The sequence below is a fragment of the Oncorhynchus nerka genome, linkage group LG19, assembly GCF_034236695.1.
Source record: "Oncorhynchus nerka isolate Pitt River linkage group LG19, Oner_Uvic_2.0, whole genome shotgun sequence".
NCBI lineage: Eukaryota > Metazoa > Chordata > Actinopteri > Salmoniformes > Salmonidae > Oncorhynchus > Oncorhynchus nerka.
Genome location: NC_088414.1, coordinates 46,893,964 through 46,966,052, shown reverse-complemented (window position 1 = coordinate 46,966,052; position 72,089 = coordinate 46,893,964).

Sequence of the window (72,089 nt, the reverse complement as noted above, 5' to 3'; positions counted from 1 at the left end):
CTGGTACACTGACATCATGGTGTGGGTTTGAATAGTACGGTCTGCTGGTACACTGACATCATGGTGTGGGTTTGAATAGTACGGTCTGCTGGTACACTGACATCATGGTGTGGGTTTGAATAGTACGGTCTGCTGGTACACTGACATCATGGTGTGGGTTTGAATAGTACGGTCTGCTGGTACACTGACATCATGGTGTGGGTTTGAATAGTACGGTCTGCTGGTACACTGACATCATGGTGTGGGTTTGAATAGTACGGTCTGCTGGTACACTGACATCATGGTGTGGGTTTGAATAGTACGGTCTGCTGGTACACTGACATCATGGTGTGGGTTTGAATAGTACGGTCTGCTGGTACACTGACATCATGGTGTGGGTTTGAATAGTACGGTCTGCTGGTACACTGACATCATGGTGTGGGTTTGAATAGTACGGTCTGCTGGTACACTGACATCATGGTGTGGGTTTGAATAGTACGGTCTGCTGGTACACTGACATCATGGTGTGGGTTTGAATAGTACGGTCTGGTTTGATAACAAGCATTGTAAATGTTCATGAATTTGTAGTGATTAACCAGACATGTTGGTTATTTTTCTTCTTTTTTTTAAACAACTAATTTACATTAGTCGAATAATTTTGAATTCCATTTCCTTATTCTTTTTTTTTTGGGGTGAGCTCAGTGAGCATATTGAATAGTTTCTCAGAGATAAATCAGATCAAGCCTGAACTGTGCCATGTAGTAGCAAATTGTAGTTTCCAACAAGAACGAATGTCTACATAGTTAGTGCAGAAAACGTAGTAATTAACTACAATGACCATAATCCATAATGCGGGCCAGTGTTTCTTTTACACCTGCTATGTTAGGTCAGGTGTCAAGCATGACTGAAAATACATAATCTAAGTGATTAATAGTTGGTATTCAACCAGTCATAAAAGTAAAAGCCTTATTTACTTTGAATTACTACTAAAATAGTGTTTTTGTCGAGACAGCACACAAGCAGCAGCTCCACAGAGATGAGATGACTTAAATAATAGTAAAACAGATGTAATATACACAATCACTTTAATATTTTATTAAAGGAACGTGAATAAATGAGAAGTTAGTTAATAAATGATAAGCAGTAATGGACCGTCACTACCTGTCACGCCCTGACCATAGAGAGCCATCGTTTATCTATGGTGTAGTAGGTCAGGGCGTGACTGGGGGATAGTCTAGTCTATTATTTCTATGTGGGGTTCTAGTTTAAAATTTCTATGTTGGTGATTTGTATGGTTCCCAATTAGAGGCAGCTGGTAATCGTTGTCTCTAATTGGGGATCATATTTAAGTAGTTATTTTTCCCACCTGTGTTTGTGGGATCTTGTTTATGTTTAGTTGCTTGTATCCACTTCATTGACTTCACGGTCCACAGTCCGGGACCTCCTGCGACGGTCCACAGTCCGGGACCTCCTGAGACGGTCCACAGTCCGTAATCTCCTGCGACGGTCCACAGTCCGGGACCTCCTGTGACGGTCCACAGTCCGGGACCTCCTGTGACGGTCCACAGTCCGGAACCTCCTGAGACGGTCCACAGTCCGTAATCTCCTGAGACGGTCCACAGTCCGGGACCTCCTGCGACGGTCCACAGTCCGGGACCTCCTGCGACGGTCCACAGTCCGGAACCTCCTGAGACGGTCCACAGTCCGTAATCTCCTGAGACGGTCCACAGTCCGTAATCTCCTGAGACGGTCCACAGTCCGGGACCTCCTGCGACGGTCCACAGTCCGGGACCTCCTGCGACGGTCCACAGTCCGGAACCTCCTGCGACGGTCCACAGTCCGGGACCTCCTGCGACGGTCCACAGTCCGGAACCTCCTGCGATGGTCCACAGTCCTGATCCATGGCCGGAGTCTTCCTCTGCACCGATGCCCTGTCCAGATACGGCGTCCAGTACAGCTCCATGACCGGAGTCTTCGTCTGCACCGGAACTCAGTCCAGACACGGCGTCCAGTACAGCTCCATGACCGGAGTCTTCGTCTGCACCGGAACTCAGTCCAGACACGGCGTCCAGTCCCGCTCTATGGCCGGAGTCTTCGTCTACGCCGGAACTCAGTCCAGATACGGCGTCCAGTCCCGCTCTATGGCAGGAGCCTTCTTTGACACCGAGGTCCAGGCACAGTGTTCAGCCCAGGTCCATGGCTGAATCTGTGGGATGAGCGGGTTCTTCGGCCTGCACCAGAGCAGCAACCAAAGCTGGTGGATTAGCGAGCTGAGCGGGTTCTTTGTCCCGCACCAGAGCCTCCCCCGATGCTGGCGGATCCGCGAGCTGAGTGGGTACTTCGCCCTGCACCGGAGCCGCCACCGACACTAATCACCCCCCTCCCCTCCCCATTTGGTTTAAGGTTTTGCGGCCGGTGGGGGGGTACTGTCACGCCCTGACCATAGAGAGCCCTTGTTTCTCTATGGTGTAGTAGGTCAGGGCGTGACTGGGGGGTAGTCTAGTTTATTATTTCTATGTTGGTGATTTGTATGATTCCCAATTAGAGGCAGCTGGTAATCGTTGTCTCTAATTGGGGGTCATATTTAAGTAGTTATTGTTCACACCTGTGTTTGTGGGATCTTGTTTATGTTTAGTTTAAGTAGTTATTGTTTTGTGCACCACGTCGTCACGTTCTTTGTGTATATATGAAATAGGACGTGACTTTCTAGGTATTAATACGTCTTACACAATTCAATTTACTTAAAACAAAGTGCAATCGAGAAGGTCTAGACTGTTGTCAATTATGGTTTCATTGTTAGTTCAGGATCACATCAAAATAACGCCATGGACACGACGACACACGATGACCATTTTGCTTAGCCAGCTACACGGAATGAGAAAATGTCAAAAGGCTTTGAAAATATATTTGAATGCTGTCTGGTGAGAGATAGGGCCATTTAAAAGTTGAATTGAAAAGTGATGAGAAGTAGAGAGGTACAAGGGTAAAAAACATTCACACGGGGTCCAAGAGAGAACACACACACACACACACACACACAAATCTGATCAAAGCTAAGCTCTCAATTCACTTTGGGCTGCGGTCCTTTCAGACTTTCTACGTCTTCTCTTACATTTCTTCTTCTCTTTCTTTGTGGACAATCATCTTTCCGGAAACAAGGCTTATTGGTTACAATTGACATGTCAATCCCCTCTCTTTCTCTCTCTCGCTCTCTCTTTATCTCTCTCCCTTTCTCTCAGACAGATAGACAGACAGGTGGGAAAGCAGGCAGGCAGGCAGTCAGACAGACACAGAGAGACAGATAGACCTGATCACAACAACAATGGATGGATTACCTCACAGATGAAGAGAGGGGGATGAACTTGACAACAATGGATGGATTACCTCACAGATGAAGAGATGAAGGAAAGCAAGAGACAGACAATGTTGAGCGGCGGCTGGAGGAAATAAAGGATGAGTAGTGGCTGGAGGAAATAAAGGATGAGTAGTGGATGGAGGAAATAAAGGATGAGTAGTGGATGGAGGAAATAAAGGATGAGTAGTGGATGGAGGAAATAAGGGATGAGTAGTGGCTGGAGGAAATAAGGGATGAGTAGTGGATGGAGGAAATAAGGGATGAGTAGTGGATGGAGGAAATAAGGGATGAGTAGTGGCTGGAGGAAATAAAGGATGAGTAGTTGATGGAGGAAATAAGGGATGAGTAGTGGATGGAGGAAATAAGGGATGAGTAGTGGATGGAGGAAATAAGGGATGAGTAGTGGATGGAGGAAATAAGGGATGAGTAGTGGCTGGAGGAAATAAGGGATGAGTAGTGGATGGAGGAAATAAGGGATGAGTAGTGGATGGAGGAAATAAGGGATGAGTAGTGGCTGGAGGAAATAAAGGATGAGTAGTGGCTGGAGGAAATAAAGGATGAGTAGTGGCTGGAGGAAATAAGGGATGAGCGGCAGGTGGAGGAAATAAGGGATGAGTAGTGGATGGAGGAAATAAGGGATGAGTAGTGGATGGAGGAAATAAGGGATGAGTAGTGGATGGAGGAAATAAGGGATGAGTAGTGGCTGGAGGAAATAAAGGATGAGTAGTGGCTGGAGGAAATAAAGGATGAGTAGTGGCTGGAGGAAATAAGGGATGAGCGGCAGGTGGAGGAAATAAGGGATGAGTAGTGGATGGAGGAAATAAGGGATGAGCCGCGGCTGGAGGAAATAAGGGATGAGTAGTGGATGGAGGAAATAAAGGATGAGTAGTGACTGGAGGAAATAAAGGATGAGTAGTGGATGGAGGAAATAAGGGATGAGTAGTGGCTGGAGGAAATAAGGGATGAGTAGTGGATGGAGGAAATAAGGGATGAGTAGTGGCTGGAGGAAATAAAGGATGAGTAGTGGCTGGAGGAAATAAAGGATGAGTAGTGGCTGGAGGAAATAAGGGATGAGCGGCAGGTGGAGGAAATAAGGGATGAGTAGTGGATGGAGGAAATAAGGGATGAGCCGCGGCTGGAGGAAATAAGGGATGAGTAGTGGATGGAGGAAATAAGGGATGAGTAGTGACTGGAGGAAATAAAGGATGAGTAGTGGATGGAGGAAATAAGGGATGAGCCGTGGCTGGAGGAAATAAGGGATGAGTAGTGGCTGGAGGAAATAAGGGATGAGTAGTGGCTGGAGGAAATAAAGGTATCGATTGTTGAGATGAAATTTGAGGAGGAAAAAAACCAATCCTTCCATCTTTCTGTTATGATGTGACGTGACAGTTTTTGTGGTGTGTGGGTAACAAGATATTACAGTCTGACTTCATGACCCGACCTCCGTGGACAAACGTCTATTTTTGACGAGTAAACTGACTTAGTCTCCCATGAGGTTCTGTGACAAACGTCACAAAATGTAGGCAAACAGAAACAGCTCTAGACATGAATTCTGACTGGTTAAGTCAAGGATTGGGGAAGGGAAGAAGCTTTAGTCATGAATTCCAACTGGTCTTGCTAAATTGTTGTGGATCGATGACGGAGGGGTCTAAGCCACGAGCTCCGGGTCTGAGATCTGTGAGTTCAACCCCAGTTTATTTTTCGTGCCCCTGAATGGCCGGTTTTGACACCCTCTCCCGAAGCCCTGGGGACCTGCACAAACGTCAAATTTAGCCTTGGATCTGGAGTAATCTCTTTGGTGTGTGTGTGTGTGTGCTTATGTGTGTTCGCTGTAAAACCACAAAATATCTGGACACACACACACACACACACACACACACACACACACACACACACACACACACACACACACACACACACACACACACACACACACACACACACACACACACACACACACACACTTGGGGCCACTAGAGGCTAATAAAACCTGAGAGGAGGTCTCATTACAGGGAGGTACTAGATGGCCCTGATTTACCCGAACGTCACATCCGTTTGGTATGTTGCCCTTGTGAATTCTTTGTTTTAGTCCGTTTTATTTTTTTTATACCATTTGGGTTTAGTGTTTGGATTAGCATTTTGGATTAGCATTTTGGATTAGCATAGCCCGCTGGCTAGTGCTAGCCTACCAATGCATTTATACATGGCTTTTATTTTATTTTATACAAATGCGATAGTTTCAAGATGATTTCCACGCAGAAGGAAGGAGGAAGAGTGAAACTGATCTGCCCTAAACGCTTCAAATGCATCTAGTTGCTTCGGGAACAGCTTCTCCAGTTGCTAGCACAGCCGTGGCAGAAGCAGGACCTGCTATCAAACTTCACCGACCTATAGCTGCATCACCTCCTACAGCCAGGGTGTCAATGAGTCGTGCGGCGTTGATCTGTTCCAGTCCAGCGGACAGATGGTAAACTCAACTCCGCTGCCCCTGGGAGACTGGTCACTAGCCAAACACAGGAGGTCGGGAGGAAGGCAGTCTGGTCGGTCTCCATCTATCCTGGAAAAACCCATCCGGTTATCAAACAGTTTTGCCCTGCTGGAGGCAGACCTACCAGCCCCGGGAGTCAGCTTTGATCCTGGGATTTTACAAATAGCCGGCAGCCGGACACTAGCCACAACCTCTGTCCATACCGCCAGCCTAGCACACCTCCGGATGCCATCCACTGTGGGGAGTCAGGCTAGCCTGGCTCGAAGCCCCAAATCCACCCTGCCCACAGTTCTGGGCAATTAATCTCATTTTGGCACCATCGTCACTCACGCTGGGTTTAATGACATTCTCTTTAGGCGATACTTGGAACAGAGCGAGGACTACAAAACTCTTATGACTACAGTGCCCGATTTCCTGCATTATATTTACTGGTAGTTACTGATCAACATGTTTACATGACTTCATTCATTTCCATTTTAGAAGTTACAACACCAACATAACATGACTGTTCTAGGAGAAGAGCAAATCAGTAGAACCAACACATCTCCCCTTGTCCAAATAGCCATAGGATGGACAGTGTTTAAATGGCCATGGGGTTGTCCATAGGGTGGACACTCTTTTTAAATGGCCATGGGGTTGTCCATAGGATGGACACTCTGTTTAAATGGCCATGGGGTTGTCCATAGGATGGACACTGTTTAAATGGCCATGGGGTTGTCCATAGGGTGGACACTCTGTTTAAATGGCCAAACGGTTGAGTTAGACGTTCAAAAGATTCACACATTTTGATTTGCACATTTTGATTCGCACATTTTGATTCGCACATTTTGATTCGCACATTTTGATTCGCACATTTTGATTCACACATTTTGATTCACACATTTTGATTCACACATTTTGATTCACACATTTTGATTGTACACAGCAAATTGGCCAGTGTTACCTATTGTTGATTTTTTTCAGTGTAACATTTTCAGTGTTGATGCAGGAGTTTAATGCTAATGTTAATGCTCTGTTATAGTGAAATGAACACTCTGTGGTGTAAAAGAACCACCGTTTTGGTGTTAATAACCAGTGTTGCGTATGAGAGTGTGATTGTGTACATTTTACTCTGTGGAGAGTTACACATTCCCATCAACACCACCACCACCACCATTATCAGATTTCCCAGAATGCTGTACTGCAGCTAGATTTTTTGGGGACTGCTTTTTATAATTGTTTTTACATGTAAATTTGATTGATTAAAATTATACTACCAAAAACTGAATAACATACATTTTTCTAAACTAATCCAATCAATTAGTTAGATTTACTGCCTCCATTACAGAAATGTTTGTTCCTAACTCTGACAGTCATTCTGAACGCAGGTTGAGGGTGAATAAAAATTCCAACAACCAGCATAGTTTGACTTGCACGCCTGATGTGGCTTGTAAACCAGGAGGTTTAGACACAATTGTATTTTTTTTTAACAGGGTGAAACTAGGCCATCAAAAGAAAGGACAAGTGATTTAAGTATTGTCATAAAACATGTTAATGATAGCATTGCCTACAGTAAGAACTCATTAGATCAAGCCCACAGGACTCATAATAAACAAATTCAACTACCATCGCTCGTTCACTAAGAAATACAGTTGTGGGTGGTAACTATACAATTCACTCGAAAAGCCAAGTCACACTGGGAAATTATATGGGAGGCGTAGCTAAGTGTGGGCGTGGCTTTCACGTAGTTATTCTTGGTGACCCGTGAGTGGAAGTGTTGTTCCAGTTTAAGTGGTCTATTGTTATGTTTAGAACTTTGAAGTGTGTGAACACATGGATGTGATCCTTCTACAGTGTTCCCTGCAAACCTTGTGTGATTAGAACACTTCATTAGAATGTCTAGTTACAATGAATGCAACAGTCAGTGTTTGACCTGGCTCCACCTGGTTCCACTGCTTATTGTTTTATTTTTAAATTAACAGAAACATTTTGTACAAACAGTCTTTACAATGTCTTCAATGTCAGCAGTTTATTTTAGTATGCGATGTTCAGACAGACACAGAAGTAGCAAACAGAATAACACAAGTCTCATCCGAATCATCTCTTCACCTTGTTTTAGCACACAGACTGGAATATGTTATGGGATTTAGCCGATGGCATTGAGGAGTACACCACGTCAGTCATCGGCTTCATCAATAAGTGCATCGATGACGTCGTCCCCACAGTGACCATACGTACATACCCCAACCAGAAGTCATGGATTACAGGCAACATCCGCATCGAGCTAAAGGCTAGAGCTGCCGCTTTCAAGGAGCGGGAGACTAATCTGGACGCTTATAAAGAAATCCTGCTCCTCCCTCAGAGGAACCATCAAACAGACAAAGCGTCAATACAGGATTAAGACTGAATCCTACTACACCAGCTCTGATGCTCGTTGGATGTGGCAGGGCTGTCACGTTCTGACCATAGTTCTTTTGTGTTTTCCTTGTTTTAGTGTTGGTCAGGACGTGAGCTGGGTGGGCATTCTATGTTGTGTGTCTAGTTTGTCCGTTTCTATGTATGGCCTGATATGGTTCTCAATCAGAGGCAGGTGTTAGTCATTGTCTCTGATTGGGAACCATATTTAGGTAGCTTGTTTTGTGTTGGGGTTTGTGGTTGTTTCCGTGTGTTGTACACCACACGGTACTGTTTTCGGTTATTCACGTTACGTTTATTGTTTTTGTTTGTAGTGTTCAGTTTATGTGTTTAAATAAATAACCATGGACACTTAACACGCCGCATACTGGTCCTCCGATCCTTCTCGCCTCTCCTCTTCAGACGAAGAGGAGGAAAACCTTTACAAGGCTTGAAAACTATTACGGACTACAAAGGGAAACCCAGACGCGAGCTGCCCAGTGACGCGAGCCTACCAGATGAGCTAAATGTATTTTATTCTCGCTTCGAAGCAAGCAACACTGAATCATGCACGAGAGCACCAGCTGTTCTGGATGACTATGTGATAACGCTCTCAGTAGCCGATGTGAACAAAACCTTTAACCTTTTGCAACTAGGGGGCAGTATTTATGCATATAATTGACAGCTTTGGATAGAAAACACTCTGACGTTTCCAAAACTGCAAAGATATTGTCTGAGTGCAACAGAACTGATGTTACAGGCGAAACCCAGATAAAAATCCAACCAGGAAGTGCCCCATATTTTGAAAGCCCTGCATGCCAATGACTCCTTATATGGCTGTGAATTGGCTACGAATGAGCTTACGCTTTCTACGTATTCCCCAAGGTGTCTACAGCATTGTGACGTCTTTTTACGCATTTATGTTGAAGAATAGCCGTAAGGGACCACATTGAGCAAGTGGTCACATGATGGCTCCCGCAGAAAATCTTGCGTAAAGTACACAAGTAGCCATTTTTCCAATCGCTTCTTATGAGAAACCAATTGTCCAGGTGGATATTTTATCGAATAGATATGTGAAAAACACCTTGAGGATTGATTCTAAACAACGTTTGCCATGTTTCTGTCGATATTATGGAGCTAATTTGGAAAAAAGTTTGGCGTTGTAGTGACTGCATTTTCCGGTCGATTTCTCAGCCAAACGTGAAGAACAAACGGAGCTATTTCGCCTACAAAATAATGTTTTTTGAAAAAAGGAACATTTGCTATCTAACTGGGAGTCTCCTGAGTGAAAACATCCGAAGTTCTTCAAAGGTAAATGATTTAATTTGATTGCTTTTCTTATTTTCGCGAAAATGTTGCCTGCTGGTAGCAGAGCCTAGCATAGCATTATGCCATGATAAATGTACACAAATGCTTGTCTAGCATTGGCTGTAAAGCATATTTTGAAAATCTGAGATGACAGTGTGATTAACAAAAGGCTAAGCTGTGTCTCAATATATTTAATTTGTGATTTTCATGAATAGGAACATTTTATAGGGATATTTATGGCCGCTGCGTTATGCCAATTAGTTTGAGGCTTTGATTACGCTCCCGCATGCGGGGTGGGTAGTATCAGGAAGTTAAACAGGTCAACATTCACAAAAACGATGGGCCAGACGGATTACCAGGACGTATAACCAAATCATGTGCGGACCAACTGCTAAGTGTCTTCATTGAAGGTAACATGCCTAACTGATTACCGCCCCGTAGTACTCACGTCGGCAGCCATGAAGTGCTTTGAAAGGCTGGTCATGGCTCACATCAACAGCATCCTCCCGGACACCCTAGACTCACTCCAATTCACATACCACCCCAACAGATCCACAGATGACACAATCTCAATTGCTCACCACACTGCCCTTTCTCACCTGGACAAAAGGAACACCTATGTGAGAATACTGTTCACTGACTACAGCTCAGCGTTCACCACCATAGTGCCCACGAAGCTCATCACTAAGCTAATTACTCTGGGACTCTGGGACTAAACATCTCCTTATGCAACTGGATCCGGGGCTTCCTGAAGGCCCCCCCCACCCCCAGGTGGTAAGAGTAGGCACACTGCCACGCTGATCCTTAACACTGGGGCCCCTCAGGGGTGTGTACTTAGTCCCCTCATGTATTCCCTATTCACTCATGTGTGTGGCCAATCACGACTCAAACACCATCATTAAGTTTGCTGAGAACAAAACAGTGGTAGGCCTGATCACCGATGAGACAGCCTATAGGGAGGAGGTCAGAGAACTGGCAGTGTGGTGCCAGGACAACAACCTCTCCCTCAATGTGAGCAAGACAAAGGAGCTGATTGTGGACTACAGGAAAAGATTAACATCAACGGGGTTGCAGTGGTGCAAGTCGAGAGTTTCAAGTTCCTTGGTGTCCATCTCACCCTGAACTATCATGGTCTACCTTTCCACCCCAGACAGAGTAGGGCCTACCTTTCCACCCCAGACAGAGTAGGGCCTACCTTTCCACCCCAGACAGAGTAGGGCCTACCTTTCCATCCCAGACAGAGTAGGGCCTACCTTTCCACCCCAGACAGAGTAGGGCCTACCTTTCCACCCCAGACAGAGTAGGGCCTACCTTTCCATCCCAGACAGAGTAGACCTACCTTTCCACCCCAGACAGAGTAGGATCTACCTTTCCATCCCAGACAGAGTAGGGCCTACCTTTCCACCCCAGACAGAGTAGGGCCTACCTTTCCACCCCAGACAGAGTAGGGCCTACCTTTCCACCCCAGACAGAGTAGGACCTACCTTTCCACCCCAGACAGAGTAGGCCTACCTTTCCACCCCAGACAGAGTAGGCCTACCTTTCCACCCCAGACAGAGTAGGTCTACCTTTCCACCCCAGACAGAGTAGGCCTACCTTTCGACCCCAGACAGAGTAGGGCCTACCTTTCGACCCCAGACAGAGTAGGCCTACCTTTCGACCCCAGACAGAGTAGGCCTACCTTTCCACCCCAGACGGAGTAGGTCTACCTTTCCACCCCAGACAGAGTAGGACTACTGACGCAGAAAAATGTCAGCTTTCACTGCTGTCTACTCTTCTTCCATGTCTTAACTCAACAAGAGAAGGTCACACGTGTTTCCCCTAAAAGCCCTCTGGGTTTAAACTTTTTCTATTGTACAGAAAGTGAATAGCTTAATCAATTGATAGTGACATAATTAGATTACTTCCTAAGCAAAGTCAGCCTCTAATGTAAAAGAAATGAAACAATGATATCCCAATATGCAATAGTCTCTGGCATTTTAAAGCTTGTTTCTAGCATAAAGCATCACAGACCAAAGTGCTGTTATAAATCACTTCATACATTTGAATCTGTTTTATTTTATTCTAAATCTTAAGCTAACAATGTGTAGTCCTGTGCTTTTTTAAAATGTATTTACCATTTTCTTTAATAAAAGGTAGGTCTATGGCATATCCTCTCATACCCTCTCATACCCTCTCATAACCTCTCATAACCTCTCATACCCTCTCATAACCTCTCACAACCTCTCACAACCTCTCATACCCTCTCATACCCTCTCATACCCTCTCATACCCTCTCACACCCTCTCACACCCTCTCATAACCTCTCATACCCTCTCACACCCTCTCATAACCTCTCATAACCTCTCATACCCTCTCATACCCTCTCATACCCTCTCATACCCTCTCACACCCTCTCACACCCTCTCATAACCTCTCATACCCTCTCACACCCTCTCACACCCTCTCACAACCTCTCACAACCTCTCATACCCTCTCATACCCTCTCATACCCTCTCATACCCTCTCACACCCTCTCATACCCTCTCATAACCTCTCATAACCTCTCATACCCTCTCATAACCTCTCACAACCTCTCACAACCTCTCATACCCTCTCATACCCTCTCATACCCTCTCACACCCTCTCACACCCTCTCATAACCTCTCATACCCTATCATACCCTCTCACACCCTCTCATAACCTCTCATACCCTCTCATAACCTCTCATACCCTCTCATACCCTCTCATACCCTCTCATATCCTCTCATACCCTCTCATACCCTCTCATACCCTCTCATAACCTCTCATACCCTCTCATACCCTCTCATAACCTCTCATAACCTCTCATACCCTCTCACACCCTCTCACACCCTCTCATAACCTCTCAACTCCAGTCTTGGTTTTTAACTGAACAGCCCTTCACTGACACGGAGGTAGGCTATTTAAAGAGTGCTTGGTGGGTGGAGGAAATGACCTACAAATCTATGGATATAACAGCCTACAGCCTAATGTGGTCTGTCAAACAGGTAGGCCAACCTATTATTTCTTAAACAGGAAGAAATCGGCTCCAACACAAAGCCCCTCTTGTTGTTAGTAAGGTCTAATTAAAATGAATGAACTTGGACTTTCAGCGCTACGGTGTAAGTTGCTCATTCTAGCTTATTGTGAGGTCAATAAATACATCACGGGCAAGAAACATATTGTTTTTTAAAATAAAAATCAATTATAGTAGTAGCAAGTTATTAAAGTTGCCCTCTGGTCCACCTTCTCATCTCCGTCCTTCTCAAACTGAATGGAACACAGGCTAGAGGCTAGTACAAATTTTTTTTTTTTTGGACTAGGCCTAATCGGAAATGATTTTTTTGGACTAGGTCTAATCGGAAATCATTTTTTTTGGACTAGGTCTAATCGGAAATGATTTTTTCGGGGGACTAGGCCTAATCGGAAATGATTTTTTCGGGGGACTAGGCCTAATCGGAAATGATTTTTGAGGGGGACTAGGCCTAATCGAAAATTATTTTTGAGGGGGACTAGGCCTAATCGAAAATTATTTTTTGGGGGGACTAGGCCTAATCGGAAAAAAAAATATTTGGACTAGGCCTAATCGGAAATAAAAAAAATTGGACTAGGCCTAATCGGAAATCATTTTTTTTGGACAAGGCCTAATTGGAAATCATTTTTTTTTGAAGAAACCTTTGACTCTCCTCCTGAACAGCCACCTACACAACACAGCCATTGGTCAAAGCAGCACATAACAACAGTTTGGGGATCAGTTTGGGATCAGTAAGAGCAGTGCAGGCCGGGGCTCAGGGTTGGAATATACATTGCAATGTGTAATGCAGCTATCCCAGCAGCTATCTTATTAATATAACTTTCCTCTGTGCTTCTCCGAGCATGCACTTCATAACCTATAGCTTGTAGCCTATGGGTCATGTGATTGAGACCACACTAAATATCCTATAGCCCGTGGATCATCTGATTGAGACCACACTAAATATCCTATAGCCCGTGGATCATCTGATTGAGACCACACTAAATATCCTATAGCCCGTGGATCATCTGATTGAGACCACACTAAATAGTAAATAGACCACCCCAGCAGAGACTCAGAGATGAGGGGCGGCATCAACCACGTAGCTTAATGAGCAACTCATTCTAAAACACTGAAATATATTTATATTTTATCAATAAATTGCAATTTACATGACCCTCCCCTGGAATAGATTTTTTTTTTTAATAACTAAAATCTCCCTTTGACTGAAAATGAAAAGAAAGAAAAAAGCACTCCTCCATTTTCCTCCAGGTATGCGTTCTAAAAATGTCGATCCGTCCCTCATCATAATCAGTACAACCTTCAAAAAAGTGTTTTACACACATCATAGGTGTCCATTACAATCTATGCAAGAATCGGAATGCATGACTAGTCACCGGTACTGAATTAAACAGGCAATCAATAAACTCTTACCTTCAGACCATTATGCTCCAAACCTACACACAGGTATGCTACAGCAGAAACGACATAACACAATATACAGAAATTGTATTATGATCACGTAATAAGGTACTTACTTTGATAGGAACGCATACATGTCCTAAGTATTATTAATTACAACAATAGAGACAATGTGGGCGCCAGCCGGGAAAAGCTACAGGGTTAAAAAGCTCCAGGGGAACAAGCTCCATGGGGTAAAAAGCTACAGGGGTATAAAGCTCCAGGGGTAAAAAGCTACAGGGGTATAAAGCTACAGGGGTATAAAGCTACAGGGGTATAAAGCTACAGGGTTAAAAGCTACAGGGGTAAAAGCTACAGGGTATAAAGCTACAGGGGTAAAAGCTACAGGGTTAAAAGCCACAGGGGTAAAAGCTCCAGGGGTATAAAGCTACAGGGGTATAAAGCTACAGGGGTATAAAGCTCCAGGGGAACAAGCTCCAGGGTATAAAGCTACAGGGGTATAAAGCTACAGGGGTATAAAGCTACAGGGGTAAAAAGCTACAAGGGTATAAAGCTACAGGGGTATAAAGCTACAGGGGTATAAAGCTACAGGGGTAAAAAGCTACAGGGGTATAAAGCTACAGGGGTATAAAGCTACAGGGGTATAATGCTCCAGGGTATAAAGCTACAGGGGTATAACGCTCCAGGGTATAAAGCTACAGGGGTATAAAGCTACAGGGTATAAAGCTACAGGGGTATAAAGCTACAGGGGTATAAAGCTACAGGGTATAAAGCTACAGGGGTATAAAGCTACAGGGGTATAACGCTCCAGGGTATAAAGCTACAGGGGTATAAAGCTACAGGGGTATAAAGCTACAGGGGTATAAAGCTACAGGGGTATAAAGCTACAGGGTATAAAGCTACAGGGGTATAAAGCTACAGGGTATAAAGCTACAGGGGTATAAAGCTACAGGGGTATAACGCTCCAGGGTATAAAGCTACAGGGGTATAAAGCTACAGGGGTATAAAGCTACAGGGTTAAAAGCTACAGGGGTATAAAGCTACAGGGTTAAAAGCTACAGGGGTATAAAGCTACAGGGGTATAAAGATACAGGGGGGAAAAGCTACAGGGTAAAAAGCATGTCTGTTTCACGATTGGCCTATTTAATAATGTCTGTTTCATGATTGGCCTAATTAATAATTTCTGTTTCATGATTGGCCTATTTAATAATGTCTGTTTCATGATTGGCCTATTTAATAATGTCTGTTTCATGATTGGCCTATTTAATAATGTCTGTTTCATGATTGGCCTATATAATAATGTCTGTTTCATGATTGGCCTATTTAATAATGTCTGTTTCATGATTGGCCTATTTAATAATGTATGTTTCATGATTGGCCTATTTAATAATGTCTGTTTCATGATTGGCCTATATAATAATGTCTGTTTCATGATTGGCCTATTTAAACATGTCTGTTTCATGATTGGCCTATTTAATAATGTCTGTTTCATGATTGGCCTATTTAATAATCTATGTTTCATGATGGTCTTATTTAGACATGTCTGTTTCATGATTGGTCTATTTAATAATGTCTGTTTCGTGATTGGCCTAAATAGACATGTCTGTTTCATGATTGGCCTATTTAGGTGTACGATTCCTTTTAATTTAGCCAATCATTTCTTACCCTGCTGTGATTGGATTGCATGCAGTGCACGTAAACGTTCACAAATCTCATGAGGAAATTCTGTTTATTTAATTCAATGTCTGGTTTCCTTTGTTCATGTTTTCCCGGGGGGGTCACGTCGGCGTTCCGTGTCATATATTTCTCTGTCACTCCGGTTGTACGTTATAGGGGCCTCAGCACTTAATAGAAGTAGGTTTGGAGTCCGTTTGTTGAATAAGAGAAAGTGATTGTTCCATGTGCAGTACACAAGGCTGTTAAAATATCATTATCGATCGTTAAAGTCTGATTTAAGACGAACGTACCAATATAACAATGGGATGTGGAAATGACCTTTTACACCGTAGAACCAATTCATTGATTATAATTTGCCGATCGTGTAATTGTATGGTCCCAGGGGACATTGTGTAGAAACTCATAATGTCAGAGCTGTTTGAGCTCCTGTTAGAAACAATATGGAATGTGTCTAAAAGGGGAGGCTGTGCGGTCTTGGCGTTCAAATAGGACAGGTTAAGATACAAAGGCTTTTTCTACCGGGCTTTGGGCCGTGTATATATATATATATATATATATATATTTGGTAAATCTACTTGCATCTTTTGATATGGGGCTTTCAGCATTGGATCACCAAGATAAATCTCCATACTGAGCACATCAACCTGCCTGTCCTTCTACTGACGTCATGCCCTTATTACTGATACAAGGTGCCTATTTTACAATTACATGGGCTAATCAAAATGTGTTGTAGACAAAATAATGAAAAGGGCTGTCTGGTTGCCTCAATAAATAGACACATTTTCCCTTCACTTGAGACTTGAGACTCGAGTTGACTTGACTTGTTCTTAGAATGCACGACTTGGATTTGACTTGAGACTCGACTTGAGACTTGAGAATTGAATTGACTTGACTTGCTCTTAGAATGCACGACTTGGATTTGACTTGCGACTCGACTTGAGACTTGAGAATTGAATTGACTTGACTTGCTCTTAGAATGCACGACTTGGACTTAACTTCGAGTCTTGACCCCTTCTACTTGAGACTCGACTTGAGACTCGGACCTTGTGACTCGAGACTTGCTTGTGATTAGAATAATAGTGACTTGGTCCCACCTCTGCTGATTGCTAAGGTCATGTTAAGTAGTGACAAGGAAACAAAGCTTCCTGAAGCATTGAACTTTTTCCAGACAGTTGTGTTTCGTAAATAGGTCCATTACTCGATCAACACAGTGTACACTAGTGGTACCTGCTGGTTAAAAAGCATTTAGAAAAGACAAATGATTATAGATGATGACGCACATGCCGTAGCAGAGTAGCCTTTTTGTCTTTTACCAAACCAACATCAAACTATAAGAATATTTAGAAGATAAATACACAAAGCGGAGGATGAGAGAACTATGTGTTCGCAAGAATATTGTGGGATCATAAGGGTCTTCGTCATCACATCAAATCAAAATTATTTATAAAGCCCTTTTTACATTAGCTGATATCTCAAAGTGCTGTACAGAAACCCAGCCTAAAACCCCAAACAGCAAGCAATGCAGGTGTAGAAGCACGGTGGCTAGGAAAAACTCCCTAGAAAGGCCCGAACCTAGGAAGAAACCTAGAGAGGAACCAGGCTATGTGGGGTGGCCAGTCCTCTTCTGGCTGTGCCGGGTGGAGATTATAACAGAACATGGCCAAGAAGTTCAAATGTTCATAAATGACCAGCATGGTCAAATAATAATAATCACAATAATAATCACAGTGGTTGTCGAGGGTGCAACAGGTCAGCACCTCAGGAGTAAATGTCAGTTGGCTTTTCATAGCCGATCATTGAGAGCATCTCTACCGCTCCTGCTGTCTCTAGAGAGTTGAAAACAGCAGGTCTGGGACAGGTAGCACGTCCGGTGAACAGGTCAGGGTTCCATAGCCGCAGGCAGAACAGTTGAAACTGGAGCAGCAGCACGGCCAGGTGGACTGGGGACAGCAAGGAGTCATCATGCCAGGTAGTCCTGAGGCTTGGTCCTAGGGTTCAGGTCCTCCGAGAGAGAGAAAGAAAGAGAGAAAGAGAGAATTAGAGAGAGCATACTTAAATTCACACAGGACACCGGATAAGACAGGAGAAGTACTCCAGATATAACAAACTGACCCTAGCCCCACGACACATAAACTACTGCAGCATAAATACTGGAGGATACTGGAGGATAAGACAGGAGAAGTACTCCAGATTGTGGTCAATGTGCCCGTGGTAACTGTCCTCGGTGCTATAATCAACCATGCTCTCTCAAATGTGGTATCACACCTGTTGAGACCATTTTTTTCTCTAACTTTGTGTGAAATCAATTTCTTTTTGCAACGGCAATAAGTACAAGTACAATATGCCCCTTGAATGCAAGGTGCTAATGTTTTTTATTCTGTTGATTTATTCATGTTTTCTTTTGTTTTCTAAAAAAACAAACATTTTAAGTATATTTATTTTTAAAAATGGTCTAGGGGGCAATATAAGATTATTTTGAATAAACAACGCAGAGGATGAGGACTTAAAACTAGAGCACTACTGGTCAATAGGGAATTGTAAATAGGTTGTTGGGTTTCAGGTCAATAGCTGTTTAGAATCTGTGGAATGTCACTCCTGAATTCAGAGCTACGTGTGCCACATTCTGTACATCGAATCTGGAGCAGGATACTTGTTATTTGACCATTGGCCCAGTTGTACTGCAAGGACTTTTGCTTAGTCAACCTCAGGCTAGTGCGAGGGGTTATAAATGGCATCCTGTTCCTTTGTTCTGTGGAGTAAAGCTGAGGACAGGGGAGACCGAACATCTAACACCCAGCATGACATCTATGATTTGTCCTCTCTGAATGAATCTATTTTTATACCCCTGATTTGCTTTGGAGTTTGTGTTATTGAAGAAAAACATCAATTGCTAACAAAAACCAATCAGGTGGTTTTTTGACGAAACAAAGCTTTGGACGTCATTGATCAAGTGATTCTGATAAAGTGATACAGGCATCGGCACACTGCTTCGAACAGCTTCAAACTGCTATCGGTATCAAACGTAACATCACTCATTTTAAGATGACAGGCCTGAAAATCCATTCAGCCATTTTGTCACAGGGACTCACTACCTAAACCAGACGCAATGGGTTTCAAGTTCTCATATGTACTGTAAAACAAGGCATGACACGTCCCTGCACTTTCAAAATGTTTCAATTGTGTTTCAATGGGGTGGATTATTAACTCTTTAAGAGATATGTTTTTTTGCTGTTGCTGCTGTGTCTCAACCTACGACGCAATTTAATCTCCATTTTTTTGGGAGAATAAACTTTGAAAGTTCTTGAAATGTTCCGGATTGACTGAACTTCATGTCTTAAAGTAATGATGGACTGTCGTTTCTCTTTGCTTATTTGAGCAGCTATAATATGGACTTGGCCTTTTACCAAATAGGGCTATCTTCTGTATATCCCCCTACCTTGTCACAATACAACTGAACGCAGGAATGAAATTCCACAAATTAACTTTTAACAAGGCACACCTGTTATTTGAAATGCATTCCAGTTGTCTACCTCATGAAGCTGGTTGAGAGAATACCAAGAATGTGCAAAGCTCTTATCAAGGCAAAGGGTGGCTACCTTAAAGAATCTCAAATATAAATATATTTAGATTTGTTTAACACTTTTCTGGTTACTACATGATTCCATATGTGTTATTTCAGAGTTTTGATGTCTTCACTATTATTCTACAATGTAGAAAATAGTACAAATAAATGAATACCCTTGAATGAGTTGGTGTTCTAAAACTTTTGACTGGTACTGTAGAGGTGGTAAACTAGTAGACTGTGCAATAAACAGCGAATAGCAGCACCGTACAAAAAAGGGGGAATGTGTGTTTGTGTGTGCATTCGTGTGTGTGTGTGTGTGTGTGTGTGTGTGTGTGTGTGTGTGTGTGTGTGTGTGTGTGTGTGTGTGTGTGTGACTGATGGTTGAAGTGTGATTGTGTTTTAATGAGATGGGAGCAGATAGCCTCTTCTCAAGGTTAAAGACTGTTATAAAGACACACCATGGTGATCTACAGCGGGGTGGGTTTGATTGATTGCCGATCTATAGCAGGGCTGACATTCACCAGTCTGTCAATCAGCCAGCCAGCCAGTCAGCCAGCCAACCAGCCTGATAGCCAGTCAATCAGCCAGTCAGCCAGTCAGTCTGTCAGTCAGCCAGCCAGTAAGTCAGCCAGCCAGTCAGTCAGTCAGTCAGTCAGCCAACCAGCCAGCCAGCCTGATAGCCAGTCAGTCAGCCAGTAAGTCAGCCAGCCAGCCAGTCAGCCAGTCAGCCAGCCAGCCAGCCAGTCAGCCAGCCAGCCAGCCAGTCAAGGAGAGGTTGGATGGTATTACTATAACCAACATAGATGTCAAAACAATTCAAATGTCCTTTTATTGGTCACATACACATATTTAGCAGATGTTATTGCCGGGTGTAGCGAAATGCTTGTGTTCCCTAGCTCCAACAGTGCAGTAGTATCTAACTAAATGCTTGTGTTCCCTAGCTCCAACAGTGCAGTAATATCTAACTAAATATTTAGTGCAGTATATCTAACTAAATGTTGTTTCCCTAGCTCCAACAGTGCAGTAATATCTAACTAAATGCTTGTGTTCCTAGCTCCAACAGTGCAGTAATATCTAACTAAATGCTTGTGTTCCCTAGCTCCAACAGTGCAGTAATATCTAACTAAATGCTTGTGTTCCCTAGCTGCAGTAATATCTAACTAAATGCTTGTGTTCCAAACAGTGCAGTAATATCTAACTAAATGCTTGTGTTCCCTAGCTCCAACAGTGCAGTAATATCTAACTAAATGCTTGTGTTCCCTAGCTCCAACAGTGCAGTAATATCTAACTAAATGCTTGTGTTCCTAGCTCCAACAGTGCAGTAATATCTAACTAAATGCTTGTGTTCCCTAGCTCCAACAGTGCAGTAATATCTAACTAAATGCTTGTGTTCCCTAGCTCCAACAGTGCAGTAATATCTAACTAAATGCTTGTGTTCCCTAGCTCCAACAGTGCAGTAATATCTAACTAAATGCTTGTGTTCCCTAGCTCCAACAGTGCAGTAATATCTAACTAAATGCTTGTGTTCCCTAGCTCCAACAGTGCAGTAATATCTAACTAAATGCTTGTGTTCCCTAGCTCCAACAGTGCAGTAATATCTAACTAAATGCTTGTGTTCCCTAGCTCCAACAGTGCAGTAATATCTAACTAAATGCTTGTGTTCCCTAGCTCCAACAGTGCAGTAATATCTAACTAAATGCTTGTGTTCCCTAGCTCCAACAGTGCAGTAATATCTAACTAAATGCTTGTGTTCCCTCCAACAGCTCCAACAGTGCAGTAATATCTAACTAAATGCTTGTGTTCCCTAGCTCCAACAGTGCAGTAATATCTAACTAAATGCTTGTGTTCCCTAGCTCCAACAGTGCAGTAATATCTAACTAAATGCTTGTGTTCCCTAGCTCCAACAGTGCAGTAATATCTAACTAAATGCTTGTGTTCCCTAGCTCCAACAGTGCAGTAATATCTAACTAAATGCTTGTGTTCCCTAGCTCCAACAGTGCAGTAATATCTAACTAAATGCTTGTGTTCCCTAGCTCCAACAGTGCAGTAATATCTAACTAAATGCTTGTGTTCCCTAGCTCCAACAGTGCAGTAATATCTAACTAAATGCTTGTGTTCCCTCCAACAGTGCAGTAATATCCAAATGCAGTGCAGTAATATCTAACTAAATGCTTGTGTTCCCTAGCTCCAACAGTGCAGTAATATCTAACTAAATGCTTGTGTTCCCTAGCTCCAACAGTGCAGTAATATCTAACTAAATGCTTGTGTTCCCTAGCTCCAACAGTGCAGTAATATCTAACTAAATGCTTGTGTTCCCTAGCTCCAACAGTGCAGTAATATCTAACTAAATGCTTGTGTTCCCTAGCTCCAACAGTGCAGTAATATCTAACTAAATGCTTGTGTTCCCTAGCTCCAACAGTGCAGTAATATCTAACTAAATGCTTGTGTTCCCTAGCTCCAACAGTGCAGTAATATCTAACTAAATGCTTGTGTTCCCTAGCTCCAACAGTGCAGTAATATCTAACTAAATGCTTGTGTTCCCTAGCTCCAACAGTGCAGTAATATCTAACTAAATGCTTGTGTTCCCTAGCTCCAACAGTGCAGTAATATCTAACTAAATGCTTGTGTTCCTAGCTCCAACAGTGCAGTAATATCTAACTAAATGCTTGTGTTCCCTAGCTCCAACAGTGCAGTAATATCTAACTAAATGCTTGTGTTCCCTAGCTCCAACAGTGCAGTAGTATCTAACTAAATGCTTGTGTTTCTAGCACCAACAGTGCAGTAGTATCTAACTAAATGCTTGTGTTCCCTAGCTCCAACAGTGCAGTAATATCTAACAATTCACAACAATACACACAAATCACACAAAAGTAAAAGAATGGAATTAAGAAATATAGAAATATTAGATCGAGCAACGTCAGAGTGGCATTGACTAAAATACAGTAGAATAGAATACAGTATATACATATGAGATGAGTAAAGCAGTAATGTAAACATTATTCAAGTGCCTGGTGTTACATTATTAAAAGAGCCCAGTGATTCCATGTCTATGTATTAAAGACGGTTTAACCAAAACCTTTTAAAGGGTTCATCAATGATGTTATGATCAGCTGTAACCTCTTCAGGAGACCTGTGTGTGTGTGTGTGTGTGTGTGTGTGTGTGTGTCTGTGTCTGTGTCTGTGTGTGTGTGTGTGTCTGTGTCTGTGTCTGTGTGTGTGTGTGTGTGTGTGTGTCTGTGTCTGTGTCTGTGTCTGTGTCTGTGTCTGTGTCTGTGTCTGTGTCTGTGTCTGTGTCTGTGTGTGTGTGTGTGTGTGTGTGTGTGTGTGTGTGTGTGTTAAAACCTATTTTGAGTGTTGTGCCCTTCAGACAATATCAGAAGGCAGAAAACGACGTTCAGTCCACCGTGATTATCTGGTTTTCTGAGAACACGAGGCCTGCTACAGACCTGATGAAACCAGCCACCTGTCATAAGATGCTTACACTCGGTCACATCGATATGACCCTATACTTGTAATGGAAGGTCAAGTCTCTGTCAAACCCACTTCTGAGTTTTTACTTGCTGATAAGTTGGTTCCTGCTGTCAGAGAGAGCTTAGATTTATTAAAATGTTGTTGCCAGGGAAACTCACAGAAGGAGGACTGGGAGAGGCTATATGGGTTACAGGATGTCTTAGACATTTTGCAGAACTTGGGGAGAACTATTATATACTGTTATTCTGTACAATATACAATATAACTGTAGTCACCCCTTCTCCTATTACACTGCTCAAAAAAATAAAGGGAACACTTAAACAACACAATGTAACTCCAAGTCAATCACACTTCTGTGAAATCACACTGTCCACTTAGGAAGCAACACTGATTGACAATACATTTTACATGCTGTTGTGCAAATGGAATAGACAACAGGTGGAAATTATAGGCAATTAGCAAGACACCCCCAATAAAGGAGTGGTTCTGCAGGTGGTGACCACAGACCACTTCTCAGTTCCTATGCTTCCTGGCTGATGTTTTGGTCACTTTGAATGCTGGCGGTGTTTTCACTCTAGTGGTAGCATGAGAAGGAGTCTACAACCCACACAAGTGGCTCAGTTAGTGCAGCTCATCCAGGATGGCACATCAATGCAAGCTGTGGCAAGAAGGTTTGCTGTGTCTGTCAGCGTTGTGTCCAGAGCATGGAGGCGCTACCAGGAGACAGGCCAGTACATCAGGAGACGTGGAGGAGGCCGTAGGAGGGCAACAACCCAGCAGCAGGACCGCTACCTCCGCCTTTGTGCAAGGAGGAGCAGGTGGAGCACTGCCAGAGCCCTGCAAAATGACCTCCAGCAGGCCACAAATGTGCATGTGTCTGCTCAAACGGTCAGAAACAGACTCCATGAGGGTGGTATGAGGGCCCGACGTCCACAGGTTGGGGTTGAGCTTACAGCCCAACACCGTGCATGACGTTTGGCATTTGCCAGAGAACACCAAGATTGGCAAATTCGCCACTGGCGTCCTGTCCTCTTCACAGATGAAAGCAGGTTCACACTGAGCAGAATCGAATTGAGCACATCTGGGACATCATGTCTCGCTCCATTCACCAACGCCACGTTGCACCACAGACTGTCCAGGAGTTAGCGGATGCTTTAGTCCAGGTCTGGGAGGAGATCCCTCAGGAGACCATCCGCCACCTCATCAGGAGCATGCCCAGGCGTTGTAGGGAGGTCATACAGGCACGTGGAGGCCACACACACTACTGAGCCTCATTTTGACTTGTTTTAAGGACATTACATCAAAGTTGGATCAGCCTGTAGTGTGGTTTTCCACTTTAATTTTGAGTGTGACTCCAAATCCAGACCTCCATGGGTTGATACATTTGATTTCCATTGATAATTTTTGTGTGATTTTGTTGTCAGCACATTCAACTATGTAAAGAAAAAAGTATTTAATAAGAATATTTCATTCATTCAGATCTAGGATGTGTTATTTTAGTGTTCCCTTTATTTTATTGAGCAGTGTATAATATAAAATACAATTGTGTTACTAAAGGAAATTTAATTTAATTTATTTAAAATAATTTGAATACTTCAACAAAGAGTCCTTTCCATTAGTAATGTATGTTTGATAATTATATAGAACTGATCGTCTGTTGAAGATGATTTTTTATATCCAAAATACCTCCATTTGGTTGGCGCGTTGTGTTCAGAAATCCACAGGCTCGAGCGGTCACGACGGGACAGAGGAAAATTCCAAATAGTATCCGTAAAGTTCGTAGAAACATGTCGAACGTCTTTTAATAAAATCAATCCTCAGGTTGTTTTTACAATGAATAATCAATAATATTTCAAACGGACCGTAGCTTTTTCAATAGGAGAGAGAAAGAAAATGTCTGCTCCAAGCTGTTGGCGCATGCAAAACTCTGCTGGCACCCAGCCATCCACTCACGCGATGTAATCGTTCTCGCTCATTTTTCAGAAAAAAAAGGCTGAAACTATGTCTAAGACTGTTCACACCATGTGGAAGCCATGGGGAAAGTAATCTGGTTGATATCGCTTTAAATGGAGGGAAGGCATGCTAGCGGAACCCCTAGCCAACAGCCAATGAAATTGCAGGGCGCCAAATCCAAATCAACAGAAATCTCAAAAAATCAAAATTCTCAAACATACAAGTATTAGGCACCATTTTAAAGATAAAATTCTCGTTAATCACAATGTCTGATTTAAAAAAATCTCTTCTGAGATGTTGGACACCGTTTCCACCGTTTCCAAGATAGTTTCCCGGTGCTTGACACCGTTTCCAAGAGGGTAAAAAAAAAAATCACCGTTTGCCCCATCTGCATGTCCATCCCAAATGTCCCCAATCCAACAAAACGTACCTACATTTAGACTATTGTCTACAGTGTATTTCACACTATATTGAGGTAAAAATCTGAGTATATTGGAGTGTATACTGAGTATGGATGTTAAAACCCAATACATGTCCAATACAAAACATGCTTATGTTACCGTTGTAACGCTTCTCCTCTTCGTCTCCTCCTCTTCGTCTGAGGAGGAGGAGTTGGAGTAGGAGTTGGATTAGGAGTAGGAGTAGGAGTAGGAAGGATCGGACCAATATGTAGTCCTGTCAGGTGAAACAACACACTAAACAGAAAACAACTACCCACAATTCAAGGGCGAAACCAGGCTGCCTAAGTATGGTTCTCAATCAGAGACAAGGATTGACAGCTGCCTCTGATTGGGAACCATACCAGGCCAAACACATAGAAATACAAACATAGAATGCCCACCCCAACTTACGCCCTGACCAACCTAAAATAGAGACATAAAAAAAGGAACTAAGGTCAGGACGTGACAACCGTCATCAATCAACTGCAATACTGTATACTAGCTATGCTAACTGCTTATACTAATAATGAGTTAGCATTGGCCAGTCACTAAACCTGAAAAAGAACAACTTATAAACGTTATACAGCAAAAACAGCTAAATATATGCAAATCGGATTTTAGTAACATTGCGGACATGTTACAAAGCATCAATAAAACATCAATAAATACAGATTTGGCAAGTATCTTTGTTAGATTCGATTGGTTGAATGTGGGCCAGTCCTGCAGCCTCCTTCTATCCCCCATTACACTGACCTCTCTACCTCTTCTATCAACATGACCTCCCTGACCTCTTTACCTCATCTATCAACATGACCTCCCTGACCTCTTTACCTCATATATCACCATTACCTCCCTGACCTCTCTACCTCATCTATCACCATTACCTCCCTGACCTCTCTACCTCATCTATCAACATGACCTCCCTGACCTCTTTACCTCATATATCAACATGACCTCCCTGACCTCTTTACCTCATCTATCAACATGACCTCCCTGACCTCTCTACCTCATCTATCACCATTACCTCCCTGACCTCTCTACCTCATCTATCAACATGACCTCCCTGACCTCTTTACCTCATCTATCACCATGACCTCCCTGACCTCTTTATCTTGTCTATCTCCATTATCCCTTGTGAGGATCGGCGCTGGAGACACGAAGCAGGTACAGGAACATTTAATAAATGACAGACAGGAAAAAGGACAGGATCTGGACAGGGGACAAAATAACGACATCATTGCAGACACAGGGAACAACTGGAGGAACAGACAGTTATAGACGGGGCAATCAACAACAGGAAGGAGTCCAGGTGAGTCCAATGAGAGCTGCTGCGCGTAATGATGGTAGCAGATGTGCATAATGAAGGGCAACCTGGGGCCCTCGAGCACCAGAGAGGGAGAGCAGGAGCAGGCGTGACACCTCCCTGATATCTTTCCCGGAGTTCAAACTCCTTTTCATGTGTTAGAAATCCCTACACAAGGTATCAAAAATGTTTTTTTTTAATTTGTGAATTTGTTCTGATAGCCTTTCGTCAAAGTTCTCAATGTTTGTTGTCAAGGAAGTGAGTTTGTGTCTATACAGGATGTATCGCCCCCACCTACCATTAACCAGTCATGTCAATGCATGATTGGGGTGGCAGGTAGCCTAGTGGTTAGAGCGTTGGGCTAGTAACCGAAAGCTGACAAGGTAAAAATCTGTCGTTCTGCCCCCTGAACAGTTAACCCACTGTTCCCCCGCTAAGCTGTGATTGTAAATAAGATTTTTTTCTTAAACTTCTTAAGCCTATGGGTTCCCCTACAGGAACCCCCCCCCCCCCCCCCCCCCCCCGTTCAGCTGAAACGGTGGTGCAGGGAATGCAAAAATATTCTTAGAAATATTTAACCTCCACACATTAACAAGTCCAATACCTCAAATGAAAGATAAACACCTTGTTCATCTACCCAGCGTGTCAGATTTTAAAAAATGTTTTACGGTGAAAACACAGCATATATTTGTTAGACCACCACCAAAACAAAGAAAAAACGTAGCCATTTTGTACCATAAAAGATAAAATGACAAAAGCAGGATAAAAAAAAAATAATAAAATAAAATCACTAACCTCTTGAAAATCTTCATCAGATGACAGTCATATGACATGTTACACAGTACATTTATGTTTTGTTCGATAATATGCATTTTATATCCATAAATATCGGTTTATATTGACGCCATGTTCAGAAAATCCTCCAAAATGTCCGGAGGAATTATAGAAAGCTACGCCAGATAACAGAAATACTCATCATAAACTTTGACTAAAGATACATGTTCTACATATAATTAAAGATACACTGGTTCTTAATGCAACCGCTGTGTCACATTTTGTTTTTACGTTAGGGAAAAAGCCTAATCTGAGACGGCGCGCAGACGTAACAATATTTCTCCGCCATGTTAGAGTCAACAGAAATACAAAATTACAACATAAATATTCCCTTACCGTTGATGATCTTTCATCAGAATGTAGTGCAAGGAGTCCTAGTTCAACAATAAATCGTTTTGTTTCATAATGTTCAATTCTAGTGTCCAAGTAGCAGCATTTGCTACCACTTTCAGCTCAAATGCCCCAAAAAATGACTTCTGGTCCAGGAGAACTTTGCATCAAAACTTCCAAATGACATATTACAGGTCGACGAACCTGGTCAAACTAAGTGCAGAATCAATCTTCAGGATGTTATAATCATACAGATCGAATAGCATTCCAACCGGGCCATCCGTGTTCATCTGGGGCTGATTGGAACAGACGAAGCACTCCAACGCATACGCGCCATCAAGCACATGGAAATCTTTCGCGACACTTAGTACTTCCTTTCCCATTAGGTCAAAGTTCACAGCAAATGCTCCATTACACTTTCTATTGAATGAGGACATCTAGTGGAAGACATAAGAAGTGTTTCCAGATCCATAACTTGTTGGGAAGGGAGGGGGCGATGACGTCAAAGTTGCCCCAACTTTCAGGATTTCAAAACTAGTTTGGAAGATTGCCTGCCCTGTGAGTTCTGTTATACTCACATAAGCCTACGAGCTGGTAGTGTGTGATCACATTGCCCCTAGTGGACGAAACTGAAGGCAGCTCCCGACGTTCTGGTAGAGAGTTGAACACCGAAGTCTATCCGGTGTGATGTCGCTGCCATATTATCATCTATTACAGGCTTTACTGCGCTCTCTGTAGGGAGCGAGAGGGTTCTCTCTATAATATGAAAAGCCAATTGTCAGGTGTCAAGAGCGTACAGCCTCCCTTGGGATTGGGGGTACAACCACCCTTTGTGTGAATAGGTTAAACCTCTTTGAGGGTTTGAAATCATGTCACATACGCACGCACGCACAAACACACACACACACACACACACACCTTTGACGAGGATGAAACGGTGGTTGAAGGTGAACGTACACAAAGCACAGTGAAAAAAAAGAATCTCTCCTCTGTCACCTCCCTCCTTCCCTCCACTCTGCTCTCCTCTCTAACCCCCTGCTAGGGTGACACAATATAATTATTTCTCTCTGCAGTATCACACTGTTTCCTGACTCAGCAAGGAGCTTCTTTCCTCTCCTCTATTGCTCTCGTTCCTTCTCGCTCTTTCTCTCTCTTTTTGTCTCTAAACCTTTTTGTCACCCGAATGCTCCATGATCTGTGTTCGTTTATCCAGTGTTCTCTGTCTGAATGCTCCACGGTCTGGGTTCTTTTCTCCAGTGTTCTCTGTCTCTGTCTGAATGCTCCATGGTCTGGGTTATTTTCTCCAGTGTTCTCTGTCTCTCTGTCTGAATGCTCCACGGTCTGGGTTCGTTTCTCCAGTGTTCTCTGTCTGAATGCTCCACGGTCTGGGTTCTTTTCTCCAGTGTTCTCTGTCTGAATGCTCCACGGTCTGGGTTCGTTTCTCCAGTGTTCTCTGTCTGAATGCTCCACGGTCTGGGTTCTTTTCTCCAGTGTTCTCTGTCTGAATGCTCAACGGTCTGGGTTCTTTTCTCCCGTGTTCTCTGTCTCTGTCTGAATGCTCCACGGTCTGGGTTCGTTTCTCCAGTGTTCTCTGTCTGAATGCTCCACGGTCTGGGTTCGTTTCTCCCGTGTTCTCTGTCTGAATGCTCCACGGTCTGGGTTCGTTTCTCCAGTGTTCTCTGTCTGAATGCTCCACGGTCTGGGTTTGTTTCTCCAGTGTTCTCTGTCTGAATGCTCCACGGTCTGGGTTCTTTTCTCCAGTGTTCTCTGTCTGAATGCTCCACGGTATGGGTTCTTTTCTCCCGTGTTCTCTGTCTCTGTCTGAATGCTCCACGGTCTGGGTTCTTTTCTCCAGTGTTCTCTGTCTCTGTCTCTGTCTCACCTTCTTCTTCTTATTTTCTTTCTCTCTTTCTCTCTTTCCTTTGTGTGCTGAGTGTATGGTTGATGGAGAAACAGATATGGAGAGAGATAGAGAGAGAGAGACAGAGAGAGACAGAGAGAGAGAGAGAGAGGGAGAGAGAGAGAGAGAGAGACAGAAAGAGACAGAGAGAGAGAGAGAGAGAGGGAGAGAGAGAGAGCGAGAGAGAGAGAGAGAGAGAGAGAGAGACAGAGAGAGAGAGAGAGAGAGAGAGAGAGAGAAAGAGATTGGGAGAGAGAGAGAGAAAGAGAGAGAGACAGAGAGACAGTAATGGTGGCTGGGAGAGCTGTATGAGTCAATGGGACAGTAATGGTGGTTGGGAGAGCTGTATGAGTCAATGGGACAGTATTGGTGGTTGGGAGAGCTGTGGGAGTCAATGGGACAGTAATGGTGGTTGGGACAGTAATGGTGGTTGGGAGAGCTGTAGGAGTCAATGTGACATGACAGTAAGTTCAATTTTGGGGTATTGTGTGTAGGGGGAGACACCCTGGACCCAAACTGTTACAGACCTATATCCATTCTGCCCTGCCTATCTAAGGTCTTCGAAAGCCAAGTCAACAAACAGGTCACTGACCATCTCGAATCCCACCGTACCTTCTCCGCTATGCAATCTGGTTTCCGAGCCGGTCACGGGTGCACCTCAGCCACACTCAAGGTACTAAACGACATCATAACCGCCATCGATAAAAGACAGTACTGTGCAGCCGTCTTCATCGACCTTGCCAAGGATTTCGACTCTGTCAATCACCATATTCTTATCGGCAGACTCAGTAGCCTCGGCTTTTCGGATGACTGCCTTGCCTGGTTCACCAATTACTTTGCAGACAGAGTTCAGTGTGTCAAATCGGAGGGCATGTTGTCCGATCCTCTGGCAGTCTCTATGGGGGTGCCACAGGGTTTAATTCTCTGTGTATATCAATGATGTTGCTCTTGCTGCGGGCGATTCCCTGATCCACCTCTACGCAGACGACACCATTCTATACACTTTCGGCCCGTCATTGGACACTGTGCTATCTAACCTCCAATCGAGCTTCAATGCCATACAACACTCCTTCCGTGGTCTCCAACTGCTCTTAAACGCTAGTAAAACCAAATGCATGCTTTTCAACCGATCGCTGCCTGCACCCGCTTGCCCGACTAGCATCACCACACTGGATGGTTCCGACCTTGAATATGTGGACACCTATAAGTACCTAGGTGTCTGGCTAGACTGCAAACTCTCCTTCCAGACCCATATCAAACATCTCCAATCGAAAATCAAATCAAGAGTCGGCTTTCTATTCCGCAACAAAGCCTCCTTCACTCACGCTGCCAAGCTTACCCTAGTAAAACTGACTATCCTACCGATCCTCGACTTCGGCGATGTCATCTACAAAATGGCTTCCAACACTCTTCTCAGCAAACTGGATGCAGTTTATCACAGTGCCATCCGTTTTGTCACTAATGCACCTTATACTACCCACCACTGCGACTTGTATGCTCTAGTCGGCTGGCCCTCGCTACATATTCGTCGCCAGACCCACTGGCTCCAGGTCATCTACAAGGCCATGCTAGGCAAAGCTCCGCCTTATCTCAGCTCACTGGTCACGATGGCAACACCCATCCGTAGCACGCGCTCCAGCAGGTGTATCTCATTGAGCATCCCCAAAGCCAACACCTCATTCGGCCGCCTTTCGTTCCAGTACTCTGCTGCCTGTGACTGGAACGAATTGCAAAAATCGCTGAAGTTGGAGACTTTTATCTCCCTCACCAACTTCAAACATCAGCTATCTGAGCAGCTAACCGATCGCTGCAGCTGTACATAATCTATTGGTAAATAGCCCACCCATTTTCACCTACCTCATCCCCACAGTTTTTATTTATTTACTTTTCTGCTCTTTTGCACACAAATATCTCTACCTGTACATGACCATCTGATCATTTATCACCCCAGTGTTAATCTGCAAAATTGTATTATTTGCCTACCTCCTCTTGCCTTTTGCACACAATGTATATAGACTCCCCCTTTTTTCTACTGTGTTATTGACTTGTTAATTGTTTACTCCATGTGTAACTCTGTGTTGTCTGTTCACACTGCTATGCTTTATCTTGGCCAGGTCGCAGTTGCAAATGAGAACCTGTTCTCAACTAGCCTACCTGGTTAAATAAAGGTGTTCTCAACTAGCCTACGTGGTTAAATAAAGGTGTTCTCAACTAGCCTACCTGGTTAAATAAAGGTGAAATAAAAAAAATAAAAAAATAAAAAAGATTGAATGAGAACAAAAAGACTGTTACGTTCCCCAGTTTCTATGTTGTAGTTTGTGTATTTGAGTGTGTTTTCCTGAAATCCCCCAAGCAGCTGATTGGTCGACTCCAAGGCTAACTGGAGCTGACCCCGCCCCCTCGTCAAGTTACAGCTTTATCACATTAGACTCCTTCTCCAGTTATAAAAGCCAGTGTTCTGTTGTTTAGGAGAGAGATCATTGCTGGGAGGTCATTGCAGAAAGAGATGGCTGTGAGGTCATTGCTGGGAGGTCATTGCAGAAAGAGATGGCTGTGAGGTCATTGCTGGGAGGTCATTGCAGAAAGAGATGGCTGTGAGGTCATTGCTGGGAGGTCATTGCAGAAAGAGATGGCTGGGAGGTCATTGCTGGGAGGTCATTGCAGAAAGAGTTGGCTGGGAGGTCATTGCTGGGAGGTCATTGCAGAAAAAGATGGCTGTGAGGTCATTGCTGGGATGTCATTGCAGAAGAGTTGGCTGGGAGGTCATTGCTGGGAGGTCATTGCAGAAAGAGATGGCTGGGAGGTCATTGCTGGGAGGTCATTGCTGGGAGGTCATTCCAGAAAGAGATGGCTGGGAGGTCATTGCTGGGAGGTCATTGCTGGGAGGTCATTGCAGAAAGAGTTGGCTGGGAGGTCATTGCTGGGAGGTCATTGCAGAAAGAGATGGCTGGGAGGTCATTGCTGGGAGGTCATTGCAGAAAGAGTTGGCTGGGAGGTCATTGCTGGGAGTTCATTGCAGAAAGAGATGGCTGGGAGGTCATTGCTGGGAGGTCATTGCAGAAAGAGTTGGCTGGGAGGTCATTGCTGGGAGGTCATTGCAGAAAGAGTTGGCTAGGAGGTCATTGCTGGGAGGTCATTGCAGAAAGAGATGGCTGGGAGGTCATTGCTGGGAGGTCATTGCAGAAAGATGATTGCTGAGAGAGAAGGCTGATGGCTGATGGTTATAGCATAATGTAGTTGTAGATGGGAGCAGCTTTGCTATGTTCAGTGTGAGTTTGTTGCTCAGTCAGATAGAGCATATTTGATGTCCTGTGTTTCTCAGTTTGTTTGTGAAAATGGTTTAATATTCTGTTTAATTTGTTTCCAGGGGGGAAGGCACCTAGGGAGTGCTTAGGCAAGAGGCCCGCGGGCATACATATACCCGTAGTATATTCACTGTCTAGGCACACTAGGTTAGACCTGGGCGGACCACCCCCTGTATTTTTGTTAGTGCACCAGGTGGTGCTAGTTAACTAAGTAATGGTTAGGCAGGTAAGGTAGGAGAGGTTAGGTAAGTAGTGGGTAGGTAGGTAAGGTAGGAGAGGTTAGGTTAGGTAAGTAGTGGTTAGGTAGGTAAGGTAGGAGAGGGTAGGTTGGGTAAGTAGTGGGTAGGTAGGTAAGGTAGGAGAGGTTAGGTTAGGTAAGTAGTGGGTAGGTAGGTAAGGTAGGAGAGGTTAGGTTAGGTTAGTAATGGGTAGGTAGGTTAGTAGGGGTAGGAGGGGTAGGTTAGGTAAGTAGTGGGTAGGTAGGTAAGATAGGAGAGGTTAGGTTAGGTTAGTAGTGGGTAGGTAGGTAAGGTAGGAGAGGGTAGGTTAGGTAAGTAGTGGGTAGGTAGGCAGGTAAGATAGGAGAGGGTAGGTTAGGTTAGTAGTGGGTAGGTAGGTAAGGTAGGAGAGGTTAGGTTAGGTTAGTAGTGGGTAGGTAGGTAAGGTAGGAGAGGGTAGGTTAGGTAAGTAGTGGGTAGGCAGATAAGGTAGGAGAGGTTAGGTTAGGTAAGTAGTGGGTAGGTAGGTAAGGTAGGAGAGGGTAGGTTAGGTAAGTAGTGGGTAGGTAGGCAGGTAAGATAGGAGAGGGTAGGGTAGGTAAGTAGTGGTTAGGCAGGTTAGATAGGAGAGGTTAGGTAAGTAGTGGGTAGGTAGGTAAGGTAGGAGAGGTTAGGTAAGTAGTGGGTAGGCAGGTAAGGTAGGAGAGGGTAGGTTAGGTAAGTAGTGGGTAGGTAGGTAAGGTAGGAGAGGTTAGGTAAGTAGTGGGTAGGCAGGTAGGGTAGGAGAGGTTAGGTAAGTAGTGGGTAGGCAGGTAGGGTAGGAGAGGTTAGGTAAGTAGTGGGTAGGCAGGTAAGATAGGAGAGGGGGCTTTGAGATTTACTTTCTTTGCTTTGGTTCCGTCCAGCCCCTTTTCCCCATATTACCTTGTGACGGAATAAATTCCTTGTAAACGGTACCACTCTCTGCATTTGTCATCCTTACTCGCACCTACAGTCCCAAACCTCTTTCACTTCACGGGGAGTTGAGTTGTAGCAGGGTGTTGCGTTCCCTCTTCATAACAAATACAATTTAATCAATTTTAGAATAAGGCTGTAACGTAACAAAATGTGAAAACCGTCAAGTGGTCTGAATATAGATTTAAATGCATTTAGAAGAAACATCTAGTTAATAGAAAAAATGTGTCCCTCAACTTGTGACCAGGAAGTACAAATGTACCTCGGAGGGCAGACATTACTTAGCTACAGCCATGTCTATCAGGCAAATATTTGTCTAGTAAAACCAGATCATCAGTTTCAGAAATTTACAGTAAATAATTGTACTATTGTTTCTCCTCACAGTTGGTAAACTTAGTGTCACGCCCCGACCTGAGAGAGCCTTTTTATGTCTCTATTTTGATTTGGTCACGGTGTGATTTGGGTGGGCATTCTATGTTCAGTTTTCTATGTTTTGGTATTTCTATGTTTTGTCTCTGATTGGAAATCATACTTAGGTAGCCTTTTTTCCCTTTTGTCATTGTGGGAAATTGTCTTTGTTAGTGGCACTATAGCCCTTGTAAGCTTCACGGTCGTTTTTTTTGTTAGTTATTTCTTGTTTTGTTAGCGACATTTTAACAAATTAAAAGAAAATGTACGCTCACCACGCTGCTCCTTGGTCTCATTCCGATGACGGCTGTGACACTTAGCTAGCTGGATAGCCGTGACACTTAGCTAGCTGGATAGCAGTGACACTTAGCTAGCTGGATAGCAGTGACACTTAGCTAGCTGGATAGCCGTGACATTTAGCTAGCTGGATAGCCGTGACACTTAGCTAGCTGGATAGCAGTGACACTTAGCTAGCTGGATAGCCGTGACACTTAGCTAGCTGGATAGCCGTGACACTTAGCTAGCTGGATAGCAGTGACACTTAGCTAGCTGGATAGCCATGACACTTAGCTAGCTGGATAGCAGTGACACTTAGCTAGCTGGATAGCCGTGACACTTAGCTAGCTGGATAGCAGTGACACTTAGCTAGCTGGATAGCCGTGACACTTAGCTAGCTGGATAGCAGTGACACTTAGCTAGCTGGATAGCCGTGACACTTAGCTAGCTGGATAGCAGTGACACTTAGCTAGCTGGATAGCCGTGACACTTAGCTAGCTGGATAGCAGTGACACTTAGCTATCTGGATAGCCAATTTTTATTTACACTTGTTTTGGAATCTTGCCTAGAATATTGTGAGATATCGTCATAATCATGACCTATATGTCAAATCAAATCAAATTTTATTTGTCACACACACATGGTTAGCAGATGTTAGTGCGAGTGTAACGAAATGCTTGTGCTTCTAGTTCCGACAATGCAGTAATAACCAACAAGTAATCTAGCTAACAATTGCAAAACTACTACCTTATAGACACAAGTGCTACTTAATAAGATAGCTAGTAAAACGGGTTAGGTTTTCAGTGATTGATGTTACACATGTTTGCTAACAAGTAACGAAACGCAGGGCTTGGCGCAAGCTAGCAGGTGTCAGGCAGTGGTGTAAATACAGTATTCAATTTGTCATACTTATTGTCATACTTGAGTAAAAGTAAAGATACCATAACAGAATGATTAAAGTTAAAAGTCAAACAGTAAAATACTACTTGAGTAAAAGTCTAAAAGTATTTGGTTTTAAATATACTTAAGTATCAAAAGTAAATGTAATTACAAAAATATACTTAAGTTGTAAAAATAATTTCAAATTGCTTATATTAAACAAACTAGATGGTATAATTGTATTGTTGTAAATTGTTTTTGCACAGCCAGTGGCAAAATCCACTCAGACATAATTGACAAAATAAGCATTTGTGTTTAGTGAGTCCTCCAGATCAGAGGCTAGTAGGGATGTTCTCTGTTTAGTGAATCCTCCAGATCAGAGGCTAGTAGGGATGTTCTCTGTTTAGTGAATCCTCCAGATCAGAGGCAGTATGGATGACCAGGGATGTTCTCTGTTTTGTGAGTCCTCCAGATCAGAGGCAGTAGGGATGACCAGGGATGTTCTCTGTTTTGTGAGTCCTCCAGGTCAGAGGCAATAGGGATGACCAGGGATGTTCTCTGTTTTGTGAGTCCTCCAGATCAGAGGCAATAGGGATGACCAGGGATGTTCTCTGTTTTGTGAGTCCTCCAGATCAGAGGCAGTAGAGATGACCAGGGATGTTCTCTGTTTAGTGAGTCCTCCAGATCAGAGGCAGTAGAGATGACCAGGGATGTTCTCTGTTTTGTGAGTCCTCCAGATCAGAGGCAGTAGAGATGACCAGGGATGTGCTCTGTTTAGTGAGTCCTCCAGATCAGAGGCTAGTAGGGATGTTCTCTGTTTAGTGAGTACTCCAGATCAGAGGCTGCAGTAGGGATGACCAGGGATGTTCTCTGTTTAGTGAGTCCCTTAGATCAGAGGCTAGTATGGATGTTCTCTGTTTAGTGAGTACTCCAGATCAGAGGCTGCAGTAGGGATGAGCAGGGATGTTCTCTGTTTAGTGAATCCTCCAGATCAGAGGCTAGTAGGGATGTTCTCTGTTTAGTGAATCCTCCAGATCAGAGGCTAGTAGGGATGTTCTCTGTTTAGTGAGTCCTCCAGATCAGAGGCAGTATGGATGACCAGGGATGTTCTCTGTTTTGTGAGTCCTCCAGATCAGAGGCAGTAGGGATGACCAGGGATGTTCTCTGTTTTGTGAGTCCTCCAGATCAGAGGCAATAGGGATGACCAGGGATGTTCTCTGTTTTGTGAGTCCTCCAGATCAGAGGCAGTATAGATGACCAGGGATGTTCTCTGTTTAGTGAGTCCTCCAGATCAGAGGCAGTAGAGATGACCAGGGATGTTCTCTGTTTTGTGAGTCCTCCAGATCAGAGGCAGTAGAGATGACCAGGGATGTGCTCTGTTTAGTGAGTCCTCCAGATCAGAGGCTAGTAGGGATGTTCTCTGTTTAGTGAGTACTCCAGATCAGAGGCTGCAGTAGGGATGACCAGGGATGTTCTCTGTTTAGTGAGTCCCTTAGATCAGAGGCTAGTATGGATGTTCTCTGTTTAGTGAGTACTCCAGATCAGAGGCTAATAGGGATGTTCTCTGTTTAGTGAGTACTCCAGATCAGAGGCTGCAGTAGGGATGAGCAGGGATGTTCTCTGTTTAGTGAATCCTCCAGATCAGAGGCTAGTAGGGATGTTCTCTGTTTAGTGAGTCCTCCAGATCAGAGGCAGTAGGGATGACCAGGGATGTTCTCTGTTTTGTGAGTCCTCCAGATCAGAGGCAGTAGAGATGACCAGGGATGTTCTCTGTTTTGTGAGTCCTCCAGATCAGAGGCAGTAGAGATGACCAGGGATGTTCTCTGTTTAGTGAGTCCTCCAGATCAGAGGCTAGTAGGGATGTTCTCTGTTTAGTGAGTCCTCCAGATCAGAGGCTAGTAGGGATGTTCTCTGTTTAGTGAGTACTCCAGATCAGAGGCTGCAGTAGGGATGACCAGGGATGTTCTCTTGAGAAGTGAGTGAATTGGACCATTTTCCTGTCCTGCTAAACATGTAGTGAGAACATTTGGGTGTCAGGGAAAAAAAGTAAAAGTTGTCAAAAATATAAATATTAAAGTAAAGTACAGATAGCCCCCCCAAAAAACTACTTAAGTAGTACTTTAAAGTATTTTTTATTGAAGTACTTTACACCGCTGATGCCAGCTATCCAGTCATGTGCCAACATTTGCTGGTAAACCTTTAGGTTAGGCTTTAGGTGCTGTTCAGTAGCCACATATATATGACTAAAAAGTGAAGAGGTTTTACAATCAAGATACAATAGCTAGATATCCGATTAGTCATAGATGTGTCTAGCTGTTTAACTAACTTAGCTAGCTGCTAAGTTACCTGAGATAGCAAACAGAATAATAAACAATGTGATTTCCCCCACTGAAAGGGAGGCGGACACAAATAGACATTGTGTTCTGGTCAGTTCTTTCAGTTTTGCTCGAGGAGATATGTATTGTGTCCACCTCCCTTTAAAAAAACCAAAAAGCCCACTTTTAGGGGGAGGGGCCTGAGCAGGAAGCACCACTCCACACCGATTTGTAGTCTTTCAAAGTAAAGCAACAAAAAAAAACTTGGACATTTGGACATTTATCAATGAATCCGCCAATAGAAACATCGCTGAAAGATGTTCAGTTGTGTTATCGAACGAGGACATCTCTATCTACATTCATACAACTGTAAAGTACGATCAGTATAACATAAGCAGGACATTTTTTGAATGATGAATACTTTGACTGTCAGGGCAACAAGCTAGATCACCAAAATGTCAACGTAAACTTGCAAATTTAGCCTTCTTTTCTGTTTTTTTCAGTGCACATTCATGTATTCGTTACAATGACCGCACGAAGATTACAGTAAGAGTATTGGTACTGTAAAACGGATTACAGTAACATGCTGTACTGTAAAGTTACAGCATTATACTTGCAGCAGAGTTGCTAGCAAATTGCTGAAATTACGTAATATAGCTGTATTTCTGTTTTGATTACAGTAGGCTCTGCTGAAAAGCAAAATTACAGTATTTAAAAGTTTGACAGTGTGAACACAATACTTCAGTAAGGGCATCCAGAGTTTACTCACACACACGCACTGCTGAGCTGGCAGAGAAGGAGAGAAAGATGGAGGGAGAGAGGGATAAAGGGATGTAGGGAGAGATAGAAGGATAATTGGGTTGATGTGATGAAAGGAGAGAAGGAAAGAAGATAAACCTTTGTTTATTAAACACCACTGGGAGAGGGGGAGGAGAGGAGAGGTGGAGAGGAGAGGAGAGGAGAGGAGAGGAGAGGAGAGGAGAGGAGAGGAGAGGAGAGGAGAGGAGAGGAGAGGAGAGGAGAGGAGAGAGAGGAGAGTAGAGGAGAGGAGAGGAGAGGAGAGGAGGGGAGAGGGGAGAGGAGAGGGGGAGAGGAGAGTAGATGAGAGGAGAGGAGAGGAGAGGGGGAGAGGAGAGGTGGAGAGGGGAGGCGAGGAGAGGGGGAGAGGAGAGATGGTGGAGAGGAGGAGTGGAGGAGAGGAGGAGAGGTGGAGAGGGGAGGTAGAGGAGAGGAGAGGAGAGGGGGAGAGGAGAGATGGTGGAGAGGAGGAGTGGAGGAGAGGAGGAGAGGTGGAGAGGGGAGGTGGAGAGGAGAGGTGGAGAGGAGGACAGGAGAGGAGGACAGGAGGAGAGGAGAGGTGGAGAGGAGAGATGGTGGAGAGGAGGAGGGAGGAGAGGAGAGGAGAGGAGAGGAGAGGAGAGGGGGAGAGGAGAGGATGAGAGGTGGAGAGGGGAGGTGGAGAGGAGAGGAGAGGAGAGGGGGAGGAGAGATGGTGGAGAGGAGAGGGGGAGAGGAGAGATGGTGGAGAGGAGAGGAGAGGAGAGGTGGAGAGGAGAGGCGAGGAGGAGAGGTGGAGAGGAGAGATGGTGGAGAGGAGAGGCGAGGAGAGGGGGAGAGGAGAGGCGAGGAGAGGGGGAGAGGAGAGATGGTGGAGAGGAGGAGTGGAGGAGTGGAGGAGAGGAGAGGAGAGGAGAGGAGAGGGGAGAGGAGAGATGGTGGAGAGGAGAGGTGGAGGAGAGGAGAGGTGGAGAGGGGAGGCGAGGAGAGGGGGAGAGGAGAGATGGTGGAGAGGAGTGGTGGAGAGGAGAGGAGAGGAGAGGAGAGGCGAGGAGGAGAGGTGGAGAGGAGAGATGGTGGAGAGGAGAGGCGAGGAGAGGGGGAGAGGAGAGGAGAGGGGGAGAGGAGAGGAGAGGCGAGGAGGAGAGGTGGAGAGGAGAGATGGTGGAGAGGAGAGGCGAGGAGAGGGGGAGAGGAGAGGCGAGGAGAGGGGAGAGGAGAGATGGTGGAGAGGAGGAGTGGAGGAGGGAGGAGAGGAGAGGAGAGGAGAGGAGAGGAGAGGGGGAGAGGAGAGATGGTGGAGAGGAGAGGTGGAGGAGAGGAGAGGTGGAGAGGGGAGGCGAGGAGAGGGGGAGAGGTGAGATGGTGGAGAGGAGTGGTGGAGAGGAGAGGAGAGGAGAGGAGAGGCGAGGAGGAGAGGTGGAGAGGAGAGATGGTGGAGAGGAGAGGCGAGGAGAGGGGGAGAGGAGAGGCGAGGAGAGGGGGAGAGGAGAGATGGTGGAGAGGAGAGGAGAGAGAGAGGAGAGGAGAGGAGAGGAGAGGAGAGGAGAGGGGGAGAGGAGAGGTGGAGGTGAGGAGAGGTGGAGAGGGGAGGCGAGGAGAGGGGAGAGGAGAGATGGTGGAGAGGAGAGGAGAGGATAGGAGAGGAGATGAGAGGAGGAGAGGAGAGATGGTGGAGAGGAGAGGTGGAGAGGGGAGGCGAGGAGAGGGGTAGAGGAGAGATGGTGGAGAGGAGGAGGGAGGAGAGGAGGAGAGGTGGAGGGGGAGGTAGAGAGGAGAGGAGAGGAGAGGGGGAGAGGAGAGGTGGTGGAGAGGAGGAGTGGAGGAGAGGAGGAGAGGTGGAGAGGGGAGGTGGAGAGGAGAGGTGGAGAGGAGGACAGGAGAGGAGGACAGGAGGAGAGGTGGAGAGGAGAGGTGGAGAGGTGGAGAGGAGAGGAGGAGAGGAGAGGGGGAGGAGAAGAGGAGAGGAGGAGAAGGAGAGGAGGAGAGGTGGAGAAGAGAGGGATAGGAGGAGAGGAGGAGGAGAGGAGGAGAGGTAGAGAAGAGAGGGGGAGGAGAGGAGGGGGAGAGGAGGGGGAGAGGTGGAGGAGAGAAGAGGTGGGGGAGAGGTGGAGAGGAGAGGGGAGGAGAGGAGGACAGGAGGAGAGGAGAGGTGGAGAGGAGAGGTGGAGAGGAGGAGAGGTGGAGAGGAGAGGGGGAGGAGGAGAGGTGGGGGAGAGGAGGAAAGGTGGAGTGGGGAGGTGGAGAAGAGAGGGGGAGGAGAGGAGGAGGAGAGGTGGAGGAGAGGAGGAGAGAAGAGGTGGGGGGAGAGGTGGAGAGGAGATGGGGAGGAGAGGTGGAGAGGGACATGAGAGATGGAGAGGAGAGAGGGTGTAGATGTGGAAAGATGGAGAGAGGGAGGAGAGTACGAAAGAGTGGGCGAAAGTGAGATATGAAGATGAAGAGGGAGCGGGAGAGAGAGAGCGAGATGCTAGGACAATGAAGTGTGTCTCTGAGGTACTTGAGTTCTATGTTTTAAAAAAAATTGTGAACAAAAATATTAACACAACGTGCAACAAATTCAACAATTTGTCTGATGGATTTGAAATGACTGGACAGGGTCATGGGTCAGCTCCACCCACTGGACCCAGGCCCAGCCTATCAGAATACCTTGTCTTCCTCACCTCAAGGTTCTTATTACAGACAGAAATACTCCTCAGTTTCATCAGCTGTCTGGGTGGCTGGTCCTCAGACGATCCCGCAGGTGAAGACGTTGGATGTGGAGGTCCTGGACTGGCGTGGTTACCACAGGAAATATTTAAAAAGTCAGTTCAGTACCATATTAACAATGTACTGGAGTGATGGAGGTAGATATGTATAGGGGGAAGGGGCTCCTGGAGTGATGGAGGTAGATATGAAAAGGGGGAAGGAGACAGGGATACTGGAGTGATGGAGGTAGATATGTATAGGGGGAAGGAGACAGGGATACTGGAGTGATGGAGGTAGATATGTATAGGGGGAAGGAGACAGGGATACTGGAGTGATGGAGGTAGATATGTATAGGGGAAGGAGACAGGGATACTGGAGTGATGGAGGTAGATATGTATAGGGGGAAGGAGACAGGGATACTGGAGTGATGGAGGTAGATATGTATAGGGGGAAGGAGACAGGGATACTGGAGTGATGGAGGTAGATATGTATAGGGGGAAGGAGACAGGGATACTGGAGTGATGGAGGTAGATATGTATAGGAGAAGGAGACAGGGATACTGGAGTGATGGAGGTAGATATATATAGGGGGAAGGAGACAGGGATACTGGAGTGATGGAGGTAGATATGTATAGGGGGAAGGAGACAGGGATACTGGAGTGATGGAGGTAGATATGTATAGGGGGAAGGGGCTCCTGGAGTGATGGAGGTAGATATGAAAAGGGGGAAGGAGACAGGGATACTGGAGTGATGGAGGTAGATATATATAGGGGGAAGGAGACAGGGATACTGGAGTGATGGAGGTAGATATATATAGGGGGAAGGAGACAGGGATACTGGAGTGATGGAGGTAGATATGTATAGGGGGAAGGAGACAGGGATACTGGAGTGATGGAGGTAGATATGTATAGGAGAAGGAGACAGGGTTACTGGAGTGATGGAGGTAGATATGTATAGGAGAAGGAGACAGGGATACTGGAGTGATGGAGGTAGATTTGTATAGGGGGAAGGAGACAGGGATACTGGAGTGATGGAGGTAGATATATATAGGGGTAAGGAGACAGGGATACTGGAGTGATGGAGGTAGATATGTATATGGGGAAGGAGACAGGGATACTGGAGTGACGTACTTCCGGGTTGGAGCGAGCGGTCGCATCCGCGCTTCGGTCTGCTTCGGTCTGCAGGTTGTATAACTTTTCATTACATTACATTACATTACATTTCATTATAGTACAACGGTTTGATTTGTCTAATCTTAGCAATTTCTTCTTAGCTAGCTACATAGCCGTCTTTGTATCAAAGATAATTGCGTAATTATCGTATTTCGTCGTCCTCCTATCTGCCCAGCAGCTAGCCAGCTAGCAAACGTTCACCGTCTACCGTAGCACTGTAGTAACTATCACACTCAACTGAACGACTTGATTAGTGTAGTGTTAGCTAGCTACATAGTTGTCTTTGCAGTCTTCATATCCAAGATAATTGTGTAGTTTAGAGTGTGTAGTCTTAGAGTGATTATCTTAATTTACCGAGGTTAGCTAGCCAGCTATTTGTCGTCCTTAACGTAGGAGTCACTCCTAGCTAGCCAACAGCTAGCCAACGTCTACTGAATAGAACTTTCGCATTCGGTCGATTCCGCTCGCTCCACAGGTAGTATCACATTTTCATTTCATTTCATTACAGTCCCAACGGTGTGATTTGTTTGATCGTAGCTAGCTACATAGCTAGCTACATAGCCGTCTTTGTTTCAAAGATAATTGTGTAGTCTAGAGCGATTTTCTAGGTTAGCTAGCCAGCTATTGTCGTTCTTTTAACGCAACGTAACGTAATCAACACTGCTAGCTAGCCAGCTAGCCCCCGAAGAGCAGCATTGTAGAAACTTTACACTCAACGGAACGACTTGATTAGTGTAGTGTAAACAACGCAGCCACTGCCAGCTAGCCTACAAAGTCAACAACGCAGCCACTGCCAGCTAGCCTACCTCAGCAGTACTGTATCATTTTAATCATTTTAGTCAATTAGATTCTTGCTACGTAAGCTTAACTTTCTGAACATTCGAGACGTGTAGTCTACTTGTCATTCCAATCTCCTTTGCATTAGCGTAGCCTCTTCTCTAGCCTGTCAACTATGTGTCTGTCTATCCCTGTTCTCTCCTCTCTGCACAGACCATACAAACGCTCCACACCGTGTGGCCGCAGCCACCCTAATCTGGTGGTCCCAGCGCGCACGACCCACGTGGAGTTCCAGGTCTCCGGTAGCCTCTGGAACTGCCGATCTGCGGCCAACAAGGCAGAGTTCATCTCAGCCTATGCCTCCCTCCAGTCCCTCGACTTCTTGGCACTGACGGAAACATGGATCACCACAGACAACACCGCTACTCCTACTGCTCTCTCTTCGTCCGCCCACGTGTTCTCGCACACCCCGAGAGCTTCTGGTCAGCGGGGTGGTGGCACCGGGATCCTCATCTCTCCCAAGTGGTCATTCTCTCTTTCTCCCCTTACCCATCTGTCTATCGCCTCCTTTGAATTCCATGCTGTCACAGTTACCAGCCCTTTCAAGCTTAACATCCTTATCATTTATCGCCCTCCAGGTTCCCTCGGAGAGTTCATCAATGAGTTTGATGCCTTGATAAGCTCCTTTCCTGAGGACGGCTCACCTCTCACAGTTCTGGGCGACTTTAACCTCCCCACGTCTACCTTTGACTCATTCCTCTCTGCCTCCTTCTTTCCACTCCTCTCCTCTTTGACCTCACCCTCTCACCTTCCCCCTACTCACAAGGCAGGCAATACGCCGACCTCATCTTTACTAGATGCTGTTCTTCCACTAACCTCATTGCAACTCCCTCCAAGTCTCCGACCACTACCTTGTATCCTTTTCCCTCTCGCTCTCATCCAACACTTCCCACACTGCCCCTACTCGGATGGTATCGCGCCGTCCCAACCTTCGCTCTCTCTCCCCCGCTACTCTCTCCTCTTCCATCCTATCATCTCTTCCCTCTGCTCAAACCTTCTCCAACCTATCTCCTGATTCTGCCTCCTCAACCCTCCTCTCCTCCCTTTCTGCATCCTTTGACTCTCTATGTCCCCTATCCTCCAGGCCGGCTCGGTCCTCCCTCCCGCTCCGTGGCTCGACGACTCATTGCGAGCTCACAGAACAGGGCTCCGGGCAGCCGAGCGGAAATGGAGGAAAACTCGCCTCCCTGCGGACCTGGCATCCTTTCACTCCCTCCTCTCTACATTTTCCTCCTCTGTCTCTGCTGCTAAAGCCACTTTCTACCACTCTAAATTCCAAGCATCTGCCTCTAACCCTAGGAAGCTCTTTGCCACCTTCTCCTCCCTCCTGAATCCTCCTCCCCTCCCCCCTCCTCCCTCTCTGCAGATGACTTCATCAACCATTTTGAAAAGAAGGTTGACGACATCCGATCCTCGTTTGCTAAGTCAAACGACACCGCTGGTTCTGCTCACACTGCCCTACCCTGTGCTCTGACCTCTTTCTCCCCTCTCTCTCCAGATGACATCTCGCGTCTTGTGACGGCCGGCCGCCCAACAACCTGCCCGCTTGACCCTATCCCCTCCTCTCTTCTCCAGACCATTTCCGTTGACCTTCTCCCTTACCTCACCTCGCTCATCAACTCATCCCTGACCGATGGCTACGTCCCTCCCGTCTTCAAGAGAGCGAGAGTTGCACCCCTTCTGAAAAAACCTACACTCGATCCCTCCGATGTCAACAACTACAGACCAGTATCCCTTCTTTCTTTTCTCTCCAAAACTCTTGAACGTGCCGTCCTTGGCCAGCTCTCCCGCTATCTCTCTCAGAAAGACCTTCTTGATCCAAATCAGTCAGGTTTCAAGACTAGTCATTCAACTGAGACTGCTCTTCTCTGTATCACGGAGGCACTCCGCACTGCTAAAGCTAACTCTCTCTCCTCTGCTCTCATCCTTCTAGACCTATCGGCTGCCTTCGATACTGTTGAACCATCAGATCCTCCTCTCCACCCTCTCCGAGTTGGGCATCTCCGGCGCGGCCCATGCTTGGATTGCGTCCTACCTGACAGGTCGCTCCTACCAGGTGGCGTGGCGAGAATCTGTCTCCTCACCACGCGCTCTCACCACTGGTGTCCCCAGGGCTCTGTTCTAGGCCCTCTCCTATTCTCGCTATACACCAAGTCACTTGGCTCTGTCATAACCTCACATGGTCTCTCCTATCATTGCTATGCAGACGACACACAATTAATCTTCTCCTTTCCCCCCTCTGATGACCAGGTGGCGAATCACATCTCTGCATGTCTGGCAGACATATCAGTGTGGATGACGGATCACCACCTCAAGCTGAACCTCGGCAAGACGGAGCTGCTCTTCCTCCCGGGAAGGACTGCCCGTTCCATGATCTCGCCATCACGGTTGACAACTCCATCGTGTCCTCCTCCCAGAGCGCTAAGAACCTTGGCGTGATCCTGGACAACACCCTGTCGTTCTCAACTAACATCAAGGCGGTGGCCCGTTCCTGTAGGTTCATGCTCTACAACATCCGAAGAGTACGACCCTGCCTCACACAGGAAGCGGCGCAGGTCCTAATCCAGGCACTTGTCATCTCCCGTCTGGATTACTGCAACTCGCTGTTGGCTGGGCTCCCTGCCTGTGCCATTAAACCCCTACAACTCATCCAGAACGCCGCAGCCCGTCTGGTGTTCAACCTTCCCAAGTTCTCTCACATCACCCCGCTCCTCCGCTCTCTCCACTGGCTTCCAGTTGAAGCTCGCATCCGCTACAAGACCATGGTGCTTGCCTACGGAGCTGTGAGGGGAACGGCACCTCAGTACCTCCAGGCTCTGATCAGGCCCTACACCCAAACAAGGGCACTGCGTTCATCCACCTCTGGCCTGCTCGCCTCCCTACCACTGAGGAAGTACAGTTCCCGCTCAGCCCAGTCAAAACTGTTCGCTGCTCTGGCTCCCCAATGGTGGAACAAACTCCCTCACGACGCCAGGACAGCGGAGTCAATCACCACCTTCCGGAGACACCTGAAACCCCACCTCTTTAAGGAATACCTAGGATAGGATAAAGTAATCCTTCTCACCCCCCTTAAAAGACTTAGATGCACTATTGTAAAGTGGCTGTTCCACTGGATGTCATAAGGTGAAAGCACCAATTTGTATGTCGCTCTGGATAAGAGCGTCTGCTAAATGACTTAAATGTAAATGTAAATGAGTGATGGAGGTAGATATGTATAGGGGTAAGGGGACAGGGATACTGGAGTGATGGAGGTAGATATGTATAGGGGTAAGGGGACTGGGATACTGGAGTGATGGAGGTAGATATGTATAGGGGGAAGGAGACAGGGATACTGCAGTGATGGAGGTAGATATGTATAGGGGTAAGGAGACAGGGACACTGGAGTGATGGAGGTAGATATGTATAGGGGGAAGGAGACAAGGATACTGGAGTGATGGAGGTAGATATGTATATGGGGAAGGAGACAGGGGTACTGGAGTGATGGAGGTAGATATGTATAGGGGGAAGGAGACAGGGATACTGGATTGATGGAGGTAGATATATATAGGGGGATGGAGACAGGGATACTGGAGTGATGGAGGTAGATATGTATGGGGGGAGGAGACAGGGATACTGGAGTGATGGAGGTAGATATATATAGGGGGAAGGAGAAAGGGATACTGGAGTGATGGAGGTAGATATATATAGGGGGAAGGAGACAGGGATACTGGAGTGATGGAGGTAGATATGTATAGGGGGAAGGGGCTCCTGGAGTGATGGAGGTAGATATGAAAAGGGGGAAGGAGACAGGGATACTGGAGTGATGGAGGTAGATATATATAGGGGGAAGGAGACAGGGATACTGGAGTGATGGAGGTAGATATGTATAGGGGGAAGGAGACAGGGATACTGGAGTGATGGAGGTAGATATGTATAGGAGAAGGAGACAGGGATACTGGAGTGATGGAGGTAGATATGTATAGGAGAAGGAGACAGGGATACTGGAGTGATGGAGGTAGATATATATAGGGGTAAGGAGACAGGGATACTGGAGTGATGGAGGTACATATGTATATGGGGAAGTAGACAGGGATACTGGAATGATGGAGGTAGATATGTATATGGGGAAGGAGACAGGGATACTGGAGTGATGGAGGTAGATATGTATAGGGGGAAGGAGACAGGGATACTGGAGTGATGGAGGTAGATATATATAGGGGGAAGGAGACAGGGATACTGGAGTGATGGAGGTAGATATGTGTATGGGGAAGGAGACAGGGATACTGGAGTGATGGAGGTAGATATGTATAGGGGTAAGGGGACTGGGATACTGGAGTGATGGAGGTAGATATGTATAGGGGGAAGGAGACAGGGATACTGGAGTGATGGAGGTAGATATGTATTGGGGTAAGGAGACAGGGACACTGGAGTGATGGAGGTAGATATGTATAGGGGGAAGGGGACAGGGATACTGGAGTGATGGAGGTAGATATGTATAGGGGGAAGGAGACGGATACTGGAATGATGGAGGTAGATATGTATAGGGAGAAGGGGACAGGGATACTGGAGTGATGGAGGTAGATATGTATAGGGGACAGGGATACTGGAGTGATGGAGGTAGATATATATAGGGGGAAGGTGACTAGGCAACAGGATATATGATAAACAGAGCAGCAGCAGCTTGTATGTGAGTGGATGTGTGGGTGTGTAGAGTCAATATAAATGTATGTGCAGATTGTATGTGTGAGTGAACAGATGAGTGTGTGTGTGTGTGTTGGAATGACAGTGTGTGTGTTATGTGTGCGTGCGCGCGTGCGTGTGTGTGTGTGTGTGTGTGTGTGTGTGTAGGGCCCTGTGAATGCGCATAGAGACATTGCAGAGATTGAACTAAAGGGTCCATAAATATACAAGGTTAACTCAGACAGTCTGTGTAGCTATTTGATTAACTATTAATCAGTCGTATTGGGGGATAAAAGCTGTTCAACAGCCTGTCGGCGTCAGACTTGGTGCAGGGGTACTTCTTGCCGTGTGGCAGCAGAGAGAAAAGTCTATGGATTTGCGTGGATGGGGGTATTTGACGCTTCTTTTCACACCGCCTGGTATAAAGGTCAAGGATGGCAGGGGGCTCCAGTGATGTCGTGAGATCCAGGGCGGTGCTGTTGCCAACCCAGGCAGTGATGTCGTGGGCCGTCTGCACCACCCTCTGAATCGACATGAGATCCAGGGCGGTGCTGTTGCCAACCCAGGCAGTGATGCATCCAGTCAACATGCTCTCAATGGTACAACTGTAAAAAATCTTTTGAGGATTTGAGTTTGGCCCATTGCCCAACTTTGACAACCTCCTGAGAGGGAAGAGGCCGTAACTTCTTCACGACCGTGTGATTGGACCATTTTAAGTCTTTAGTGATTTGGACAACGAGGATGACAGGACGACATCAACTCTATCTTGGAAAGTCTACACATTCTAGCCATCAGATTCACATGGAATTGTTGTGCAATTTAAATGTTTAAATATGAAATTATTTGTGAAAAGATTAAATGTAATTTTAGCTTCTAAATGAGAGAATTGTTTTAATAGGCTCACTCAGTGGCCCCGCCCCAGAAAACAGACATTGGTTGTGAACTAGGAAACACACCCTTCACTCCACCGCTCCAAAAGCCCATTGACCGAAAGTCAACATTGTCTTCCCGATGACTTGAGGACTGCTGTCCATATGTTTAAAAGGGCTAATATCAACTACAGAACTAAGCCAATCTCAGCGTGAGCTCTGGTTGCGAATGGTTGACCGACTGCAACCTAACGGAATTAACATTGTGTTCCCGGTGACGTGATATCCATACATTTAGAAGGGCGAATTTCAACGTGACGATCGACGCGCTGGAAAGGATGAATTTCAACTATACCAGCCAGATTATAGCATGAGCTTATGGCAACTTGGTATGAACTTTGAACTCTTATTCACTAAAGAAGTGATACATCCTAGACGTCGAGTTATCAGCAGCTGTAAACGTGGGCTAGGAAAGGATGGACCATCTCTTCAGAAAGACACGGTACGACAACGTGTCCGTTCTACCAGATCTCTGCTGGGCAACTCAGCCTTTCCATCTACGACCAATCTATCGAATCTTAGAGCTCAAAGTAAATATTTCTTGCATTTTCTTTTTTCAAATGGGCGGTTATTTGGAATGCATTAGATTCTGTATTTACGATAGCACAGCTTCATAACTTCATGGAGACCCCAATACTTTTGTTCCTCAGTCTTCCCGCTCTTTCATTCAAACCCAACCACCTTCCTTTGTGTAACCAGCCATCATATCGGTTCCGTCCGCTAGGGACATTTTCTTGTATGACATAATTAGTAATCAATGTATGATCCATCCTGTGTATATCTAATTCTGTGTGATTATTTTGGTATTTAGTAAATAAATAATTAAACCAAATGTTGTATTGCTGATTCAACTTGTTAGCCAGGGTTCGTGAAGAATTTTACGACGTTTAGATGAGACTGAACAAGGTGACGATTAATAATTGACTGCTATTGATATAAAATATTACCAGGTCTTTAATTAAGAGTTTATTCGGAAGAACAGCTCTACAAACATTCTTCCGTGGTGCCCCGACCTTTCTAGTTAATTACATGATTAGTTTAATCAGGTACAATTAATTACAGAGAAATTATTTGATAAAATAGCATGTCATATCACTTAATCGGGCATAGCAAAGACACGACAGAGGTGTTCAGACCCAGAGTCCTAAGCTTGGTGACGAGCTTGGAGGGGTCAACGGTGTTGAACGCTGAGCTGTAGTCAATTAACAGCATTCTCACATAGATATTCCTATGGTGGGTGAGGGTACTGTGGAGAGCTTTTGAGATGGCATTGTCTATGGATTTGTTGGGGCAGTATACAAATCGGAGTGGATCTATAGCAGTGGTGGAAAAAGTACCCAATTGTCATACTGTAGTAAAATTATAGATACCTTAATAGAAAGTTACCCAAGTAAAAGTGGAAGTCACCCAGTAAAATACTACTTGAGTTAAAGTCTAAAAGTATTTGGTTTTAAATTCCTTATATTAAGAAAACACGGAGAGCCAGGGGCACACTCCACTACTCCAACACTCCAACACTCCACCACTCCGACACTTCAACAGTCCAATACTCCACCACTCCACCACTCCAACACTCCGACACTATGACACTCTACTACACTCTGACACTCCACCACTCCGACACTTCAACAGTCCAATACTCCACCACTCCACCACTCCAACACTTCAACACTCCACCACTCCAACACTCCGACACTATGACACTCTACTACACTCCAACACTCGACCACTCCACCACTCCGACTCTCCACCACTCCAACACTCCACCACTCCAACACTCCAACACTATGACACTCTACTACACTCCGACACTATGACACTCTACTACACTCTGACACTCCAACATTCCAACACTCCACCATTCCAACACTCCACCACTCCACCACTCCGACACTCCGACACTATGACACTCTACTACACTCCGACACTATGACACTCTACTACACTCTGACACTCCAACATTCCAACACTCCAACACTCCACCATTCCAACACTCCACCACTCCACCACTCCGACACTCCGACACTATGACACTCTACTACACTCCGACACTATGACACTCTACTACACTCTGACACTATGACACTCTACTACACTCCGACACTATGGCACTCTACTACACTCTGACACTATGACACTCTACTACACTCCGACACTATGACACTCTACTACACTCCAACACTCCACCACTTCAACACTCCACCACTCCGACACTATGACACTCTACTACACTCCACCACTCCAACACTCCAACACTCCAACACTCCAACACTAAGACACTATGACACTCCGACACTAAGACACTCCGACACTATGATACTCTACTACACACCGACATTATGACACTCTACTACACTCCACCACTCCACCACTCCGACACTCCGACACTATGATACTCTACTACACTCTGACACTATGATACTCTACTACACTCCGACACTATGACACTCGACTACACACCGACACTATGACACTCTACTACACTCTGACACTATGACACTCTACTACACACCGACATTATGACACTCCACCACTCCACCACTCCACCACTCCAACACTCCGACACTATGACACTCTACTACACTCTGACACTCCACCACTCCGACACTTCAACAGTCCAATACTCCACAACTCCACCACTCCAACACTTCAACACTCCACCACTCCAACACTTCAACACTCCACCACTCCAACACTCCGACACTATGACACTCTACTACACTCCAACACTCGACCACTCCACCACTCCGACTCTCCACCACTCCAACACTCCACCACTCCACCACTCCAACACTCCAACACTATGACACTCTACTACACTCCGACACTATGACACTCTACTACACTCTGACACTCCAACATTCCAACACTCCAACACTCCACCATTCCAACACTCCACCACTCCACCACTCTGACACTATGACACTCTATTACACTCCACCACTCCAACACTCCACCACTCCAACACTCCACCACTCCACCACTCCACCACTCCGACACTATGACACTCTACTACACTCCGACACTCCACCACTCCAACACTCCACCACTCCGACACTCCACCACTCCACCACTCCACCACTCCGATACTATGACACTCTACTACACTCCGACACTCCACCACTCCACCACCCAACACTCCACCACTCCACCACTCCACCACTCCGACACTCCACCACTCCACCACTCCGACACTATAACACTCTACTACACTCCGACACTCCACCACTCCACCACTCCACCACTCCAACACTCCACCACTCCACCACTCCACCACTCCGACACTCCACCACTCCACCACTCCACCACTCCGACACTATGACACTCTACTACACTCCGACACTCCACCACTCCACCACTCCACCACTCCGACACTATGACACTCCACCACTCCAACACTCCACCACTCCACCACTCCAACACTAAGACACTATGACACTCCAACACTAAGACACTCCGACACTAAGACACTCCGACACTAAGACACTCCGACACCAAGACACTCCGACACTAAGACACTCCGACACTCCGACACACCGACACACCGACACTCCGGCACTCCGACACTCCGGCACTCAGACACTCAGACACTCCGACACTAAGACACTCAGACACTAAGACACTACTACACTCATACAATCCGACACTCAGACACTACTCCACTCAGACAGCATTTACAAACAAAGCATTTGTGCTTTGTGAGTCTGCCAGATCAGAGGCAGTAGGGATGACTAGGGATGTTCTTGTAACGGCATTCAGAGGTGGAAGAAGGATAGGACCAAAGCGCAGCGTGGTAAGCGTTCATGATGATTTATTCAAAACGAACTGAACGCTGAAATACAAAACAATAAACGATGTGACCAAAACGAAACCGAAACAGTACCGTGTGGCCCAAACACTCACACGGAAACAAACACCCACAAACCAAAAGTGAAACCCAGGCTACCTAAGGATGATTCTCAATCAGGGACAATGATTGACAGCTGCCTCTGATTGAGAACCATACTAAGTTGGGCATCACCTGCCTTAGCGACGTCAAATTAAAATCGCCGGGTAACCAGAAAGGAAACCTCTAGGTTTTTCTGCTTGTTTTACAGCCCTGTAGAGTTTGTTAAGCGTCAGCTTCTTATTTTTTCCTGGAAAAATCCAGAAGTCCAGTCACGATAACAGCTGAAAACTCCCTCGGGAGGTAGAACGGTCGGCATTTTACCATCAGGTATTCCAAGACGGGGAAGAGTGGGTCGACACTTCCACCGCGCTGGAGTTAGAACACCGGGTGGAGGTTATGAAGAGGCAACCCCTCGAATCCCCCCCCCCCCCGAATGTTTGTGTGTGTGTGACTAATTGGACAGGATGATGGTTCACGAAGAACGGCTGCAGGGATTAATGCTGTGTTATGGTAGTTTGTGTTGTGGTAGTTTGTGTTGTGGTAGTTTGTTTTGTGTTAGTTAGTGTTGTGTTAGTCTGTGTTGTGTTAGTCTGTGTTGTGTTTGTTGTGTTGTGTTAGTTAGTGTTGTGTTAGTTAGTGTTGTGTTAGTCTGTGTTGTGTTGTGTTAGTTTGTGTTGTGTTAGTCTGTGTTGTGTTAGTCTGTGTTGTGTTAGTCTGTGTTGTGTTAGTTTGTGTTGTGTTAGTTTGTGTTGTGTCAGTTTGTGTTGTGTTAGTCTGTGTTGTGTTAGTTTGTGTTGTGTTAGTTTGTGTTGTGTCAGTTTGTGTTGTGTTAGTTTGTGTTGTGTTAGTTTGTGTTGTGTCAGTTTGTGTTGTGTCAGTTTGTGTTGTGTTAGTCTGTGTTGTGTCAGTTTGTGTTGTGTCAGTTTGTGTTGTGTTAGTTTGTGTTGTGTTAGTCTGTGTTGTGTTAGTCTGTGTTGTGTTAGTCTGTGTTAGTTTGTGTTGTGTTAGTGTTGTGTTAGTTTGTGTTGTGTTAGTTAGTGTTGTGTTAGTTTGTGTTGTGTTAGTTTGTGTTGTGTTGTGTTGTGTTAGTTTGTGTTGTGTTGTGTTGTGTTAGTTTGTGTTGTGTTGTGTTAGTTTGTGTTGTGTTAGTTTGTGTTGTGTTGTGTTAGTTTGTGTTGTGTTAGTTTGTGTTGTGTTAGTTAGTGTTGTGTTAGTTTGTGTTGTGTTAGTTTGTGTTGTGTTGTGTTGTGTTAGTTTGTGTTGTGTTGTGTTGTGTTAGTTTGTGTTGTGTTGTGTTAGTTTGTGTTGTGTTAGTTTGTGTTGTGTTGTGTTAGTTTGTGTTGTGTTAGTTTGTGTTGTGTTAGTTTGTGTTGTGTTGTGTTGTGTCAGTTTGTGTTGTGTTGTGTTAGTTTGTGTTGTGTTAGTTTGTGTTAGTTTGTGTTGTGTTAGTTTGTGTTGTGTTAGTTTGTGTTAGTTTGTGTTGTGTTAGTTTGTGTTGTGTTAGTTTGTGTTGTGTCAGTTTGTGTTAGTTTGTGTTAGTTTGTGTTGTGTTAGTCTGTGTTGTGTCAGTTTGTGTTGTGTTGTGTTAGTTTGTGTTGTGTTAGTTTGTGTTAGTCTGTGTTGTGTCAGTTTGTGTTGTGTTGTGTTAGTCTGTGTTGTGTTAGTTTGTGTTGTGTTAGTCTGTGTTGTGTTAGTTTGTGTTGTGTTAGTCTGTGTTGTGTTAGTCTGTGTTGTGTTAGTTTGTGTTGTGTTAGTCTGTGTTGTGTTAGTCTGTGTTGTGTTAGTTTGTGTTGTGTTAGTCTGTGTTGTGTTAGTTTGTGTTGTGTTAGTTTGTGTTGTGTTGTTGTGTTAGTCTGTGTTGTGTTGTGTTAGTTTGTGTTGTGTTGTGTTAGTTGGTGTTGTGTTGTGTTGTGTTAGTTTGTGTTGTGTTAGTCTGTGTTGTGTTAGTTTGTGTTGTGTCAGTTTGTGTTGTGTTAGTTTGTGTTGTGTTAGTCTGTGTTGTGTTAGTTTGTGTTGTGTTAGTTTGTGTTGTGTTAGTTTGTGTTGTGTTGTGTTAGTTGGTGTTGTGTTGTGTTGTGTTAGTTTGTGTTGTGTTAGTTTGTGTTGTGTTGTGTTAGTCTGTGTTGTGTTGTGTTAGTTTGTGTTGTGTTGTGTTAGTTGGTGTTGTGTTGTGTTGTGTTAGTTTGTGTTGTGTTAGTTTGTGTTGTGTTAGTTTGTGTTAGTTTGTGTTGTGTTAGTTTGTGTTGTGTTAGTTTGTGTTGTGTCAGTTTGTGTTGTGTTGTGTTGTGTTAGTTTGTGTTGTGTTAGTTTGTGTTAGTTTGTGTTGTGTTGTGTTGTGTCAGTTTGTGTTGTGTTGTGTTAGTTTGTGTTGTGTTGTGTTAGTTTGTGTTAGTTTGTGTTGTGTTGTGTTGTGTCAGTTTGTGTTGTGTTGTGTTGTGTTAGTTTGTGTTGTGTTAGTTTGTGTTAGTCTGTGTTGTGTTAGTTTGTGTTGTGTTAGTTTGTGTTAGTTTGTGTTGTGTTAGTCTGTGTTGTGTTAGTCTGTGTTGTGTTAGTTTGTGTTGTGTTAGTTTGTGTTGTGTTAGTCTGTGTTGTGTTAGTCTGTGTTGTGTTAGTCTGTGTTGTGTTGTGTTGTGTCAGTTTGTGTTGTGTTGTGTTAGTTTGTGTTGTGTTAGTTTGTGTTGTGTTAGTTTGTGTTGTGTTAGTTTGTGTTGTGTTAGTCTGTGTTGTGTTGTGTTGTGTCAGTTTGTGTTGTGTTGTGTTAGTTTGTGTTGTGTTAGTTTGTGTTAGTTTGTGTTGTGTTAGTTTGTGTTAGTTTGTGTTGTGTTGTGTTAGTTTGTGTTGTGTTAGTTTGTGTTGTGTTAGTTTGTGTTAGTCTGTGTTGTGTTAGTTTGTGTTAGTTTGTGTTGTGTTAGTTTGTGTCAGTTTGTGTTGTGTTAGTTTGTGTTGTGTTTGTTGTGTTAGTTTGTGTTGTGTTAGTTTGTGTTGTGTTTGTGTTGTGTTGTGTTGTGTTAGTTTGTGTTGTGTTAGTTTGTGTTGTGTTAGTTTGTGTTGTGTTAGTTTGTGTTGTGTTAGTTTGTGTTAGTTTGTGTTGTGTTAGTTTGTGTTGTGTTAGTTTGTGTTGTGTTAGTCTGTGTTGTGTTAGTTTGTGTTGTGTCAGTTTGTGTTGTGTTAGTCTGTGTTAGTTTGTGTTGTGTTAGTGTTGTGTTAGTTTGTGTTGTGTTAGTTAGTGTTGTGTTAGTTTGTGTTGTGTTAGTTTGTGTTGTGTTATTTGTGTTGTGTTGTTTGTTAGTTTGTGTTGTGTTGTGTTAGTTTGTTTGTGTTAGTTTGTGTTGTGTTGTGTTAGTTTGTGTTGTGTTAGTTTGTGTTGTGTTGTGTTAGTTTGTGTTGTGTTAGTTTGTGTTGTGTTAGTGTGTTAGTTTGTGTTGTGTTAGTTTGTGTTGTGTTGTTTGTGTTAGTTTGTGTTGTGTTAGTTTGTGTTGTGTTAGTTTGTGTTTGTGTTTGTGTTAGTTTGTGTTGTTTGTTTAGTTTGTGTTGTGTTAGTCTGTGTTGTGTCAGTTTGTGTTGTGTTGTGTTAGTTTGTGTTGTGTTAGTTTGTGTTAGTCTGTGTTGTGTCAGTTTGTGTTGTTGTTAGTCTGTGTTGTGTTAGTTTGTGTTGTGTTAGTCTGTGTTGTGTTAGTTTGTGTTGTGTTAGTCTGTGTTGTGTTAGTCTGTGTTGTGTTAGTTTGTGTTGTGTTAGTCTTGTTGTGTTAGTCTGTGTTGTGTTAGTTTGTGTTGTGTTAGTCTGTGTTGTGTTAGTTTGTTGTGTTAGTTTGTGTTGTGTTGTTTGTGTTGTGTTGTTTGTGTTAGTTTGTGTTGTGTTAGTTTGTGTTGTGTTGTGTTAGTTGGTGTTGTGTTGTGTTGTGTTAGTTTGTGTTGTGTTAGTCTGTGTTGTGTTAGTTTGTGTTGTGCCAGTTTGTGTTGTGTTAGTTTGTGTTGTGTTAGTCTGTGTTGTGTTAGTTTGTGTTGTGTTAGTTTGTGTTGTGTTGTGTTAGTTGGTGTTGTGTTGTGTTGTGTTAGTTTGTGTTGTGTTAGTTTGTGTTGTGTTGTGTTAGTCTGTGTTGTGTTGTGTTAGTTTGTGTTGTGTTGTGTTAGTTTGTTTGTGTTGTGTTAGTTGGTGTTGTGTTGTGTTGTGTTAGTTTGTGTTGTGTTAGTTTGTGTTGTGTTAGTTTGTGTTAGTTTGTGTTGTGTTAGTTTGTGTTGTGTTAGTTTGTGTTGTGTCAGTTTGTGTTGTGTTGTGTTGTGTTAGTTTGTGTTGTGTTAGTTTGTGTTAGTTTGTGTTGTGTTGTGTTGTGTCAGTTTGTGTTGTGTTGTGTTAGTTTGTGTTGTGTTGTGTTAGTTTGTGTTAGTTTGTGTTGTGTTGTGTTAGTTTGTGTTAGTTTGTGTTGTGTTGTGTTGTGTCAGTTTGTGTTGTGTTGTGTTGTGTTAGTTTGTGTTGTGTTAGTTTGTGTTAGTCTGTGTTGTGTTTGTTTGTGTTAGTTTGTGTTAGTTTGTGTTGTGTTAGTCTGTGTTGTGTTAGTCTGTGTTGTGTTAGTTTGTGTTGTGTTAGTTTGTGTTGTGTTAGTCTGTGTTGTGTTAGTCTGTGTTGTGTTAGTCTGTGTTGTGTTAGTCTGTGTTGTGTTGTGTTGTGTCAGTTTGTGTTGTGTTGTGTTAGTTTGTGTTGTGTTAGTTTGTGTTGTGTTAGTTTGTGTTGTGTTAGTTTGTGTTGTGTTAGTCTGTGTTGTGTTGTGTTGTGTCAGTTTGTGTTGTGTTGTGTTAGTTTGTGTTGTGTTAGTTTGTGTTAGTTTGTGTTGTGTTAGTTTGTGTTAGTTTGTGTTTTGTGTTGTGTTAGTTTGTTGTTGTGTTAGTTTGTGTTGTGTTAGTTTGTGTTAGTCTGTGTTGTGTTAGTTTGTGTTGTGTTAGTTGTGTCAGTTTGTGTTGTGTTAGTTTGTGTTGTGTTTGTTGTGTTAGTTTGTGTTGTGTTAGTTTGTGTTTGTGTTTGTTTGTTAGTTTTGTGTTGTGTTAGTTTGTGTTTGTGTTGTTTGTGTTGTGTTAGTTTGTGTTGTGTTAGTTTGTGTTGTGTTTGTGTTAGTAGTTTGTGTTGTGTTAGTTTGTGTTGTGTTAGTCTGTTTGTGTTAGTTTGTGTTGTGTTAGTTTGTGTTGTGTTAGTTTGTGTTAGTTTGTGTTGTGTTAGTTTGTGTTGTGTTAGTTTGTGTTGTGTTAGTTTGTGTTGTGTTAGTTTGTGTTGTTTGTGTTGTGTTAGTTTGTTTGTGTTGTGTTAGTGTTTGTGTTAGTTTGTGTTGTGTTAGTCTGTGTTGTGTTAGTTTGTGTTGTGTTAGTGTTGTTGTGTTAGTTTGTGTTGTGTTAGTTTGTGTTGTGTTAGTTTGTGTTGTGTTAGTTTGTGTTGTGTTAGTTTGTGTTAGTTTGTGTTGTGTTAGTGTTGTGTTAGTTTGTGTTGTGTTAGTGTTGTGTTTGTGTTAGTTTGTGTTGTGTTTGTTTGTGTTGTGTTAGTTTGTGTTGTGTTAGTTTGTGTTGTGTTAGTTTGTGTTGTGTTTGTTTAGTGTTAGTTTGTGTTGTGTTAGTCTGTGTTGTGTTGTGTTAGTCTTGTTGTGTTAGTTGTGTTGTGTTAGTTTGTGTTGTGTTAGTTTGTGTTGTGTTAGTTTTGTGTTGTGTTAGTTTGTGTTGTGTTAGTCTGTTTGTGTTAGTTTGTGTTGTGTTAGTTTGTTAGTTGTGTTGTGTTAGTTTGTGTTGTGTTAGTGTTGTGTTAGTTTGTGTTGTGTTAGTTTGTGTTGTGTTAGTTTGTGTTGTGTTAGTTTGTGTTGTGTTAGTTGTGTTGTGTTAGTTTGTGTTGTGTTAGTTTGTTAGTTGTGTTAGTGTTTTGTGTTAGTTTGTGTTGTGTTAGTTTGTGTTGTGTTAGTTTGTGTTGTGTTAGTTTGTGTTAGTTTGTGTTGTGTTAGTTTGTGTTGTGTTAGTTTGTGTTGTTGTGTTGTGTTAGTTTGTGTTGTGTTAGTTGTGTTGTGTTAGTCTTGTTGTGTTAGTTGTGTTGTGTTAGTTTGTGTTGTGTTAGTTTGTGTTGTGTTAGTCTGTGTTGTGTTAGTTGTGTTGTGTTAGTTTGTGTTGTGTTAGTCTGTTTGTGTTGTGTTAGTTTGTGTTGTGTTTGTGTTAGTTTGTGTTGTGTTAGTTTGTGTTGTGTTAGTTTGTGTTGTGTTAGTTTGTGTTGTGTTAGTCTGTGTTGTGTTAGTTTGTGTTGTGTGTTAGTTTGTGTTGTGTTAGTTTGTGTTGTGTTAGTGTTGTGATTAGTTTGTGTTGTGTTAGTTTGTGTTGTGTGTTAGTTTGTGTTGTGTTAGTGTTGTTTAGTGTTAGTCTGTGTTGTGTTAGTTTGTGTTGTGTTAGTTGTGTTGTGTTAGTTTGTGTTGTGTTAGTTTGTGTTGTGTGTTGTGTTAGTTTGTTGTGTTAGTTTGTTAGTTTGTGTTGTGTTAGTTTGTTGTGTTAGTTTGTGTTGTGTTGTGTTGTTTGTTGTGTTAGTCTGTGTTGTGTTAGTTTGTGTTGTGTTAGTTTGTGTTGTGTTAGTTTGTGTTTGTGTTAGTCAGTTTGTTTGTGTTAGTTTGTGTTGTGTTAGTGTTGTGTTGTGTTAGTTTGTGTTGTGTTAGTTGTGTTGTGTTAGTTTGTGTTGTGTTGTGTTAGTTTGTGTTGTGTTAGTTTGTGTTGTGTTAGTTTGTGTTGTGTTGTGTTGTGTTGTGTTAGTTTGTGTTGTGTTAGTTTGTGTGTTAGTGTTTGTGTTTTGTTGTGTTTGTGTGTTGTGTTAGTTTGTGTTGTGTTAGTTTGTGTTGTGTTAGTTTGTGTTGTTTGTTTTGTGTTGTGTTAGTTTGTGTTGTGTTGTGTTAGTTTGTGTTAGTTTGTTGTGTGTTAGTCTGTGTTGTGTTAGTTTGTGTTAGTTTGTGTTGTGTTATTTGTGTTGTGTTAGTTTGTGTTGTGTGTTAGTTTGTTTGTGTTAGTTTGTTTAGTTTTGTGTTGTGTTAGTCTTGTGTTGTGTTAGTCTTGTTTGTGTTTGTGTTTTGTTTGTGTTGTTTAGTTTGTGTTGTGTTAGTTGTGTTGTGTTAGTTTGTGTTGTGTTAGTTTGTGTTAGTCTGTGTTGTTAGTTTGTGTGTGTTTGTGTTGTGTTTGTGTTGTGTTGTTTGTGTTAGTCTGTGTTGTTTTTGTTTGTGTTTGTGTTGTGTTAGTTGTGTTAGTTGGTGTTGTGTGTTGTGTTGTGTTAGTTTGTGTTGTGTTAGTTTGTGTTGTGTTAGTTTGTGTTGTGTTAGTTGTGTTGTGTTAGTTTGTGTTGTGTTAGTCTGTTAGTGTTTGTGTGTTGTGTTAGTTTGTGTTGTGTTAGTTTGTGTTGTGTTAGTTTGTGTTGTGTTAGTTTGTGTTGTGTTAGTTTGTGTTGTGTTGTGTTAGTCTGTGTTGTGTTTGTGTTAGTTTGTGTTGTGTTAGTTTGTGTTGTTTCTGTGTTGTGTTTGTGTTGTGTTGTTGTTAGTTTGTGTTGTGTTAGTTTGTGTTGTGTTAGTTTGTGTTAGTTGTTGTGTTAGTTTGTGTTTAGTTTGTGTTAGTTTGTGTTGTGTTAGTTTGTGTTGTGTTTGTGTTGTGTTAGTTTGTGTTGTGTTAGTTTGTGTTGTTTGTTAGTTTGTGTTGTGTGTTAGTTTGTGTTGTGTTAGTTTGTGTTGTGTTAGTTTGTGTTGTGTTAGTTTGTGTTGTGTTAGTTTGTGTTGTGTTAGTTTGTTGTGTTGTTTGTGTTGTGTTAGTTTTGTTGTTTGGTGTTGTGTTAGTTTGTGTTGTGTTTGTGTTAGTTTGTGTTGTGTTAGTTTGTGTTTTGTGTTAGTTTGTGTTGTGTTAGTTTGTGTTGTGTTAGTTTGTGTTGTGTTAGTTTGTGTTGTGTTAGTTTGTGTTAGTGTTTAGTTTGTTGTGTTAGTTTGTGTTGTTTTGTTTAGTTTGTGTTGTGTTAGTTTGTGTTGTGTTAGTTTGTGTTAGTTGTGTTGTGTTAGTTTGTGTTGTGTTAGTTTGTGTTGTGTTAGTTAGTTTGTGTTAGTTTGTGTTGTGTTAGTTTGTGTTGTGTTAGTTTGTGTTGTGTTAGTTTGTGTTGTGTTAGTGTTGTGTTGTTTGTGTTGTGTTAGTTTGTGTTGTGTTAGTTTGTGTTGTGTTAGTTTGTGTTGTGTTGTGTTAGTTTGTGTTGTGTGTTTGTTTGTGTTGTGTTAGTTTTGTGTTAGTTTGTGTTGTGTTAGTTTGTGTTGTGTTTGTTTGTGTTGTGTTGTGTTGTGTTAGTTTGTGTTGTGTTAGTTTGTGTTGTGTTAGTTTGTGTGTTTGTGTTGTTGTGTTAGTTTGTGTTGTGTTAGTTGTGTTGTTAGTTTGTGTTGTGTTAGTTTGTGTTGTGTTAGTTTGTGTTAGTGTGTTGTGTTGTGTTAGTTTGTGTTGTGTTAGTTTGTGTTGTGTTAGTTTGTGTTGTGTTAGTGTTGTGTTAGTTTGTGTTGTGTTAGTTTGTGTTGTGTTAGTTTGTGTTGTGTTAGTTTGTGTTGTTGTTGTGTTAGTTTGTGTTGTGTTAGTTTGTGTTGTGTTGTTTGTGTTAGTTTGTGTTAGTTTGTGTGTTAGTTTGTGTTGTGTTAGTTTGTGTTGTGTTAGTCTGTGTGTGTTAGTTTGTGTTGTGTTAGTTTGTGTTGTGTTAGTTTGTGTTTTGTGTTGTGTTGTGTTGTGTTAGTTAGTTTGTGTTGTGTTAGTCTGTGTTGTGTTAGTTTGTGTTGTGTTAGTTTGTGTTGTGTTAGTTTGTGTTGTGTGTTAGTTTGTGTTGTGTTAGTTTAGTTTGTGTTGTGTTAGTTTGTGTTGTGTTAGTGTGTTGTGTTGTTTGTGTTGTGTTAGTTTGTGTTAGTCTGTGTTGTGTTAGTTTGTGTTGTGTTAGTCTGTGTTGTGTTAGTTTGTGTTGTGTTAGTGTTGTGTTAGTTTGTGTTGTGTTAGTCTGTTTGTGTTGTGTTGTGTTAGTCTGTGTTGTGTTAGTTTGTTTAGTGTTGTGTTAGTTTGTGTTGTGTGTTAGTTTGTGTTGTGTTGTGTTAGTTTGTGTTGTGTTAGTTTGTGTTGTGTTAGTTTGTGTTGTGTTAGTTTGTTTGTGTTAGTGTGTGTGTTAGTGTTAGTCTGTGTTGTGTTAGTTTGTGTTAGTCTGTGTTGTGTTAGTTTGTGTTGTTAGTTTGTGTTAGTTTGTTGTGTTAGTTTGTGTTAGTTTGTGTTGTGTTGTTGTGTTAGTTTGTGTTGTGTTAGTCTGTGTTGTTTGTGTTGTTAGTTTGTGTTGTGTTGTGTTTTGTGTTAGTCTGTGTTGTGTTAGTTTGTGTTGTGTTAGTCTTGTGTTGTGTTAGTTTGTGTTGTGTTAGTTTAGTGTTAGTTGTTGTGTTAGTTTGTGTTGTGTTAGTCTGTGTTGTGTGTTGTTTATTTTGTGTTTTGTGTTGTGTTAGTTTGTGTTGTGTTAGTTTGTGTTTGTGTTGTGTGTAGTTGTGTTGTTGTGTTAGTTTGTGTTGTGTTGTGTTGTTTGTTTGTGTTGTGTTAGTTTGTGTTGTGTTAGTTTGTGTTGTGTTAGTTTGTGTTAGTGTTGTGTTAGTCTGTGTTGTGTTAGTTTGTGTTGTGTTAGTTTGTGTTGTGTTAGTTTGTGTTGTGTTAGTTTGTGTTGTGTTGTGTTAGTTTGTGTTGTGTTGTGTTAGTGTTTGTGTTAGTTTGTGTTGTGTTAGTTTGTGTTGTGTTAGTTTGTGTTGTGTTAGTCTGTGTTGTGTTAGTTTGTGTTGTGTTGTGTTAGTCAGTTTGTGTTGTGTTGTGTTAGTTTGTGTTGTGTTAGTTTGTGTTGTGTTTTGTGTGTTTGTGTGTTAGTTTGTGTTAGTCTGTGTTTGTGTTGTGTTAGTTTGTGTTGTGTTAGTTTGTGTTGTGTTGTGTTTGTGTTGTGTTAGTTTGTTGTGTTAGTTTGTGTTGTTGTTGTTAGTCTGTGTTGTGTTAGTTTGTGTTGTGTTAGTCTGTGTTGTGTTAGTTTGTGTTGTGTTAGTCTGTGTTGTGTTAGTTTGTGTTGTGTTAGTTTGTGTTGTGTTAGTTTGTGTTGTGTTGTTTAGTCTGTTTGTGTTAGTTTGTGTTGTGTTAGTTGTGTTGTGTTAGTTTGTTTGTGTTGTGTTTAGTTTGTGTTGTGTTGTGTTAGTCTAAGTGTTGTGTTAGTGTTGTGTTAGTTTGTGTTGTGTTTGTTTGTGTTTGTGTTGTGTTAGTTTGTCAGTTTGTGTTGTTTAGTCAGTTTGTGTTGTGTCAGTCTTGTTGTGTTAGTTTGTGTTGTGTTTGTGTTTAGTTTGTGTTGTGTTGTGTTAGTTTGTGTTGTGTTAGTTTGTGTTGTGTTAGTTTGTGTTTGTGTTAGTCTGTGTTGTGTTAGTTTGTGTTGTGTTAGTTTGTGTTGTGTTAGTTTGTTTGTTTGTCAGTTTGTGTTAGTTTAGTTGTGTTAGTTGTGTTAGTTTGTGTTGTGTCAGTTTGTGTTGTGTCAGTTTGTGTTGTGTTAGTTTGTGTTGTGTCAGTTTGTGTTGTGTTAGTTTGTGTTGTGTTAGTTTGTGTTGTGTCAGTTTGTGTTGTGTCAGTTTGTGTTAGTTTGTGTTGTGTTTTGTGTTGTGTCAGTTTGTGTTAGTTTGTGTTGTGTTAGTTTGTGTTGTGTCAGTTTGTGTTGTGTTAGTTTGTGTTGTGTTAGTTTGTGTTGTGTTAGTTGTGTTAGTTTGTGTTGTGTCAGTTTGTGTTGTGTTAGTTTGTGTTGTGTCAGTTTGTGTTGTGTCAGTTTGTGTTAGTTTGTGTTGTGTTAGTTTGTGTTGTGTTAGTTTGTGTTGTGTTAGTTTGTGTTGTGTTAGTTTGTGTTGTGTTAGTCTGTGTTGTGTTAGTTTGTGTTGTGTTAGTTTGTGTTGTGTTAGTTTGTGTTGTGTTGTGTTAGTTTGTGTTGTGTTAGTTTGTGTTGTGTCAGTTTGTGTTGTGTCAGTTTGTGTTAGTTTGTGTTGTGTCAGTTTGTGTTGTGTCAGTTTGTGTTAGTTTGTGTTGTGTCAGTTTGTGTTGTGTTAGTTTGTGTTGTGTCAGTTTGTGTTGTGTCAGTTTGTGTTAGTTTGTGTTGTGTCAGTTTGTGTTGTGTTAGTCTGTGTTGTGTTAGTTTGTGTTGTGTCAGTTTGTGTTAGTTTGTGTTGTGTTGTGTTAGTTTGTGTTGTGTTAGTTAGTGTTAGTTTGTGTTGTGTTAGTTTGTGTTGTGTTAGTTAGTGTTAGTTTGTGTTGTGTTAGTTTGTGTTGTGTTAGTTAGTGTTAGTTTGTGTTGTGTTAGTTTGTGTTGTGTTGTGTTGTGTTAGTCTGTGTTGTGTTGTGTTGTGTTGTGTTAGTTTGTGTTGTGTTGTGTTAGTTTGTGTGTTGTGTTAGTTTGTGTTGTGTTGTGTTAGTTTGTGTTGTGTTAGTTTGTGTTGTGTTGTGTTGTGTTAGTTTGTGTTGTGTTGTGTTGTGTTAGTCTGTGTTGTGTTAGTTTGTGTTAGTTTGTGTTAGTTTGTGTTAGTTTGTGTTGTGTTAGTTTGTGTTGTGTTAGTTTGTGTTGTGTTAGTTTGTGTTATGTTGTGTTAGTTTGTGTTGTGTTAGTTTGTGTTGTGTTAGTTTGTGTTGTGTTAGTTTGTGTTGTGTCAGTTTGTGTTGTGTTTGTGTTAGTTTGTGTTGTGTTAGTTTGTGTTGTGTTGTGTTAGTTTGTGTTTTTGTTTGTGTCAGTTTGTGTTAGTTTGTGTTGTGTTGTGTTAGTTTGTGTTGTGTTAGTTTGTGTTGTGTTAGTTTGTGTTGTGTTGTTTTAGTTTGTGTTGTGTTATTTGTTTGTGTCAGTTTGTTAGTTGTGTTGTGTTGTGTTGTGTTAGTTTGTGTTGTTGTTTAGTTTGTGTTGTGTTAGTTTGTGTTGTGTTAGTTTGTGTTGTGTTGTGTTAGTTTGTTTAGTGTGTTGTTTAGTTTGTGTGTCAGTTTGTGTTGTGTCAGTTTGTGTTGTGTTGTGTTGTTTGTGTTTTGTGTTGTGTTGTGTTAGTTTGTGTTGTGTTAGTTTGTGTTGTGTTAGTTTGTGTTGTGTTAGTTTGTGTTTGTTAGTTTGTGTTGTGTTATGTTAGTTTGTGTTGTGTCAGTTTGTGTTGTGTTAGTTTGTGTTGTGTTAGTCTGTGTTGTGTTAGTTTGTGTTGTGTTAGTCTGTGTTGTGTTAGTTTGTGTTGTGTTAGTCTGTGTTGTGTTAGTTTGTGTTGTGTTGTGTTAGTCTGTGTTGTGTTAGTTTGTGTTGTGTTAGTCTGTGTTGTGTTAGTTTGTGTTGTGTTGTGTTAGTTTGTGTTGTGTTAGTTTGTGTTGTGTTAGTTTGTGTTAGTTTGTGTTAGTTTGTGTTGTGTTGTGTTAGTCTTAGTCTATGTTGTGTTAGTTTGTGTTAGTCTGTGTTGTGTTAGTTTGTGTTGTGTTAGTCTGTGTTGTGTTAGTTTGTGTTGTGTTAGTGTTGTGTTAGTTTGTGTTGTGTTAGTTTGTGTTGTGTTAGTTTGTGTTGTGTTAGTCTGTGTTGTGTTAGTGTTGTGTTAGTTTGTGTTGTGTTAGTTTGTGTTTGTGTTAGTTTGTGTTGTGTTAGTTTGTGTTGTGTTAGTGTTGTGTTAGTTTGTGTTGTGTTAGTTTGTGTTGTGTTAGTTTGTGTTGTGTTAGTTTGTGTTGTGTTAGTTTGTGTTGTGTTAGTCTGTGTTGTGTTAGTTTGTGTTGTGTTAGTTTGTGTTGTGTTAGTCTGTGTTGTGTTAGTTTGTGTTAGTTTGTGTTGTGTTGTGTTAGTTTGTGTTGTGTTAGTTTGTGTTAGTTTGTGTTGTGTTAGTTTGTGTTGTGTTAGTTTGTGTTGTGTTAGTTTGTGTTGTGTTAGTTTGTGTTAGTTTGTGTTGTGTTGTGTTAGTTTGTGTTGTGTTAGTCTGTGTTGTGTTAGTTTGTGTTGTGTTAGTCTGTGTTGTGTTGTGTTAGTTTGTGTTGTGTTGTGTTAGTTTGTGTTAGTTTGTGTTGTGTTAGTTTGTGTTGTGTTTGTGTTAGTTGTGTTGTGTTAGTTTGTGTTGTGTTAGTTTGTGTTGTGTTAGTTGTGTTGTGTTAGTTTGTTGTGTTAGTTTGTGTTGTGTTAGTTTGTGTTAGTTTGTGTTAGTGTTGTGTTAGTTTGTGTTGTGTTAGTTTGTGTTGTGTTAGTGTTGTGTTAGTTTGTGTTGTGTTAGTTTGTGTTGTGTTGTGTTGTGTTAGTTTGTGTTGTGTTAGTTTGTGTTGTGTTAGTTTGTGTTGTGTTAGTTTGTGTTGTGTTAGTCTGTGTTGTGTTAGTTTGTGTTGTGTTAGTTTGTGTTGTGTTGTGTTAGTTTGTGTTGTGTTGTGTTAGTTTGTGTTAGTTTGTGTTGTGTTAGTGTGTTGTGTTAGTTTGTGTTGTGTTAGTCTGTGTTGTGTTAGTTTGTGTTGTGTTGTGTTAGTTTGTGTTGTGTTAGTTTGTGTTGTGTTAGTTTGTGTTAGTTTGTGTTGTGTTAGTTTGTGTTGTGTTAGTTTGTGTTGTGTTAGTCTGTGTTGTGTTGTGTTAGTCTGTGTTGTGTTAGTTTGTGTTGTGTTAGTCTGTGTTGTGTTAGTTTGTGTTGTGTTAGTCTGTGTTGTGTTATTTTGTGTTGTGTTGTGTTAGTCTGTGTTGTGTTAGTTTGTGTTGTGTTAGTCTGTGTTGTGTTAGTTTGTGTTGTGTTAGTCTGTGTTGTGTTAGTTTGTGTTGTGTTGTGTTAGTCTGTGTTGTGTTAGTTTGTGTTGTGTTAGTCTGTGTTGTGTTAGTTTGTGTTGTGTTGTGTTAGTTTGTGTTGTGTTGTGTTAGTCTTAGTCTATGTTGTGTTAGTTTGTGTTAGTCTGTGTTGTGTTAGTTTGTGTTGTGTCAGTTTGTGTTGTGTCAGTTTGTGTCAGTTTGTGTTGTGTTAGTCTGTGTTGTGTTAGTTTGTGTTGTGTCAGTTTGTGTCAGTTTGTGTTGTGTTAGTTTGTGTTGTGTCAGTTTGTGTTGTGTTGTGTTGTGTTAGTCTGTGTTGTGTTAGTCTGTGTTGTGTTAGTTTGTGTTGTGTTAGTTTGTGTTGTGTTAGTTTGTGTTGTGTCAGTTTGTGTTAGTTTGTGTTGTGTTAGTTTGTGTTAGTTTGTGTTGTGTCAGTTTGTGTTGTGTCAGTTTGTGTTGTGTTAGTTTGTGTTGTGTCAGTTTGTGTTGTGTTAGTTTGTGTTGTGTTAGTTTGTGTTGTGTCAGTTTGTGTTGTGTCAGTTTGTGTTAGTTTGTGTTGTGTCAGTTTGTGTTGTGTCAGTTTGTGTTAGTTTGTGTTGTGTTAGTTTGTGTTGTGTCAGTTTGTGTTGTGTCAGTTTGTGTTGTGTTAGTTTGTGTTGTGTCAGTTTGTGTTGTGTCAGTTTGTGTTGTGTCAGTTTGTGTTGTGTTAGTTTGTGTTGTGTCAGTTTGTGTTGTGTCAGTTTGTGTTAGTTTGTGTTGTGTTAGTTTGTGTTGTGTTAGTTTGTGTTGTGTTAGTTTGTGTTGTGTTAGTTTGTGTTGTGTTAGTCTGTGTTGTGTTAGTTTGTGTTGTGTTAGTTTGTGTTGTGTTAGTTTGTGTTGTGTTGTGTTAGTTTGTGTTGTGTTAGTTTGTGTTGTGTCAGTTTGTGTTGTGTCAGTTTGTGTTAGTTTGTGTTGTGTCAGTTTGTGTTGTGTCAGTTTGTGTTAGTTTGTGTTGTGTCAGTTTGTGTTGTGTTAGTTTGTGTTGTGTCAGTTTGTGTTGTGTCAGTTTGTGTTAGTTTGTGTTGTGTTAGTTTGTGTTGTGTTAGTCTGTGTTGTGTTAGTTTGTTTGTCTGTTGTGTTAGTTTGTGTTGTGTTGTGTTAGTTTGTGTTGTGTTAGTTAGTGTTAGTTTGTGTTGTGTTAGTTTGTGTTGTGTTAGTTAGTGTTAGTTTGTGTTGTGTTAGTTTGTGTTGTGTTAGTTTGTTAGTTTGTGTTGTGTTTAGTTTGTGTTGTGTTGTGTTGTGTTGTGTTGTGTTGTGTTGTGTTGTGTTAGTTTGTGTTGTGTTGTGTTGTGTTAGTCTGTGTTGTGTTAGTTTGTGTTGTGTTGTGTTAGTTTGTGTTGTGTTAATTTGTGTTTGTTGTGTTGTGTTAGTTTGTTTGTGTTGTGTTGTGTTAGTTTGTGTTGTGTTAGTTTGTGTTAGTTGTGTTAGTTGTGTTAGTTTGTGTTGTGTTAGTTTGTGTTGTGTTAGTTTGTGTTGTGTTAGTTTGTGTTATGTTGTGTTAGTTTGTGTTGTGTTAGTTTGTGTTGTGTTAGTTTGTGTTGTGTTAGTTTGTGTTATGTCAGTTTGTGTTATGTCAGTTTGTGTTAGTTTGTGTTGTGTTAGTTTGTGTCAGTTTGTGTTGTGTTAGTTTGTGTTGTGTCAGTTTGTGTTAGTTTGTGTTGTGTTGTGTTAGTTTGTGTTGTGTTAGTTTGTGTTGTGTTAGTTTGTGTTGTGTCAGTTTGTGTTGTGTTAGTTTGTGTTGTGTTAGTTTGTGTTGTGTCAGTTTGTGTTGTGTTGTTTGTGTTGTCAGTTTGTGTTGTGTTAGTTTGTGTTGTGTTAGTTTGTGTTGTGTTAGTTTGTGTTGTGTTAGTTTGTGTTGTGTTGTGTTAGTTTGTGTTGTGTTAGTTTGTGTTGTGTTAGTTTGTGTTGTGTCAGTTTGTGTTGTGTCAGTTTGTGTTGTGTTGTGTTAGTTTGTGTCAGTTTGTGTTGTGTTGTGTTAGTTTGTGTTGTGTTGTGTTAGTTTGTGTTGTGTTAGTTTGTGTTGTGTTAGTTTGTGTTGTGTTAGTTTGTGTTGTGTTATGTTAGTTTGTGTTGTGTCAGTTTGTGTTGTGTTAGTTTGTGTTGTGTTAGTTTGTGTTGTGTCAGTTTGTGTTGTGTCAGTTTGTGTTGTGTTAGTTTGTGTTGTGTTAGTTTGTGTTGTGTTGTGTTAGTTTGTGTTGTGTTAGTCTGTGTTGTGTTGTGTTGTGTTAGTCTGTGTTGTGTTAGTCTGTGTTGTGTTAGTCTGTGTTGTGTTAGTCTGTGTTTTGTTAGTCTGTGTTGTGTTAGTCTGTGTTTTGTTAGGTTGAAAGAGAGATGGACATTCCCCTCAGCAACAATAACTCTGAACTCCTTCATCTCTCTCCTCCGTACATTTGCATATTTCTATATTTTCTTTAATTTAACCTTTATTTAACTAGGCAAGTCAGTTAAGAACAAATTCTTATTTACAATGACGGCCTAGCGAAAGGCAAAAGGCCTCCTGTGGGGACGGGGACCTGGGGTTATATATATATAAATACATACAATCCCTGTGGGGACCTAAATATAAATACAAAACACGTGGGACTACATGAAGAGACAAGACAACAACACTACATGAAGAGAGACCTAAGACAACACAACACTACATAAAGAGAGACCTAAGACAACACAACACTACATGAAGAGAGACCTAAGACAACACAACACCTAAGACAACACTGAAGAGAGACCTAAGACAACACAACACTACATAAAGAGAGACAACACAACACTACATGAAGAGAGACCTAAGACAACACAACACTAAGACAACACAACACTACATAAAGAGAGACCTAAGACAATGCAACACTACAGGAAGAGAGACCTAAGACAACACAACACTACATAAAGAGAGACAACACAACACTACATGAAGAGAGACCTAAGACAACACAACACTACATAAAGAGAGACCTAAGACAACACAACACTACATGAAGAGAGACCTAAGACAACACAACACTACATGAAGAGAGACCTAACACAACACAACACTACATGAAGAGAGACCTAAGACAACACTACATAAAGAGAGACCTAAGACAACACAACACTACATGAAGAGAGACCTAAGACAACACAACACTACATAAAGAGAGACCTAAGACAACGCAACACTACATAAAGAGAGACCTAAGACAACACTACATAAAGAGAGACCTAAGACAACACAACACTACATAAAGAGAGACAACACAACACTACATGAAGAGAGACCTAAGACAACACAACACTACATAAAGAGAGACAACACAACACTACATAAAGAGAGACCTAAGACAATGCAACACTACATGAAGAGAGACCTAAGACAACACAACACTACATAAAGAGAGACCTAAGACAACACAACACTACATGAAGAGAGACCTAAGACAACGCAACACTACATAAAGAGAGACCTAAGACAACACTACATAAAGAGAGACCTAAGACAACACTACATAAAGAGAGACCTAAGACAACACAACACTACATGAAGAGAGACCTAAGACAACACAACACTACATAAAGAGAGACCTAAGACAACACAACACTACATAAAGAGAGACCTAAGACAACACAACACTACATAAAGAGAGACAACACAACACTACATAAAGAGAGACCTAAGACAACACAACACTACATGAAGAGAGACCTAAGACAACACAACACTACATAAAGAGAGACAACACAACACTACATAAAGAGAGACCTAAGACAACACTACATAAAGAGAGACAACACAACACTACATAAAGACAGACCTAAGACAACACAACACTACATAAAGAGAGACAACACAACACTACATAAAGAGAGACCTAAGACAACACAACACTACATAAAGAGAGACCTAAGACAACACAACACTGCATAAAGAGAGACCTAAGACAACACTACATAAAGAGAGACCTAAGACAACACTACATAAAGAGAGACCTAAGACAACACTACATAAAGAGAGACCTAAGACAACACAACACTACATAAAGAGAGACCTAAGACAACACTACATAAAGAGAGACCTAAGACAACACAACACTACATAAAGAGAGACCTAAGATAACACAACACTACACAAAGAGAGACCTAAGACAACACAACACTACATAAAGAGAGACAACACAACACTACATGAAGAGAGACCTAAGACAACACAACACTACATGAAGAGAGACCTAAGACAACACAACACTACATGAAGAGAGACCTAAGACAACACAACACTACATGAAGAGAGACCTAAGACAACACAACACTACATGAAGAGAGACCTAAGACAACACAACACTACATGAAGAGAGACCTAAGACAACACAACACTACATAAAGAGAGACCTAAGACAACGCAACACTACATAAAGAGAGACCTAAGACAACACTACATAAAGAGAGACCTAAGACAACACAACACTACATAAAGAGAGACAACACAACACTACATGAAGAGAGACCTAAGACAACACAACACTACATAAAGAGAGACAACACAACACTACATAAAGAGAGACCTAAGACAATGCAACACTACATGAAGAGAGACCTAAGACAACACAACACTACATAAAGAGAGACCTAAGACAACACAACACTACATGAAGAGAGACCTAAGACAACGCAACACTACATAAAGAGAGACCTAAGACAACACAACACTACATAAAGAGAGACCTAAGACAACACTACATAAAGAGAGACCTAAGACAACACTACATAAAGAGAGACCTAAGACAACACAACACTACATAAAGAGAGACCTAAGACAACACAACACTACATGAAGAGAGACCTAAGACAACGCAACACTACATAAAGAGAGACCTAAGACAACACAACACTACATAAAGAGAGACCTAAGACAACACTACATAAAGAGAGACCTAACACAACACAACACTACATAAAGAGAGACCTAAGACAACACAACACTACATAAAGAGAGACCTAAGACAACAACATAGCAAGGCAGCAACACATGATAACACAGCATGGTAGCAACACAATATAGCAACAACATGGTAGCAACACAACATAGCAACAACATGGTAGCAACACAACACGGTAGCAGCACAAAACATAGTACAAACATTATTGGACACAGACAACAGCATAAAGTGCAATAAAGAAGAGACAACAATACATCATGTGAAGCAGCCACAACTGTTATGTGTCCATGATTGAGTCTTTGAATGAAGAGATGGAGATACAACTGTCCAGTTTGAGTGTTTGTTGCAGCTCATTCCACAGGCTAGCTGCAGTGAACTGAAAAGAGGAGTGACCCTGGGATGTGTGTGCTTTGTGGACCTTTAACAGAATGTGACTGGCAGAACGGGTGTTTGTATGTGGAGGATGAGAGGCCTAAGAGGGTTTTATAAATAAGCATCAACCAGTGGGTCTTGCAAAGGGTATTCAGAGATGACCAGTTTACAGAGGAGTATAGAGTGCAGTGATGTGTCCTATGAGGAGCATTTGTGGCGAATCCGATGGCCAAATGGTAAAGAACATCTACAGTGCCTTGCGAAAGTATTCGGCCCCCTTGAACTTT